The 72089-nt window shown below is 35.6% G+C and overlaps 3 protein-coding genes across 3 annotated transcripts; 2 read left to right on the forward strand and 1 right to left on the reverse strand.

The window, feature by feature from the left end:
• The first annotated feature begins 23398 nt into the window (after positions 1 to 23398).
• LOC127074123 (ATP-dependent Clp protease proteolytic subunit-related protein 2, chloroplastic) lies at positions 23399 to 26329 on the forward strand. The gene is made up of 9 exons (XM_051015417.1): positions 23399 to 23532; positions 23622 to 23665; positions 23743 to 23821; positions 23954 to 24074; positions 24369 to 24506; positions 24619 to 24735; positions 25406 to 25474; positions 25582 to 25677; positions 26002 to 26329. The coding sequence occupies exons 1-9, from the start codon at positions 23477 to 23479 to the stop codon at positions 26137 to 26139; spliced, it is 858 nt and encodes a 285-aa protein (XP_050871374.1). The 5' UTR covers positions 23399 to 23476; the 3' UTR covers positions 26140 to 26329.
• An 820-nt stretch (positions 26330 to 27149) lies between these two features.
• Positions 27150 to 29832, reverse strand: LOC127074122 (AT-hook motif nuclear-localized protein 1). Its single transcript, XM_051015416.1, has 5 exons — positions 29097 to 29832; positions 28396 to 28463; positions 28131 to 28262; positions 27700 to 27861; positions 27150 to 27615 (listed from the first exon to the last, which is right to left on the reverse strand). The coding sequence occupies exons 1-5, from the start codon at positions 29491 to 29493 to the stop codon at positions 27379 to 27381; spliced, it is 996 nt and encodes a 331-aa protein (XP_050871373.1). The 5' UTR covers positions 29494 to 29832; the 3' UTR covers positions 27150 to 27378.
• A 3701-nt stretch (positions 29833 to 33533) lies between these two features.
• Positions 33534 to 34193, forward strand: LOC127136419 (uncharacterized). The gene has a single exon (XM_051062975.1). The coding sequence runs from the start codon at positions 33534 to 33536 to the stop codon at positions 34191 to 34193; it is 660 nt and encodes a 219-aa protein (XP_050918932.1).
• Positions 34194 to 72089: the final 37896 nt, after the last annotated feature.

A 72089-nucleotide genomic window follows, 5' to 3' on the forward strand; every position in this document is an offset into this window, starting at 1 on the left:
ATTTCGCCACAGTTGTGCCACCCCTTTTTATTAATTTCACAAGAATATCGTACTTTGCAATATCATTTATTTTTCTTTTCAAGAACGGATAATGCCTTGTAACAATAATACTTTTGGTGCTTTCTCTATTTACAAAGTCTGCATCTTGCATATACAATTGCATTTTCTCACAGAAGGATTGTAATAGGTGTAGCAGTTTTCATTTACGGCACTTGTAGCACTGCTTTGAATTCCGTCATGAAAATAAAGAACTTTGTTTATGCTTGCAAACTCAATACGACCTCTAAAACGTGGCTGCTGCGAAATCTTTGACTGTCATTTTTATCACATTAGAATCTGGTGTTAATTGTGAAGCATGTTGATATTCTACAAGAAATCCTTTCATGAGAAATTTCTCAAGTACATGGCATGACAGGAAATAAATATTTGTGCTATCACGTGCAATGTAAAACCTTTCTCCAATTCCCTCCTTATCAACTAATGTAAAGGAACTACTTGCGAGTGGCAATAACGGCAAGCCAAAGAGTGTATCAAGCTGCATGGACTCTTGCAAGTCACGTAACAATACTCGGGAGTCAAAATCAATGCATCCCTGTCCATAAATTCACGCTTCCTTCTAATTAACAAAGTCTTTAATAGCTTAGGTTTTAGAAAATGCAACGATGGCATATTTCCATAAACTTTTCTAAAAGTGACTCCTTTGGCTCTTCAAGGAAAATGACCATAGACGGTAGTAACGACGTTTTCAGGGAGGTACAAGTTCTAGTCTGACCGCTTTCTTCCATCCCCTTCAAAATCTTCGAGTGGATGTGGAGGTAAAAAAGCAATTTGACAAATGCTGAAGGAGAAACTACACCATCACCCTCCATCTCTTGAATATTTAGTAGGTGGATAGATTTATGACCAGATGAAATGGTCATGAGGAGGAAAGAAAATGCATGATCGATGGAGAAATTTCAGGATCAAAATCGGGGTATAACAATATGTTTATATTTTTTTCAAATATTTCCCATTTACCTTAAGATTCTTCGATCAATACCCAACTCCTGAATTTCGTAGGCATTGTTAGTAAACATTTGGATTATTTGAAATGGTCCTTTCCACTTTGGTGGCCATTTTCCTAAATTTCGATCTCTTTGATCCATTGGTAAAATTACCTTCCAAACGTAATCATTTATTGCAAAGGTTTTCATTTTAATCCTTTTATTGTATACTTTGGCCACACGCGCCTTTTATCGTATCAACACGTCTATTGCAGCCAACCTTTCTTCGTCTAAATCAGTTAGTTCGTCGAACATCAATCTCCAATACTGTTCCGACGGGATGTCGTTTTACCGTTGCACCCTAACTGATTGTAAACAAATCTCTCCTAGAAACATAATATCGTGCCCAAATGTCAAACGGAAAGGCGTTGAATTTGTTGCCTCTTTTAAGGATGTTCAACAATCCCATACAATCTGGTCTAATGTTTTGTGTCAATTATTAGGTTTCTTGGCGACATGTTTTTTTATTAAACCAATTATCACTTTGTTGGCTGCCTCGACTTGGCCATTTGCTTGGGCGTAGTAAGGTGTGTAAGTAACCAACTTGAACCCTATTTCAGCGGAGAATTCTTGCATCTTTTGTCCCACAAAAACTGAGCCTTAATCTGTAGTAATGAATTCAATCACAACCTCTTTATCCACTTTTACCAAAGGGATAACTTCTATCCATTTTGTAAAGTAGTCTATTTCGACTAGGATAACTTTTGTTGTTTCGACGAGGCTGGTCGAATCTCACCGATGACATCTAATGTCCAACCTCAAAAGGGCCAAGGCTTGATAATTGCATCCAACTCGCTTGCTGGTACATGTTGGATGTTTGCGTGCATTTAACATTCTTGGTGCCCTTTGGCGAAATTAATACAATCTTTTAACATACTTGGCCAATAAACACATTGTCGAAATGATAGCCATTTCATTTTATGGTCCGCTTGGTGTGCTCCATAGTTTCCATTGTGTACCTCAGATATTTCCAAGTAAGCCTTTGTATCTCCAAGGAACATGAGCAATACTCCTTCTAGAGTTTTCTTCAACAACTTATTTCTCAGGCGTACATAACTTAAAGCTCTATACTTGATTTTCCTGTCAGTGTTTTCGACTGGATTTTCCAAGTACTCTATGATTAGTTTTCTCCAATCTGATGGCAACAAATTGTCAATGGCAAAAACTCTGTGCTTTGCAAAAATTTCGAAATTTTCTAAAGATTGAAGTTTATTGCTAAAGACCTTTGCCCCCTCAGTTTTTGGGATTGACATATTAGGTAATGACGAGACGTTTAACACCATCTTTTCTTTTACCTTAATAAAATCCTTAAGCTTTTCTTTCGATACCTTGTACCCAGAGGCAATTTGTGTTAATTCGTTAGCCTCTTGATTCTCCATTTTGGGCACATGCGTGACGCTAACCACCTCGAAGCACTCTAATAGTTGCCTCGCCATTGCAAAATACATCAGTAGATTATCTTTAATGCACTTGTATTATCGTGTGATTTGTCTGATTACTAGCTCCGAATATCCTTTTATTTCGACCTTCTTGGCCCCTAAGTCCTTTAAGATTTTGAGACCAGTTATTAGGGCTTCGTACTCTGCTTCGTTATTGGAACACTTTCCGTCGACTTTACATTTGAACTTCTTTGGAATGTCTTTTGGGATAATATTAAGATCCCAACTCCTGTTCCATTTTTGTGACTTGACCCGTCGAAGTATAACCTCCAAGGGTTCGTGTCAACCATGTTTAGTGAAGGTTCAATTATGGTGTGATCTATAATAAAATCTGCCACTATCTGTCCTTTCATAGCCCTCAAAGGCCTATATGTAAAAGAAAATTTTATTAATGCTAGTGCCCGTTTCCTAATTCGACTATGTAGAATGGGTTTAGACAACATATGTTTAATAACATCACAATGAGACAAAACATAAACATCAACCAGTTTTATATATTGCTTTAATTTTATACATGAGAAGTACAAGCATAAGCACAATTTTTCAATCACACTGTACCTAGTTTCAGCATCTATCAAAATTCGACTGAGGTAATAGATGGGTCTTTCGACACCACTGTCATCCTCTTGAGCTAAAATACTTCCTATGGTCGTATCCGACACAATAATATACAAACTCATATTCTTATTCCTACTAGTCGGTAACAAAATGGGAGGCTTTATGAGGTACTCCTTGATGGCGTCGAAAGCCTCCTACTGCTCTTGCCTCTGGTGAAAATCACTTTCCTTCTTGATCTTGAGTAGTGGCAAAAGAACCTTCATCTTGCCACTTAGATTTGATATAAATCTTCTCAAGAAGTTTATCTTCCCCAACAAATACTGGAGTTGTTTCTTTGTCGACGAAGGCTTGAGATCCAAAATTTCTTTTGTTTTGTTTTGGTTTATCTCGATGCCTTTCTTGTGTACCACGAAACCTAAAAAATCTCCTGCATGTACACCCAACGCACATTTTAATGGATTTATTTTCAACCCATATTTTCTCATCCTCTCAAATGAGCGTCGAAGATGATCTAGATGATCATTTTAAGATCACGATTTTATCACAATATCATTAATGTATACCTGCATAAATTTTTCAATAAAATCACGAAAGATGGCATTCATGGCTCTTTGATAGGTTGCTTTAACGTTTTTTAAACCAAATGGCATCACAACCCATTTGTATGTTCCCAAAGCTCCAGGACATCGAAATACCATCTCGGGAATATCATCTACCGCTATGAGAATTTGATTATAGCTAGAATAACCATCAAGCATACTCAAATATTCGAAGCTTGCGGCTGAATCGACTAACATTTCTGCCACAAGCATCAAATACTCATCTTTAGAGTAGCATTGTTTAAATCTCTAAAATCTATACAAACTCGGAGAGTTCCATTTTTCTTAATAACAAGTACTATATTAGCTAACCATTCGACATACCTTGCAGTTCTGATGAACCGACTTTTGAGGAGTCTTTCGATCTCCTACTTAATCTTTATTGTGACTTCTGGAGCAAACCGTCGAGGATGTTGCTTTACTGTCCATTTTCCTGGTTGAATAGGCAATCGGTGCTCCACCATACTTCGATCCAGACCAGGCATTTCGCCATAGTTCCAGGCAAAACAGTCTCTGTATTCTTTCAATACTTCGATCAACTTAACCTTCACCTTTAATCCAACTTTAGTGCTTATATATGTTGGTCTTTTTGTGACTCCATCTCCTAGATCAATCTCTTCGAGTGGGTCTTATGCTTGCATTTCTTGCAACTCATTCAATGGGTTTTTCTCAAACCCCAAAGGCTCATTGTCATAGATGCAATCAAGCCTTCGGCTTTCTTAAGCTGTTTTTTGGCCTAGTCGGCCATATTCACATTCTTTAGCTTCGATAGCCAAATTCTCTAGTCTCTCAGCTTTTAGAGCCGACTTTATTTTGTTCTCATGCAAATAGGCCAAAATTCGAGCCAAACGTTCTGACTCAGTAGTCATCTACATCGACTGCAAGCCACCCCGTATGTAGAACTACCATTTCTGGCTCCATTTCTTCTTCAGCATCCCAGATGAATTCATAGTCGGGATCGAGGTTCAAGACACGGCCTGTGTTGAGTAAAGTGTAGGACCCCGATTTGTCATCACAAGGTGCAATGTTTTCTAGATGCTAGTTGAAATATTTCTTCGATCCCTTGGCCTCATCAATCCTGTAATAACTCAGGTCAGCTTCGGTGTTCTCCACGATATCGTCCTTTCTCTAGATTATGAGTCTTTGATGTACAAATGATGGTACTGCTCCTATTCCATGGATCCATTCCTCCATAGGAGTAGGTTAAAATTTGCTCTATATTTTATTACCATAAAGGGCGTCGATCGCGTGGTCGTACCAACGGCTAGATAGACTTGGATAACCTCAAGTATATTAATGGTTTTTCCCCCGTAGTTAGATAAAACCATATTGTGTTGTTGGAGGTCATCATCGTATTTCCCCATCTTCTTGAACAAAGTTTAAGGCATCAAGTTGACAGTTTCACCTCCATCTACAAACACTTTTTTCACTGTTATCTTGTCGATCTTTGCCCTTATGAACAAAGGTTTCGGATGGTACATCATCCATGGTCTAGGTCTTTCATACATGGCTTTCTGCTCCTCGACCATGCCACTATTCATAACATAATAACACAATGGTTTACCTCCAACATTTTTGTCTAGCATGAAGTCCTCCTCTGCTTCGGAGACCTCTGACACCATATCATATTCTGCAGGTAACACTGATAAGATGTCGCAGTTAACGACGAAATCTTCACCATAAGTGTCGTTATTAGTATCATCATACATATCCTCGTTGAACTCTTTATCGAACTGAGGATAATACTCAGGTTCCTCCTCATCTGACTGAGGAGAGTATTCAGGCTCCTCCTCATTCGACTGGAACGTGTTCTCAGGTTCTTTCTCATTCTCGACCTAAGATGAACATTTCATACTTTTAGATGATACTATCCCTTTTCTTCCTGGTGGGTCAACAATTATGGCTATTGTCTGACCATTTACAATCTTCCCTTTCTCTGTCCACACTCCTTTTGGGAATTGCCTCTTTTGTCCAGAGGTTTCGACAGGCTTCAACTGCAAAGTCGGAGCCTATTTCCCAACTTTCTTGTTTAGTTAGAAACGCCTTCATTGAGTTTTGGTGTCATGGGGTTTTTCCCTTGTAGTTAGGAGAAACTACATAAACTCTTGTTTCAACCTTCTTCTCTAGCATCTCTGTTTCCTTTTCCAAATTTAGCACTCTCCACTTTGGCCTTTTGCCCCCTTCTGGTTCACCGATTCCACCAACTTTTCCTGTGGGATATATGACAGCGGAATGAAAGTCTTTGGTCGAGGCTGCTGGAATTTCCTCCTGTATTCTTCGTTTCTCCGTGGTGCTCCACATTTGTCGAACATAAATCGGGGGATGCTAGACTTCTCTTCTTTCCGTGCCTTCTTTTTGTCAGCTTCAAATCTTTCAGCGATTTTCTCGTCGAACACATCGTTACACCTTGGGCATAATACCACTTTTAACCCGCTCACTTTTCATTTCTCTTGGAAATCTGTTAGGTCTTCACCCTCTTTAGGATAAACCACTTCCAGTTCATTTTCAGTTCTCTTGTTGAAACCATCGACAGTTTCAACCATCAATACCTCAAAGGACTCAGCTAAAGACTCGGAATCCAGAGACTCCATGAGACCATCAATAGACTCCACCATCATGCATTTAAAGGATTCAGAGTACAAGGATTCTTCAACCTTTAGAGGATCAGAGTCCACTTGCATCTTTGGCCTTTCGCCAAATTGAAGTCTGCCTTCTTTGAAAGCCTTTTTCACCAAATTCTTGAAAAGAACACATTTATAAGTTTTATGACCAAGAAAGTTATGAAACTTACAAAATCCCTTTTTCTTTTTTTGTTCTAAAGAGGGATCCTTTAAACCCCGAGGAATAATAATTTGACCATCTTTAACTAACAAATCAAAGATCTCGTCACACTTAGACACATCAAACGTGTACATTTTAGTAACGTATTTATCCGTTTTTCTGCTTCGATGGGATTTTTCCCGTTTGATGGTTTTAATACTTTGCACGTGTAAGGAGGTCCAGGCTTGAGTTTAGCCACGTTGACCTCGCTTTCATCGATAAACTCTTCATTGTTAGAAGAGTATTCATCAACTACTATATAAGATACTTTCTCTTTCTTATGGTATCGACCAATTTTGGTCTTTTCGGCTTTCAAGCGTTCGATGTGTCGAACTCTATAAGCTAATTGTGCCATATCCCTCAGATATTGTGTATCTAACTTCTTTATGATAGGATAGTCTAAACCACCTATGGCTATTTTGATTAATTTGTGCTTAAGGACTTTAGTAAAGTATCTAGACTTCAAAAGTCTAAACCTGTTGAGGTACTGATCGACTGACTCAACAGTCTTTCGTTTGACGCCAACTAGTTCTTTCAGACTTATTTTTTACCGTCCCATGTAAAACTGTTCATGGAACAACCTCTCTAACTGCGCCCATGTTTGGACGGATTGTGGAGGTAGCATTGTAAACCACGTGAATGCATTTTTTGTAAGAGAACTTAGAAAGTATTTCAACTTCAAATCCTCATTATTTTCTATGTCACCAGCTTCGATTTGATATCTGGCAACATGTTCGACGGTAGATTCTTCGGCGTCTCCGGGGAACTTGGTGAATTTTGGAACCTTCCACCCCCTAGGTAATTCTGTTTGTAAAACAAAATCTAGTAAGGAAAAAGAATATGTCGACATCTGTAGGCATGGGTTTATCCCGTTTCGAACTATGGTCCGTTCGATAATAGCTTCTGAGTTTTGCTCCCCAGCCATTGCCTCTTGTTGAACCTGTCTGACCACATGGTCGAGATCCTGGTTCCTATTAACTAATACAACGGGAGGCCTTCGGACCACCCTAGGTATTGTTTCAACTTGCTGGTATTCTTGTTCGATCGTTTCCTCTTCCATCTCCTCATGTCGGACGGGGGTTTCCGGTGGAGGTGGAGGTGGGGGAGTCTGACGAACTTACGCTCAAAGAGCCCTTAGGAAATCCCTTATTCGGGTCATCTGAGTTTCCAGTTATTGGTAACTCTGAGTCGAATCCTGAATTAAAGGTCTCAGTATGATACCCATTTGTTGAGTCAGCATGTGAACCATTTCGTAATTGCTTTCATCCATTTGTTGTCTCATGACTGCGACAGAATTTGATGTGAAAGTTGGGATTGACTGAGATGACAATCCTAGACCTGGGGGTCGACCAAATTGGTTTGCCAAAGGTCCTACACCCTGGTAGCATGGGAATGGCGACGATGGTGTTTCGCCAAATGTCGAACTGGTACTATGCATGCTTGCCATAAAATCAGTTGGCATTCCCAACGTTCTATACATGGGGACTGTAAAACTGGGCATGTATTGCCCTGAAGTTCCTGTCGTCGTCGGCCTTGGAGTTTCAGGCTGACGTGGTGTTAAAATTGGTCCATTATATATAGTCGAAATCGCAGGTATAATGCCTGAACCAACATCGGTCGCTTGCGACACAATTGTGTCTCCTCGCGAAGACGTTTCTTCATTTGGACGTGGTGACACCATTTTGCCACTACGTAGTTGCATATACTTAACACAACATGTCCCACTAGGTGTGCCAATTTGTTAACGCAACAATCTATAACCTTCATATTGAGGTTTACTTGCAGGACCGGCTACAAAGTCCTAGACTAATATGTGTTAAGTATATGGCGTGTTTGTTGATAAAATGTTTAGAACAATAGAACAATAAGTAAAATGTTTGCAATAAAAAATGCAATAAAAGTAGAAAGGTAAAAGCAAGATAAAGATGTAAATGAACAAAACAAGTGAAATAACTTGATAAGTTAAATGGTTTAAAAATAAATGTGGAAGCAGATGTACATTTTGCAGGAAGTTAACTCTTTTCTCTTAGACGCTTGATACTTCAAGTGTTTTCCTATTGCAATTTTCCAAATGCCCCATATATATATATATATATATATATATATATATATATAATTGACGATTACACAACTTATCCATTGAGAGTTGTGAACGTGTTAGCTGACAAATTTCAACCACGACGAAAGGAGAAATCAGGACAACAGAGATGCGATTGAAAGCTAAGTCGACAGAGGGAGAAATCAGGAAAGCGAAGTCGACGGAAAGGGTGATCCTGTCAAAGTCGAAGTGAAACATGTCATGATGGACACCGATTGTTGGAAGTAGAACGTGGGAAGTTACTAGAGACGTGGGTTGACAGGGCCCGACACGTGGCACATCATGAACGGGTCACAATCTCCTAGCAGTTATTTTTTATTACTATTTAAGTAGATGTGATTTTCATTTCTAAAGGGGGCATTTGGAACATTGCAATAGGAAAACACTTGAAGTATCAAGCGTCTAAGAGAAAAGAGTTATCCTTTTACACTGACAGTGTAAAAGGATTTTATACCGTCAGTTAATCCTATCCGTTGGATATTGAAATAAGTTTGACTTTTATTTTAAAAACCTATAAAGTAATGAAAACGGGTGATGGTGATGAATCGGCAGTATAAATATTTTTACACTAATAGTTATATATATATATATATATATATATATATATATATATATATATATATATATATATATATTATCCATTATGGATTAAGGGTTAAAACCCACACTTTTGCCCACATCAATCATATTTCAGATACTCAATATATAATTAAAAAAAATCACTTAACAAATAAAAGAATTTATTTATACACCTCCATCAGACTCATGATTAAATCATTTTTAACAAACTAAATAATAATCGATTCTAGCCCACAAAATATTAGATAAATCTAAGTTATCATTCATAGAGATACCTTCCCCCAACCGAAACAAAAACTATTGGACTAGGGACATAAATAATTCTCTTACTTTCTTAATCATGCATCTCACCACACACTATGTTTCTCCCATCCATTAGTTAGCGTGTAAGTTTTTCTCACCACTATATGTGAAATATGAATCCTAGGCCAAATAAAACTTGGGTTAGTATAATTTAAATTGACCCAAAAAAACGCTGTTAAATACATCTAATCTTAAAAATGGAAATTTTTACAAAAATAACCCATTTTTTCAAGGAAATTCCCAAAATACCCATGGTTTTAAAAAAAATCCAAACTACCCCACTTTTAGGAGGAGTCGCCAATTGAATTGAAGACTCCTCTTAAAAATTGAATGGAGGCGCCAATTGGATTAGCTAGGGCAGGTGCCCTAGCCAATCCAATTGGCGCCCCTGTGTAGGACTTAAGAGGAGGCGCCAATTCAATTGAAGCCTTAGTGTAAAATGATTTTTTTTTGGTAAATGGTATACATGATAGATAAATTTGATATAGGACCAATTGATATTAATAAAATTTGTCATTTACACAAAGAAACCTAATGGTGATGACCGGGATCACCTAACCGACCTCCGGTCCCACATTCTCTAGCTACCCTAACCCGTGGCCCTAACCCGCGTTGATGATTCTGTACCGGTGTTTGAGCATATGAGGGCCCAGGAGCGTCACTACCAACTACAGGAGAAGGTCTGTTGAGGTAGTCAGACAAGTCGGCATAATCTTCAGTATGCATCGATGGTGTACCGCCGTAGCTGAGCTCATGACCCATGCCAGAGAAACTAGGAAGTGGTTGACTCATTGATGGGCGACCGGGACAGTTGAAGGGAGACATGGGTGTGAACGATGCGTCGAGGAAAGGTTGGAAAGGTTGTTGGGGTGTTTGGTAGAGATAGAGTTGTTGGATGTTTTGGTTTTGTGAGGTTTGGGCTTCTTGGATACGGTAGGAGGATGGGCGATTGGTGTTGAATGATAGTTGGGTGTTCTAGCTTAGGCGACTTTGGTAGGGTGATGGGGTGGGTGCGAAGCGATGTTGAGTCTCAGGTTAATGGTAAATTTGTTGGTGGTGCTATGGGGTATGCTCTTGGTATTGGGGTTGGATGTATGAAATGTTTTGGTTGTATGTTTGTGTGTTGGTTGAACGGAACGTTTGACGGACATGGGGGTGTGTGTATCCGGTCTGACACTGTTGTTGGGGGTTTGATGTTGAGGTGTCAGGTGTGTAAGTCATCTGGCGTGGGTCGTACAAGTACATATCCTCGGCGATGAAATGAAAACCAACCGATCTGTACCAAGCCATATAAGTACGACTTGGTTTTTCTTCAGTTGGCATGACTGCGTCAGTTAAGACATGGTCATGACGGTGCTTCCATTTGCGACACTCCGATCTTACAAAGATTTTCCATGGATTGAAGTTCCATTGGTCGTTAACTTTGCGCAAATGCCATTCTCCTAGGCTAGCTGGAGGATCTGGGATATTTTGGGGCATACCGAACTGCAGCTTCACACGATCACTGTTGTGCATCTCCACAGTTGTGAACCATATTATCGGTGTGCATGAAGTTCATACGGCCGCGTCTTCAACGTTGGCTTGATGGTCATGATCCAAATTAAGGTATGGACGCCAAATGAACTGAAATGTAAAAGAAGATTGGATTATAGTCAAGGTAGAAGAAGTTAACAAAATATAACGAAATAATTAAGTTATTTTCCTTACGTCTGTCGATCGAAGGTGATCAAACAGGTTGTGATACTGAGTAATACAGTGTCTTGGACATCTGTTGTAACTCATACCACGTGCAAACCATCTACTCCAAAAACTCAAAAAATATTAGTTAGAGATAATAATCTTTAAAGAAGTAAGTGAAGATATAGCAATTTAAACAACTTACTTTTGTGCATACGAAAATGTGAAAGGGCTGTTGTTGACGGGTGGTAGGGACGGTAGTCTTGACCAACCCCATGCTTGTAGCAAAACAGCACATCCAGAAAATGTAGATGTGTCTTTGTGTGAGTTTTTGCACAAGGAGCTATAGAGATAGGCTAGACAAGCAGATCCCCAACTGTAACTTCCTATTCTATCTACATGTCTAAGTAAAGGTAAATACATGATATGCATGCTAGAACCACTACCTTCGAGAAATAAAAACGAGCCAATTAACAGCATAATGTAACACCTAGTTTTTATTATTCGAGCATCTTCAGTAGAATGCTCATCTAAGTATAAACTATTATAGTACGACTTAAGGCGTGAAAGTAGTATACCTTGACCTCTTGCGTTATCATCTAATAAATCAGTCTCCAATAGATCCACGTAAATTGAAATCGCATAGTTAGTTTTACCATTAACAACCTTACCTTCAATGGGCAGTCCCAAAAGCATGTAGATGTCTTCTAACATCACGGTACACTCACCGGTTGGGAACCAAAATGTGTGTGTCTTTGGTCTCCATCTTTCACATAAAGCTAGAATGAATTTGTTATCTACGGACCAAGACAAAATCTTGCTTATATGACCAAAACCGGCGAGTTCAACATAAGGTTGAATCATCGGGTCCATATGGACATATTCGTGGACCCGAGTTCGAAACCTTGATACATCCTATAAAAGAAAGAACAAAAAACTTGACTAAGTTGGTATGTTAAAATAAAAGGGGGTTGGTGAAGATGAAAGATAAAAAGTTAACAAAAGAAAAAACTTACATATGTTGCGATGTTTGCAACCGTTCCTCTATGTGATTCGCCCATTGTGAGGATAAACATTTTGTAGGGGGGTTGGTGTAGATGAAACTACAAGAAGTTGTTGCAGATGAAATTGTAGAAGAAGTATTGTAGAAGAAGTAGTGAGAGTGATGGTGTGGAAGAAATGTTGATGGAATGGATGTATTTATAGGAAAATGGATGGGAGCATGAAAAGTTGTGCTTGCATGGTGTCTCCACTTGAATTGGCGACCATGTACAACCTTTAAGAGGGGACGCCATTCAAATTGGCGCCTCCATAGGGACATGCATGCAAGACCTAGGTCTGATTGCTTGGTTTCGAGGTCGGAATGCATGCTTTGACAAGGTGTCTCCACTTGAATTGGCGCCCATGTGCAAGGAATGAGTGGGGCGCCAATTCATTTGGAGTGTGCGTCTACATGTCTGACACGTGGCTGTCCTCTCTCTTGCATACTGAGCATGTCACTTCTTAGTAGCTTGCATGGTTGACACATCATTTCGGAGTAGCTTGCATGTGCGACACGTCACTTCGGAGTAGCTTGCATGTGCGACACGTCACTTCGAACTAGCTAGCATGTGAGACACTTCACTCCTCTATTTAAGTGTCTTACTATCAACATCCAAGACACTTCACTCACATTCATCTGCAGTAAGAAAATAGTTTTCATCTGCACAATGTCATCTTCATTATTATATAGTGTCAACGTTCACTGCAACGGTGAAACATACAAGTCTGAGCTATATGGTTTTTGTTTTTGAAACACCGATACCATTAGACTCACGATCAAGAGAAATGCAACCTTCTTGCATTTGAAAAAAAGAATACAATCCTATATAGGATCGGGTATTGTGTCAAAGATCACATATCAAAATCCAATATTTTTTTAGAATAGTCAATGCAAGTATTTCCCCCTTAAGGTACGAGACGATGAAGATGTTGAATACATGTTTGTTAGTCATGAACATTCAGGCTGTAACTATATTGAGTTATACATTACTCTTCAATCATGTATACCATCTCAACAGTCTCAACTAACCAGTCAGGATGAATCCGGTGAATTTGATCCACAATGGTCAGATGACGTCAACCCAGAAGCAGAAGCAGAAGTGGACGTCGTTGATGAAGAAGAAGAGGAGACTGGGATACAGGTTGATCACATGCTGAACAACGACGATGAAGATGATGATCAACCACCACCAATACCTCCTAGTCATGTCTACAACCCGCCTCAACATATGACAAATATGGATCTGCACGACGATGAAACATCCAACAATGTTTTCTATAATTCGTATCCGAGATTAGAAGGCGAATTAAAGGTGGGAGACATGTTTCGTACCAAAGAAGAATGTGTTCTGGCTATCAAAAAATTCCACATGAACAACTCTACTGATTTTACAGTGAAACGCACTGATTCTAGAAGGTATGTTATCGAATGTCGTAACATGCTTTATAAGTTTCATTTGGCTGCGTCTTACAAGAAGAAAAACGACTCTTGGGAGATCGCTTCAACAAACCCACCTCACAGTTGCATTGCAACTAACGTTGAACAAGATCACCGTAAACTAAGCGCATCGTTGATATGTCAAGACATTCTGCCGTTGGTTAATAAAGACCCATCAATGAAGGTGAGTATTGTAACACCCCGATAAAATAAGATAATTATTTAAATTGAGTTAATAACATATTTATTAATTTAATTAAATAATTGGAATTATTATTATTATTGGAATTACTATTATTGGGCTATTATTTTATTGGAATAAAAGTTGGAATTTAGAAAAGGTCCCATTTAGTAAAAAGGTTCATTTTCACGTGAAAAGGAAAAAGAGACAGAAAAGTGGAAAAGGGCAAAGAGAACCAGAGAACAAGGGTTGAAGAGAGGAAAAGCTTGAAGCTTAAAGATTCGCCGGATTAACTCAGGTAAGGGGGGTTTATCATCGTTTAATGGGTATTATGGGATAATATGTACTGGGTAGTGATAAACCATTGATTTACTTCTGAATTGGATGATTATGATGAAATTGTGAACTCTTTGGATGAACGAAATTGGGTTACAATTGAGAGGAAATTCGTAGGAATTAGATGCAATAGTGTTAGGAGTTGTGAGATCGAATAGGTTATAATTCGTGTTAGATGATATGAACGATTATTGTGTAAAATTGGACTGTAGAAGGTTGAATTGGATAGATCTTGCAGCAGAGAAAGCCATAGCAGATCTGGAAATCTGGTTTCTGGTCATACGCGTATGGCACTAGGCAATACGCGTATGAGATGGTCTGGTACGCGTATGGCACTAGGCAATACGCGTATGGATGAGGAAGATGATGTTTTGAACGTAGATTGGTCTCTGTTGGTACGCGTATGGGGAAGTGGTACGCGTAGCATACGCGTATGAGATGGTGTTACGCGTATGGGATTTTGTCAGGAGATGGGCCATACGCGTATGGGGTTAGGCAATACGCGTATGGGCAGGATTGTGATTTCCTGAGCTGTTGTTGTGCAGTTTTCAACTGTTCAGCTGAGTAACGTAATGCAGATGATGTATGATATATTAGGGATCATTTCCCGTTGTTTTGAGTAGTATAGGTATTAGTAGAGTGTGCTAATACTGTGGTTGTTATTTGGCATGATATGATATGCTTATGTGATAAAATACTGCTGATGTGTGATAGTATGCGTGATGCTGTGAATGTATCAGTTATGTGTGCATTGGTGAATAGACTGTTTTATGGCTTAGAGTGTGAGCATATATCTATTCTTGAATTGTTGTTGATGATGTAACATTGCTAGGTGATTAGCATGCATGTTGTGGCCTTTATGGTGGTAGCTAATTCCCATGGTGAGGAATTAGTGATGAGTTATTGTGGATTGTTGTTGATGTTTGCATGCTAGGTGATTTAGCGTGCATAGCATAGCCCTTGGGGTGGTAGCTAATTCCCATGGTGAGGAATTAGTGATGTGAGTCACTAGGTCTCAAATGAAAGGGACTAGTGAGCTTGGTAGCCGTACCTGGATTTGGTCGGTGAGGTTGAACTATATGTTCACGAATAGTCGGTACCGCATGCATGGAGTCTCATTGCATAACGTATGTATGTATGGCGTAATATGAATGGATGTATTCCAATATTATACGTGTGTTTTATGGTTGTTTTGAGTTTGAGTATGATGATGGTGATGATTATGAGTTGATATTGCCGTTGCTGAATATGTGTAATCTGATTAGGGTAATGATATGTGTTATATTACTTAGCATTACATGATATTTTATAATGCTTATTATATCGATTGAAGGACTCACCCTTACAACTATGTTTTCAGGTAACGAGCAGTGATTGAATAGAAGCTAGTCCTGGGAGTCTAGTGTAGTCCTTAGTGGGTCATGCTCTGGTAGATGTAACATCGGGATGGGATGTTTTACTATGTTTTCTTTTGGTTGTTGAACAACTTTACATGTAATGTAGTACATGATTTGAATGTTGTTATTTCGTATCCGCTGTGAATTATGCAAAAGTGTCTTATTTTAATTAAATAAATGAGCATGACAGGATATTTTGATGATTGGTGTGAAATGATTGTGTGACACCCTTCAGGGCATAATTACTCTGATTGATATTTTATTATTTTAATTAAACATTTTGGGTATTTTAGAAGGGTGTTACATTAGTGGTATCAGAGCATAGTCGGTCGAGTCGAGTCGTAATTATTCTGTTTCCCCTGTACGGGATAGGTGTTGTGTAACCCTATCAGTACTTATTGTTTTAGCTTGTTGGGTTTTCAGAATAGAGATGGCTGGAAGAGGTAGAGATGATGCTGCAATTGCTGAGGCTCTGGGTATGCTAGCTGGAGTACTTGGAGGAAATCCGAATGTTGTGGGAATGGGAGCTGCTCGTCAACTGAGTGAGTTCCAGAAGAACAATCCTCCAATGTTCAAGGGAGCATACGATCCAGATGGTGCTCAGAAGTGGTTGAAGGAGATCGAGAGGATCTTCCGAGTGACTGAGTGTGCCGATAACCAGAAGGTCAGGTTCGGTACGTATATGCTGTCAGAAGAAGCAGATGACTGGTGGGTTGCTACCCGTACTGAGTTGGAATCTGCTGGGAATGCTGAGATCACTTGGGCTGTATTCAGAGAGAGATTCCTGAGGAAGTACTTTCCAGAGGATGTCAGAGGAAAGAAAGAGATAGAATTCTTGGAATTGAAACAGGGTAACAGGTCTGTTACTGAGTATGCTGCTAAGTTCACAGAGCTGTCAAAGTATTATACTCCCTATAACGAGGCTACTGGGGAATTTTCAAAATGTGTGAAGTTTGAGAACGGGTTGCGTCCCGAGATTAAGCAGGCTATTGGGTATCAGCGGATTAGAGTGTTTTCTGATTTGGTTGACTGTTGTAGGATTTTTGAACAAGATTCCAAGGCTAGAGCAGAGAGCTATCAGCAAAGGGTTGATAGGAAAGGCAAGAATCAGAATGATCGTGGGAAACCGTATGCAGCTGGCAAAGGTTTCCAGAGACAGAGTGGGATGAAGAGGCCTAGTGGGGGAGACTCCAGTGCCCCTGCTAAGTGTTACAGATGTGGTCAGGCTGGACATCGTTTCCATGAGTGTACCAGTGCTGAGAAGAAGTGTTTCAAGTGTGGCAAAGGTGGTCACTTGGCTGTAGAGTGCCGGTTGAAGACTATGACTTGTTTCAACTGTGGAGAGGTGGGTCATATTAGCCCACAGTGTCCTAAGCCGAAGAAAGAGAACCAGTCGGGAGGCAAGGTCTTTGCTTTATCGGGTTCCGAGACTTTTGCAGACGATCGTTTGATCCGAGGTACGTGTTATATTAATGGCTTTCCTCTTGTAGCTATTATTGACACAGGTGCGACTCATTGCTTTATATCTTTGGATTGTGCTGTGAAACTTAAGTTAGAAATATCTGAGATGCTTGGAAGTATGGTGATTGATACTCCTGCGAAGGGTTCAGTGACTACTACTTCAGTTTGTTTAAATTGTCCTTTGAGTATTTTTGGTAGAGACTTTGGGATGGACCTAGTGTGTCTTCCACTAGTGCAGATCGATGTTATCTTGGGTATGAACTGGTTGGTGTTTAACCGAGTTTCTATCAACTGTTTTGATAAGACTGTGATCTTTTCTGAGAGTGAGGAAGGAAAGAGTTTGTTTCTATCAGCGAGGCAGGTGAATGAGGCAGTAGCAGATGGGTCAGAGTTGTTTATGCTGTTAGCGACTTTGGAGGCTAAAGATAAACTGGTGATTTGCGATCTAGTTGTGGTGTGTGATTTTCCTGATGTGTTTCCTGAAGAAGTGAATGAATTACCGCCAGAGCGTGAAGTTGAGTTCTCGATTGATTTGGTACCTGGTACTAGGCCGATATCGATGGCTCCGTACCGTATGTCTACTATTGAGTTAACTGAATTGAAGAGTCAGTTGGAAGATCTGTTGGATAAGAAATTTATTCGTCCGAGTGTGTCACCGTGGGGTGCACCAGTGTTATTGGTTAAGAAGAAAGAAGGTACTATGAGGTTGTGTGTGGACTACAGGCAACTGAATAAAGTAACGATCAAGAATCGGTATCCTTTGCCGAGGATTGATGATTTGATGGATCAGTTGGTTGGTGCGAGTGTGTTCAGCAAAATAGATTTGAGATCGGGTTATCATCAGATACGTGTGAAAACTGAGGATATTCAGAAGACTGCTTTCAGAACAAGGTATGGACATTATGAGTATTCTGTAATGCCTTTTGGTGTGACTAATGCGCCTGGAGTATTTATGGAGTATATGAATAGGATTTTCCATCCGTACCTAGACAAGTTTGTTGTGGTGTTTATTGATGACATTTTGGTGTATTCGAAATCTGAAGAAGAGCATGCTGAGCATTTGAGAGTGGTGTTAGGAGTTCTACGAGAAAAGAAGTTATTTGCTAAACTATCCAAGTGTGAATTTTGGTTAGAAGAGGTTAGTTTTCTTGGACATGTGATTTCAAGAGGTGATGTTGCTGTTGATCCTTCTAAGATAGAAGCGGTATCTAAGTGGGAAGCTCCGAAGTCGGTTTCTGAGATAAGAAGTTTTCTTGGACTTGCAGGTTATTATAGGAAGTTCATTGAAGGATTTTCTAAGTTGGCGTTACCGTTGACGATGTTGACTAGAAAGGGGCAAGCGTTTGTTTGGGACTCGAAATGTGAAGAAGGTTTCCAAGAGTTAAAGAGAAGGTTAACTACTGCTCCTATTTTGATATTACCAAGTCCGTCAGAACTATTTGAGGTTTTCTGTGATGCTTCATTGTTGGGTTTGGGTGGTGTGTTGATGCAGAATAAGCAGGTTATAGCTTATGCTTCGAGACAACTGAGGGTTCATGAGAGGAACTATCCGACGCACGATTTAGAGTTGGCAGCCGTGGTATTTGTTCTGAAGTTATGGAGACATTACTTGTACGGGTCAAGATTTGAGGTTTTCAGCGACCATAAGAGTTTAAAGTATTTGTTTGATCAGAAAGAGCTGAATATGAGACAGAGAAGATGGTTAGAGTTTCTGAAGGATTATGACTTTGGTTTGAATTACCATCCGGGTAAAGCAAACGTAGTGGCTGATGCATTGAGTCGGAAATCATTGCATATGTCTATGTTAATGGTTAAGGAATTGGATTTAATTGAGCAGTTTAGAGACTTGAGTTTGGTGTGTGAGAGTACTCACAATAGTGTTAAATTGGGAATGTTGAAGTTAACAAGTAGTATTCTGGATGAGATTAGAGAAGGTCAGAAATCCGATGTGTTTTTGGTTGATAAGTTGACTCTAGTGAATCAAGGTCAAGGTGGTGAATTCAGAGTGGATGAGAATGGTGTTTTGAAATTTGGTAATCGGGTGTGTATTCCGGATGTTACCGAACTTAAGAAGAGTATCCTGGAGGAAGGACATCGTAGTGGCTTAAGTATTCATCCTGGAGCTACGAAGATGTATCATGATTTGAAAAAGTTATTTTGGTGGCCGGGAATGAAAAGAGAAATTGCGAGTTTTGTTTATTCTTGTTTGACTTGTCAGAAGTCGAAGATTGAGCATCAGAAGCCGTCTGGGCTAATGCAACCGTTGGTTATTCCAGAGTGGAAGTGGGATAGTATCAGTATGGATTTTGTTTCTGGGTTACCGAGGACAAATAAGAATTTTGAAGCCATTTGGGTGATTGTTGATAGATTGACGAAATCGGCTCATTTCATTCCGATCAGAATGGATTATCCGTTAGAGAGATTAGCCGAGTTGTATATTGAGAAGATTGTAAGTTTGCATGGTATTCCGTCGAGTATTGTTTCGGACAGAGATCCTAGATTTACATCGAAGTTCTGGGAAGGTTTGCAGAGGGCTTTGGGAACTAAGCTGAGATTGAGTTCTGCATATCATCCGCAGACTGATGGTCAGATTGAGAGGACGATTCAGTCACTAGAGGATCTTTTGAGAGCTTGTGTTTTGGAAAAAGGAGGTGCTTGGGATTGTTACTTACCTTTGATTGAGTTTACCTACAACAATAGTTTTCATTCGAGCATTGGTATGGCACCGTTTGAAGCTTTGTATGGTAGGAGATGTCGGACACCTTTATGTTGGTATGAATCCGGTGAGAGTGTTGTGGTTGGACCGAAGATTGTTCAACAAACTACGGAAAAGATTAAGATGATTCAGGAGAAGATGAGAATTGCTCAGAGTCGTCAGAAGAGTTATCACGACAAGAGGAGGAAGTCACTTGAGTTCCAAGAGGGAGATCATGTGTTTCTTCGTGTTACTCCGATAACTGGGGTTGGTCGAGCTTTGAAGTCGAGGAAGTTGACACCTCGATTTATTGGTCCTTACCAGATTTTGGAGAGGATAGGGGAGGTAGCTTATCGTATCGCTTTACCGCCGTCACTTGCGAATTTGCATGAGGTTTTTCATGTGTCTCAGTTGAGGAGGTACATTCCTGATCCGTCGCATGTGGTCCAAGTAGATGATGTACAGGTGAGAGATAACCTGACTGTTGAAACATCACCTATGAGGATCGCCGATCGAGAGTTGAAGCAGTTGCGGGGTAAAGAGATTGCTTTGGTAAAGGTAGCTTGGGGCGGACCAGCAGGTGGCAATGTGACTTGGGAACTTGAGAGTCAGATGAAGGAGTCTTATCCTGAGTTATTCACTTGAGGTATGTTTTCGAGGACGAAAACTCTTTTAGTGGGGGAGAGTTGTAACACCCCGATAAAATAAGATAATTATTTAAATTGAGTTAATAACATATTTATTAATTTAATTAAATAATTGGAATTATTATTATTATTGGAATTACTATTATTGGGTTATTATTTTATTGGAATAAAAGTTGGAATTTAGAAAAGGTCCCATTTAGTAAAAAGGTTCATTTTCACGTGAAAAGGAAAAAGAGACAGAAAAGTGGAAAAGGGCAAAGAGAACCAGAGAACAAGGGTTGAAGAGAGGAAAAGCTTGAAGCTTAAAGATTCGCCGGATTAACTCAGGTAAGGGGGGTTTATCATCGTTTAATGGGTATTATGGGATAATATGTACTGGGTAGTGATAAACCATTGATTTACTTCTGAATTGGATGATTATGATGAAATTGTGAACTCTTTGGATGAACAAAATTGGGTTACAATTGAGAGGAAGTTCGTAGGAATTAGATGCAATAGTGTTAGGAGTTGTGAGATCGAATAGGTTATAATTCGTGTTAGATGATATGAACGATTATTGTGTAAAATTGGACTGTAGAAGGTTGAATTGGATAGATCTCGCAGCAGAGAAAGCCATAGCAGATCTGGAAATCTGGTTTCTGGTCATACGCGTATGGCACTAGGCAATACGCGTATGAGATGGTCTGGTACGCGTATGGCACTAGGCAATACGCGTATGGATGAGGAAGATGATGTTTTGAACGTAGATTGGTCTCTGTTGGTACGCGTATGGGGAAGTGGTACGCGTAGCATACGCGTATGAGATGGTGTTACGCGTATGGGATTTTGTCAGGAGATGGGCCATACGCGTATGGGGTTAGGCAATACGCGTATGGGCAGGATTGTGATTTCCTGAGCTGTTGTTGTGCAGTTTTCAACTGTTCAGCTGAGTAACGTAATGCAGATGATGTATGATATATTAGGGATCATTTCCCGTTGTTTTGAGTAGTATAGGTATTAGTAGAGTGTGCTAATACTGTGGTTGTTATTTGGCATGATATGATATGCTTATGTGATAAAATACTGCTGATGTGTGATAGTATGTGTGATGCTGTGAATGTATCAGTTATGTGTGCATTGGTGAATAGACTGTTTTATGGCTTAGAGTGTGGGCATATATCTATTCTTGAATTGTTGTTGATGATGTAACATTGCTAGGTGATTAGCATGCATGTTGTGGCCTTTATGGTGGTAGCTAATTCCCATGGTGAGGAATTAGTGATGAGTTATTGTGGATTGTTGTTGATGTTTGCATGCTAGGTGATTTAGCGTGCATAGCATAGCCCTTGGGGTGGTAGCTAATTCCCATGGTGAGGAATTAGTGATGTGAGTCACTAGGTCTCAAATGAATGGGACTAGTGAGCTTGGTAGCCGTACCTGGATTTGGTCGGTGAGGTTGAACTATATGTTCACGAATAGTCGGTACCGCATGCATGGAGTCTCATTGCATAACGTATGTATGTATGGCGTATAATATGAATGGATGTATTCCAATATTATACGTGTGTTTTATGGTTGTTTTGAGTTTGAGTATGATGATGGTGATGATTATGAGTTGATATTGCCGTTGCTGAATATGTGTAATCTGATTAGGGTAATGATATGTGTTATATTACTTAGCATTACATGATATTTTATAATGCTTATTATATCGATTGAAGGACTCACCCTTACAACTATGTTTTCAGGTAACGAGCAGTGATTGAATAGAAGCTAGTCCTGGGAGTCTAGTGTAGTCCTTAGTGGGTCATGCTCTGGTAGATGTAACATCGGGATGGGATGTTTTACTATGTTTTCTTTTGGTTGTTGAACAACTTTACATGTAATGTAGTACATGATTTGAATGTTGTTATTTCGCATCCGCTGTGAATTATGCAAAAGTGTCTTATTTTAATTAAATAAATGAGCATGACAGGATATTTTGATGATTGGTGTGAAATGATTGTGTGACACCCTTCAGGGCATAATTACTCTGATTGATATTTTATTATTTTAATTAAACATTTGGGGTATTTTAGATGGGTGTTACAAGTATAATTATATCCCATATCAGAACAGCATATAATTATGCTCCATCTTACAAGAAAGCCTGGATTGCGAGGACAAAGGCTGTTGAACAAGTTTTCGGCAAATGGGAGGATTCATACAAGGAATTGCCACAATTTTTATGGGCACTAAAAACATATGCCCCTCTCCAGTTGATCGAACGTAGTGATGTTCTAGAACAACATCAAGATCTGAGGTTTGTCTCTCGCATAAATCACCTTTTCGTATCGACGACGAACACGAAACATGATTGCCAAATGATTATTTGAGATGTGGAACAATTACTCACACAACGCATCTATTTATAACACAAAAATTGCATTTTACGCTGAGACTCCAATTGAATTGACGCCTCCTCTTAAGTCCTACATAGGGGAGCCAATTGGATTGGCTAGGGCACCTGCCCTAGCCAATCCAATTGACGCATCCATTCAATTTTTAAGAGGAGTCTCCAATTCAATTGACGACTCCTCCTAAAAGTGGGGTAGTTTGAGAATTTTTTTGAAACCAAAGATATTTTAGAAATTTCTTTAAAAAAGTGAATTATTTTTGTATAAGTTTCTTAAAAATGCCTTCAACGATATTATCATAATTGGTAGATAATTCCGAACCTAACTTTTTTTATATGGTCCAATTAAAACCGATGTAGAAATATCATTCTACCACAATTCAAAGAGTGGATACAAAAAATTAGAGTTAACATACACCAAATCAAAATTTTCAGGATAAAAAGAATAAAATCAAGTTTTTAATCATATTCTTAATTAAATAAAATAAAATATGTACCGAAGTTTTCAATCAATCATAAAAATATATGGATTTAATGAAAATACACTGACAGGTTAAAAGAATTTTACATTGTCAATTAATCATAGCCGTTGAATATTGAAACAAATTTAACCTTTATTTTAAAAATCTATAAAATAATGCAAACAAATGATAATGTTAACTCAAATAATTAATTTTAAAATATCATTATGATATGATAAAATATTATAATTTTATTAGACGATGGTTGAAATTTTGAAACACAACACAACTTTCATTTCCCTATCCACTACCTCGTCGTTCACTTCAACATGGCGGTTTCACCTTACGCCGCCGTTTCAACCCCTCGTGTTTGTTCTCCACCTAGGTCAAAATCTCCCTCTTCTATCCCTTCCTGTAAATTATTCAATTCAGTTTCAACTAATTCTCACCGTGTTTTCGCTTTTTCCGTTGCAGTGTTTCCACTAAAATCTACTCTGGATTGAAACTCCAATCTTCACGTGCGCCCATTTCTTTCTTTTTCTTATTCAATTTTCACCCCTTTCTTTCGTTTTTCGCTCACTATTTTCAATTGCAGGTTCTTTTGGAGCGTCTTCCGTTTCATCTAGCGTAAATGCTCAGTTTTTCGGTAAAGTTAACAAAGTTCTCAATTTCCGGTAATTCTCAGATACCCTAAATCTGTAGACACTGTTTTTACGCCAAAATACACTAGAAGGGTTTTTACAAAAGTTATATTTCATTGTATAAAAAGATTGATGCAAACGGTGTCAAATTTTTCATGTTTTCAGGTATGCTAACCAGAAACCAGTTAGGGCACAATTTCTAATGATGCCCATTGGAACTCCTAGAGTACGCTATAAAACACCCGGTGAAGATTCTTGGCAATGGATTGATTTATGGAATGCCCTTGTAAGTTGTTATATCTGAATATATTTATCATTAGGCAATAGTCATAGACTATGAACCATGGACACCGAAAACACGTCACCAACACTACACTCACGTCATGTTGACACAAGTAATAATTTGAAAATTCGGTTTCTGACATGGACACTGACACAAACACATTTTTTCAAAGATAATAGACTACCTATCTAAGAGATATTGGTTTACTTTGTCACACAGTCATGGATCTCATATAAACATCGAATTCTTTTTCATTAAGTTAATTTCTAAAAAGAACTCGTGCATTATTTGATGCAGTATCGAGAACGTGTTGTCTTCATTGCACAAGAGATAAATGAAGAATTTAGTAATCAAATATTGGCAACTTTGCTGTATCTTGACAGTATAGATAACACCAGGTTTCTCTATTTGTACATTAATGGTCCTGGTGGGGAGGTAAGTAATGATTCTAGTGTTAGGAGATCAATAATTACATCCTTTTGTTTCTTTCTTCATGTTCCTTTTGACTATCAGGTATTTAACTCGCTTAAAATTTCATCATTTGCAGCTTACACCATGCTTGGCTCTCTATGATACCATGCAGAGCTTGGAGACTCCTATAGCCACTCATTGTGTGGGCCAAGCTTATAATATGGCATCATTTCTTCTTGCAGCTGGACAAAAGGTGTTGTATTATGCTACTGTCTTTTAGAAGTTTAGCTTGTCATAGTACGGTGATTTATGGTTAGAGATTTTGCGTTCTTAATATAATTAAAGATTATCTTTGTTAAGGAGTTGTATAGTTAGAGATTTACTTTCTTAATATAATTAGAGATGACATGTTGAATGGACTTGGTACTTACCTACAGAAGTAATCTTTTTGTACTATACACAAATACGATTAAGGATCATGATTGACATTTATATACATTTAAAATGAATGCATTGTATCATTATATACAACCTTAGAAGGAAGTAAGTTTTTTCACAGCTTCTGTTGCCAATGGTGAGTGCCTCACATGTATTATATGTATAGCACAACCTTAACTTCATGAATGATCATACTATCAGCAATAGCTATTGTGGATTGCATGTTAAAATGAAAAAGTTGGGAGCACAGTAATAAATTTTTTACTACTATTTCAGTCATTAATTTCAATTTCCATCACAATCTTACTGGCAATCTTCAATCTTATACTCCATTCTGCTTTGTTGTCGCATTCATGTCAAATTGGTGTTTTACTACTTGTGCCTTGTGCCTTGTGCCTGTTGTGTTGAGTCCATTGGCATCTCTAATGTTATGAAAATAGTTCTGATGATCCATTAATCTTTTGCAATGTTCTGTTGTATTGAAGGGAAAACGTACTGCAATGCCTCTTTCAAGAATTGCTCTCCAATCTCCAGCAGGATCTGCTCGTGGTCGGGTATGTCTGTCTTTTGTCTGAGATTGATGTCATCAGTAGTAATACATTGTTTATGTAAGAATGAGCTGCTTTTAATTTTGATGCCAACACCATAAAAACTCTTTCAGGCGGATGATATTCGAAATGAAGCAGATGAACTTCTTAGAATCAGAGATTACGTTTTCAAGGAGTTAGCGAGCAAAACAGGCCAGCCTTTTGAGAAGGTCAGTTCACTTTACAATGGATGGAACTCATGGAGATAAATTAGCATTTGTAACTTCTGTCATGGTTTGTATATCATGACCCTCTCTAATTGTTTGACCTTTGAACTTACTCACTGCAAGTCAAAAAAGAAGTTCTCGAAAAATCATTAGATTTTCTTTGCAGATGAAGTCAAATTCACCTGACACACTGCTTCCACAAGGATATGTTTTTTCAACCTTTTGTTATCTAAGCCTCCTTTTGTGTATCTTAGTTCATTCTTTCCTAGATGTTTATGTTAAAATTTTATTGGCTGGAAGACTAATTTTTTAAATGCACCTCTTCAGATTGCCGAAGACTTGAAAAGGATAAAACGGTTTGATGCACAAGGGGCCATTGACTATGGGCTCATTGACAAAATTGTAAGGCCACCCCGCATAAAAGCTCATGCATCTCACGAGGATGCAGGCGCAGGCATTGGTTAAGACCTCTTAGTTTACAGTCCTTTTATATTTGCAGAACCAGAGTGTTTCACATTCTATTTCCTTAGTCAACTTTGGGGATATGTATAATCTTTGGTAGTCATATTCTGTTCATATCTTGATGCTCGGTGCTTGAATTCCAACTCTTACTGAATGAACCAATCCAAGGTACCTGTATTGTGAAACTTTACTATGTCCTCTGTTTTCTCTTGCAAACTTATCACACTACATTCATTATAAACAACTATTACAGCTTTTGCCGGTTTTTTCATGCATGTCTGGATTACTTTTTTTTTTTCAATGGAAAATATGACGATTTTCTATATAGTTCAGACTTATGCAATATTGTGGTTTTATAACTGCAACTAGTTTTGTTAACGTTTGATCAATACTTTTCTATAGTAAGTTGATCTTTAAGTATCCATTCATCTACTATTCGTTGTGTACAATGAATCTGAAGTATATAAAAACTGTCACTGTAAAAAGTAAAAAGTTAAGTATTACACCATGAGTAGCTCTTGTCATGTGTACTATACGGCTCGGCTCAATATATCTTTCTTAAACAACTTAAAATTTTAGTGAGCAGCGTTACATATGATTTATACAAAAAAGAGAGGAATGAAAAATAAAATAAAATAGGCCGAAGAGGATTTATACAAGTTTTGGTTTATATTTGCAAGTGTTACATTCTGTTACTTAAGATTCTAGCATTTTCATCGTCAAACTTTTTTCTTGTAACAATAAACATTTTCCAATTTTATTACAAAGCCAGAATTTTTTTTGTTGAAATCGAAGACTTGAAATATCAGAACAAAGTTCACAACATATTGATGTGACAAGCACACAAAAAATATGGCTATTGATGTAGCTAAAACAGTCCAAAGCAAAATAAAATGTCAACCCTAGTTTCACGGTATATCCACCTATAAGAAAGAAAGAGAAGGAAGGAAATAGAATGACAAAATTAAAATGCATTATATACTGTCATGTAATAAGAAAGAAAGAGAAAAATATAACGAAAATGATATAATCTAAATTAATTTAAGTGGGACAACATCTTGATGTACCCCATTACAATGGCAGAACCCAGTATAACATATGCTGGTCCTGATACATTCAGAGTTCAATAGCCTTAAAACACAACAAACAAACAAGGTAAAGCGAGACAATAACTAGGAACCCCATTACAGTGTTGTAAGCAGCTAAATACAAATGCATATGTATAAGGGATTCCTTACGATATTAACCGCCAGGAAGTGACACGTTAATGTCAGAAACAGGCTTGTCTTTCGTTTCTGGCGCCTGCACAGCAGACCAATTATCTCCGCGGAAGGAAGTAACTGATGATAGAATAGGAATTGGATCAAGAGTAGGGATGGGAACAATAGCAGTAGTTGTCACAGTTGATATCACATCGTGTTTCTGATTTCTCGCCTTCTGCTCATGTTGGTTTCCTGCCATAAAACTACCAACCACTACCTGATCGATACATGTTTGAAATAAGAATGATCAGAAACAAATAAACTTAATGGAGTTGTCTCTTATGGATAGAAGAACACATACCTGCACTGGACTTGCAGCCACCAATAGACCAGCAACTCCTCCACCAACAACACGGCCATCAGGACTTGATAAAGAAACACTCAGACCACCTGACCTGCTTCGTGTTCCTCCGCTATCATTTGGCATGAATGAACCAGATAAAGAAAGAATTTCAAATAGTCCCTGTAGAAAAACCAGTGAGGAAGATGAGATTTCCCCGCATGACGGACATCAGAAGATTCAGAAGGCTAAGAAAGCAGTAATACTTCAATCAACAACTGAGATATGTAACTGTGTTCTGTGAAAAAATAATCTAATTCCAGGATATGCTGGAAGAGCCAGGAGAAACATCACTCTTAAAAACTATATAGATCATTAGATGCACAATAGAGCAATATGAAAGTCTCTGCTATAAGAAGAAATGATACTATAAACTTGCGCAAATGTTTCACCTCATATGTCAATGTGCCCCCAGAAGCATCGGGCTGACGAAGTGTGACACTTTTTATGACACCATTTGCTGAAAGAACACATAGAGCTCGAGGCCCTTGCTGAGAAAATGATATTACTTTCATAGTAACATCCTAAGATAACCAAAAGAAAAATTGTTGTCAATCACTAGTTAGACTATTTTCCAGTTATCACCGTAAAAAGTACAAAAGACATGCATGTAAGATAGGACTTTAGGGTTTAGGGTTTATTTCTTCAGAAACTTACCTCTCCAGTATTAACAGTGATGATGTGAGGTGTGAAATTTGAACTAGTTGAGCAAGGGACCCATTCACCTAAAAAAAAGGTAAATTTTTTCAATAATTAACAATTAAATTACATATGTTCGGATTTCAATCAAAAGGCATCTCTAATTTAGATCAAAATAAGAATTTGAATATATAGACTAAAATTACTAGTTAATAAAATGTTAAAACATCACTGTACTTTTGTCCTAGAATAGACTAATGGAACTCATAACCAGTCATAAAAGGTAAAAAAACACTACACCTATATTAATATTCTAAGATTTTGCCCATCTCAAGAATCTATGTATCAATTTAAGATAGCATAGAATGCACAGGGCATGAACCAAGCATCAAGTTGAAGTTTGAAAGCTTCTAAATAACAGACATAACCTCCGGTTAACCTAACTCAATTGATAGGTGTGCAGTTAAAGGTAAAGACGGAGTTCAGACCCACGACATTCCACTTGTTCGGGAGTCGCCCGAGATTCCACTTGTTAAGAGGATTCACCTTATTATAGATTACATACACACAAAGCTAAGTCGACTAACGTACATTATCAAAGGTCCCACATCTGAATTCACTTCCACATAAGTCAACAACCGAAACCATAGAGACCCAAACGCACACAACACAATCCAAAATAGTAACATTTCATACTCAAAATAGTTACTTATCAATACCTATATTTTCCAACTCGAATTTGCCTTTGCTCACCGAGCTAACCGGCCGCACCTTCGCACGCTTCTCCGCCGTGAAATCGATCACCGGTGGCAACGGAGCAGAGGAAGATATCGGCTTCGGAGACAGCGCTATCCTCACCGAACCGTCCGCTGCATACTTTCTCGGCCGGCCTCTCTTCTTCTTCTCAGGAACCGTCGTATCTGCCGGGACCACCGTTACCACCGCCGCATGCGGCGGATTCTGCGGCTGAGAATTTCCTTGGACCGCTGTAGTAAACTGAACTACCGATCCACCGGTCGGAGTTTGGTTCTCGGTTCTCGGTGCTACATGGAACTCTGACGGAGCATCCGATCCCACCACCGTAACGCCACCACTAACACCGCCACTAGCCTCCATGTTTTCAAACAGTTATTAACTTCAATTTCTCATTATTTTCTTCAAACTTCACTGCTATACTGGTAAATATTTTTTCCAAAAAAAAAAATAGATGAAAAACTTAAAATTAAAATTTAAACTGAAAGATTAAAAAAAAACTGAGCATAAATTTGCACCATTTGCATAAATTTCATCGTTAAAAAAATTGCAGGGGAAAAATCTAAAATTTTAAACAGAAAAAAAAATCTGGCTTTGAGAAAATAGAAGGAAAATAAGAAAGAGTGAAATTTGAAATTTTGGAGTTTCCAAAGGAAATGAAAATGCCAATTTAATAAAATGTCCTAACTTTCATTAGTGTGTCCAAATTGAGATTAAAAAATTAAAGAGGAAAAGGAGAGATATACTACTGAACAGGTTATTAAAATATCATTTATATGAATTAGTATTAAATAAATGAAAAATATTTAACATAAATAATTATTAGGATATGGTTGGAATCTGGTGGAGAAATATATTAAATAATTTTAAAGTTGTTGGGAGGGCTTTCTTTTTCTTTCCTCATTTTAAAATTATATTTTGTGGAAATGGGAAAAATAAAATAGAGAATAAAAATCACAATACATGTTACTTACCATATGGGATTATTATTATATTAGATTAATGGTAAAGTAAAATAGGTTGCCTAGAAATAAAGAAATTGTCTTTGAAAGGAAAGGAAAACTTTGGCTTTTTGTTTTTTCACGCTTAAGCAAAATAAATAATTATTTATTTATGAGTGGGATAAATTGTAAAGCAAATCATTCATAAATTGTGTCTCCATTTAATTTGAGAGGAGATATATGAATGAATCAACAAACAAGTACTAGTAGGTAGTGTAGCATACACAAAACATATAGTATTAAAGTGTTTGCTACTTCCAAGTTCCACTATTTTTCCACCACAAATGACTTATTTTTCAAAGTCCTACTCTGCCTAATTGTTGACCTCATTCAAGCACTTTAAAAAAAAAAGCATTTTTAATTTATCTATTTTGATTTATTTTTTTAACTTTTAGTCTCCAATCTGATTTTCATATTTAATTATTTTTTAAATAAATTTTTTGGTTTCCTTTCAATTTTGTGATTTTTTTTAATGTAGCGTTTGCTAAGGGCAAAAATCTCAACAAAGACAAAGCTTTAGGTACACTAATGATGTATGCATAAAGAAGAGTCCTGGGTCGACGAGATTTAGGACTTAATGTTTTTCTAGAATGTTGCGTGAGTATTTCGACCGTATAATGTTTCGATAGTAGTAAGAGTGTTGAAGAAGTGGTTCTGAAGGACACGTGGAGAGAGCATTAAAGATATGAACGTTAGGAGTAATTATTTTCGTACTAGTATATATACATGAGTTCTTTTGTAGAATTCAGGGGGTGTTCATTTTATTACAGAAATCTCATTCAAAACTTGAAGTACCAGCGTCCAGAGAAAAGAGTCATGACTGAGAAAATTTATGAACAATGAAACACCATCTTTTACATTCAATGCAAAGTTTTTAATTTTCACTTTACTTTGCCTTACCGGTTTATTTTCAATTTCGTTCAAGTACATTTCTTTTATACTTTCAAGTCTTGTCATTTTCCTTATATTTTCTACACTGTCGAAGTCTTCATCTCTTTACATTTACTAAAATCACTATTTTCACCAAGTCAAAAATAGGTTGTTTGACAAAAGAAAAGTATAAAACATACCTTTTAGCAACATGTCCTAGGATTCACTGTTCGATCTTGCAAGTAACCTTTAATTAAGAGAACATCGCTTGTTTACCAAATTTCTACGTAAACAAAGTGGCACATCCGGTGGGACATGTGCTAAATCTGCATATCTTTCACAAATATCCATAGTTTTTCTTATAAACTTGTTCTATATTCATGATTGTTTTTGGGTAGTTTGCATGCGATTAAGAAGTGGAAAATCTTTTTCTAAAAGTCGCGTCCTCCTGTAGATAATGTCAATCCCTAGAATAATCCTTAAAATGTAGTACAAAAACCAACGTGTCAATGGTTGAAGAGCCTGTCGCCTCAACGTCTGTTAGGACAACAATTCCTCTGGTGTCAGTGACGCAAACCGCTTCAATATTGTCATAAAGAGCAACTCTTCCACCGTAATCAGGGAATTTCCTTATTAACCCTAAAATTTGGAGGCCTTTGTTTGGGTTTTCAATGCCATAAAGCGGCAGAGACTACCCTTATGGGATGCCAACGTCGATGATGGCTAACCTTCAGACTAATATGTTAACCGTTAGTGACAATGCAGTGGCCCCAATGCCACTATACAATCCTGTCAGAACAAGATTTGATTCTACATCTATACCTTGATTTTTGATGATAACAATGTATTTGTGTGAGAACAATTTTTGTACCCTAATGATTTGTTATTGTGTAGCTTTAACAACCAGTTTTGATTATGAGTTTATGACATGCAACGTTATCAGTTTCTGAACATTGTGTTCAAATTCCGCTTATGCGCTAATCATGAGAACTTCTGAAATATGTTCAAGTTGTTGCTGCAATGATATTTTTGTTTCTGTGCTAATTCACTCCTGAGAAGTTTCTGAGGAGACGCTATGTTACTGCTGCAACATTCTCTCAGTTTATGCTTATGGATGAAACTCTGATCATCAAGCTTATGAAGAATGAAAAGCTTTTGAAGTTTTGTTACTTAGCTAAAGATTCTGAATATCTCAAGCCAAACGTTGAGGTTATCAAGGTTTTGACTGAAGAGTCTGAAGATTCTGAAGATCTCAAGCCAGACTACTGACGATGTCAAGGTTCTGACTTAGGACTCTGAAGTTTATAAATCCAACTATATGTTTCTTCATTTCATGCTTCATCATCTATTCATCAGAAGTCAATGAATTAGAAGATAAGATCAAAATGGATACGTGATCAAATAGTACATGGTACAAATCAAATATTCCTTCCACTACCCGATATCGTGGGAAAATAACAGTATTATACATCATACATGTCACTAATATTGTGGGTGAAGGACGGTACTATGTGTCACTCCTTTCACTAATCCAACAATGGACAACCGCTATATTGGTATCCCCATTTTACCCTCAAATGATCTCTTTTCTTATGCTATATAAGTAATACTTTGAGACTTGAAGAAAAAGCTAAGACACACTACAATATTTGACAAGTCGATTTCTTTGTTTAAAGCTATTATTTTTGCACACAGTCTATCTTTAAGTGTTTGTTTTTCATTTGTGTATAATATTCTTGTGTAGAAGCATCTTGTAAACACAAAAACTTTGATTCAAACTTGTTGTTTGTAATTCCTTAAGGAGACTAGGGTATAGTCAGATCCTTGAGAAGATAAAGAAAGTTGTTCTTTGTGATTCCTTAAGGATACTAGGGTATAGTTGGATCCTTGAGAAGACAAAGAAGGTTATTCTTTGTGATTATTGTAATCAGTTGATTATAGTGGACTAAGTCCTTGTGTATAAGGAGAAATCACCTTGGCGGGTGGACTGGAGTAACTTTGAGTTTCAAGCAAACCAGGATAAAAATACTTGTGTTATTATCTTTTTGTTATTAACATTTGTGTGGTGTTCTTGAGTTGGTAAAAAGCTTTGGTTTTAAAACCCAATTCAAACCCTTCATTTCTTGTGTTTTTCACACCTTCAATCCCTCTAATGCCTCAGCGTCGACCATCAACAATATGGCGTAACCATAAGGGATAAGTTACATGCGTCAAAGTACACCATCTTTAAATACGACATCCATGATTGCTATGAGGCAACAAATGGACCAGAGTAACTTAGAATTAGTCAATACTCTCACCCAATAAATGAGAACCATTTTCAACCTTTTGATTGCAAATACAAATCAGACTTGTGAAGTGTTGGAAAATCAAATGGGGTGAATTGCTTACTTCTTTGGCATGCCTCCAGTACACGTGCGACCTTTCCCCCAAATATCGAACATTAGGCAGGTCGAAAACCCCGAGAATGGGATAGCACAAGCCACTATAGGCCAAAACCAATGGTTTTAATTACCTGATCCTCATCTAAATATGGAAGAGGTAGAACAAATAGAACAAAATAACCCTAGGCCTTTGATGGTTCAAGGAAACCAGAATGCTGGCCAAGTGCTTAGGCATGTCCAACAAAACCATTTTGAGGGAGAAAACAACATAGCAAACATGGTCGAGGAAATTTTGTCCCAGAATGGATTTAATGTGGGACTCCATAGACCAAATTTTATATCCCTTTTTTCAGAATACGTTCGACAAACAAAATCACCTAAGGGGTGGAAAGTCCCAAAGTTTACCAAATTGGCCAAAAACACTAATGAGTCGATAGTTGAACATGTCACCCGTTGCCAAACTGAGGCTGGCGACATTGCTAACAATGAGAATTTAAAGATGAAATACTTCCCTAATTCTTTAACTAAAAATGCTTTCACTTGGTTCACAACTCTTCCTCCACACTCTGTCCAATCATGGAGTCAGTTGGAGAGATTGTTCCACGAACAAATTTATATGGGACAATCGAAAATTAGTTTGAAAGAGTTGGCTAGTGTTAGGAGAAAAGTCCATGAGTCGATAGATGACTATTTGAATAGATTTAGACTTCTCAAGGCAATGGGTTTTACGCAGGTGCCTGAACACGAGTTGGTCGACATGGTCGTTGGTGGCCTAGACTATTCAATTAGGAAGAAATTGGATACCTAATATCTTAGGGATATGACACAATTGGCGGATATGGTTCGCCAGGTCGAATGTTTCAAAGCTGAAAAAGCTAGAACAAATAAATATCATAAAAAGGAAAAAGTCGCTTATATAGAAGAAGACTATTACATCTCTGATGTAGGTGATGACTATTCTGAAGAGGGAGAGGTCAACGTGGCCGAACTTAAGCCAGGACCCCCTTATGTGTGTAAATTGCTGAAACTATCAAATGGAAAAAACTCGTTGAGACCAGCAAGAATGAGAAATTCGCCACTAGAACTTATACTTTTGATATTACTAAATGCGAGAAAATATTTGACTTCTGGTCGCCGATGGACAGATAATAGTGCCTCATGGCCTTAAAACTCCTCCTTTAGAACAAAGAAAGAAAATAGGTTTTTGTAAGTACCATAATTTTCGAGGTCATAAAACTTCTCAATGTGTGTTTTTCAGAGATTTGGTTCAAAAAGCTTGAAAGATGGAAGGTTACAATTTAGTGAAAATCCAAAGTCTTTAATGAAGGTGGATTTAGATCCCATACAAACAGAAGATGCCAACTATGCTGAGTCGATGGAGATCCTAATGGTTGAAGCTACTGAAGGCTCCAACATGGAAGTAAACAAAGCTGAATAGATCTCCGCTATCTCCAATTGTGACATATAAGCAGTCTACCCCAAGTCTGAAGAGGGGTTGATTGATTTCCTTGAGTGTTGCAAGCTCAACGATTCTAAGACAGTGCTTTATCCATGTTGTAGTGTCATGTTTGATAAATAGTCGGCAAAAAAGCTAGAGGGCACAAGAAGATTCGACCCCATAAGAGGAAGGGGTTGGAACCAAGCTACTAGGTTTGCCCCTACCAATGAGGGTAGACCTCGTAGAAATGAAGAGTATAAGAGGCAGTTTCAACAACCTTGACACAGGACTTTCTGATCACCATCAAATGCAACTAAAGAGAAATGGGTGAAGCCTGTTAATTAGAAAGGGGCAAACCACCCCAAATTAAAGGAAGTCGACCCTAAGGTCGGGATGCCAAGTCACAACGGGAAGAAGGTGTCGAAAGGGAATTCTTATATCCCTCCGTCCTACAAGGGTAACAATCCCATGACACACACCCAATGAAAGCGTCATCAAAGAAAAAAGAAGTCTGAAAGGGAAACCTTCGCAACAAAGCACGATGCCCCAACGGCAAAGCACAACACAACTGCGTCGAAGGTTCTGATGAAGCCTTACTCAAAGAGATTTAATGAGGAAGACAAGATGACTGCCACTCAAAGGCCATTTGTGAAAGAAAGCCATATGGGAAAATGGGCACTAAAGGTGAGGGAAAAGACACCCGAATACTCTCCATAGTCCGAGGATGAATCTTCTGAGTACACTCCCCATCCGAAGGAAGAGGAGCCCCATTATACTCTTCAGCCGGAGGATGAATGGCCAGAATACCCACCCCGATCAGATGTTGAAATGGTCGAAGATAACTTCGACGAAGAGTCTGAGGATGATTTATAGATTAACTATGGCATAATTTCAGTGTTGCTAGCTGAATACGATAGGGTGTCTGAAGTGCCCGAGGCTGAAAAGGATTTCGTACAGGACCAGGCTGATAACCAGAAGCCTCTCTATTACTACGTCATGAATAATGGTGTGGTTGAAGAACAACAAGCTGTGTTTGAAAGGCCTGATCCGGGTATGATGTATCACCTGAAGCCGCTCTTTATTAGGGCGAAGGTAGATGCCATGCCCGTCAACAAAGTGTTTATAGATGGAGGCGCAATAATTAAATTAATGCCACATTCTATATTAAAGAAAATAGGGAAGACTTATGAAGATCTGAGGCCGCATAATATGGTGTTGTCCAATTATGAGGATAAAACCAACAACATACTAGGTGTAATTCAGGTAGGCCTATCAGTTGGCTCAACTTCTAGGCAACCGTTATTCATGGTCATTAAGTCCAATGTTAATTATAACTTATTGCTTGGGTGCGAGTGGATACACGGAATTTGTGCGGTACCGTCGACACTGCACCAAAGAGTTGCCATCTTTTCATTCGTGTTTGTTGGTCGCAGCTGGAATAAACGCTTATACCTACTTCTCACTGCAGACTCGATTTGGGGACGAGGTTTTGGTTAGGGCCTAAGGCCCAAACGTCTGTCTCCTTAGCACATCACATGATCCACTACACCCCCTCCAATTCATAGATCCAGCTTTGGGCTTTGAACTAGGCCCAAGAGTTTTTTTAATTGATAATTGATAATATAAACTTGAAAGAATGCACAAATCATGGATAAGAGGGTGTAAACCATATAGAAAGATATTCTGTACCTACCAACAAAAAATGAGACCGGATCATTGTTTTGATGAATGATGGTTTCAAAGATTGCAAATTGATATGAAGTTCCTCTACAACCTTATATGCACCTCTTTCTTGTTCTGATGATAAGCCTAACCTTAATCTCTTCCATCGACGTGATTCTCATTTGAGATTACACTTCTGCACAAAGAAAGAGGGAAAACTAAGTCAAAACCAAAGGTTGGTTCTTTGTTATGAGTAAACAAACTTCATTTTACTTGGCAAATATTCAGTAGCCAATAAATTTCAATAGTGTCTCCAAGTAGACAACTTAAATGTGATAGCATCCAATACAATCAAGTGTAAATCAATTATACAATATGTAATTCTTCTAATAAATGTCAATAATTAATTAATACATCTATCAAACAAAAAAACTGTTTATTAGATTCAATGCAATTGATCCACTTAATCATATGGATGGATCTGATCTATCTATCTATTTTAAAAATTCAATGAATCTTTTTTTTTAGTTTCACATAAAATTATTTAAATGTTTTAATTAATTCTTTATATATTTTAAATTTCATTAATAAAAAATTGAAAAATTCTCTCTCTTAAATAATTTTAAAAAAAAAAATTACATGAAAATATTTACTTAGTTAATTAATCTTTTTTAAATTTGGGATCTATTTATAAAACTATTTGACTTATTTAGTTAATCTTTTTAAATTAATAAACTATATTTTTCTCACCACCAATTTTCGGTCCGTCAAACTAACTAATCTGATTCGGAGATCATCTCTGACAATAAGTGGTTTCAACTCCATTTTGATCGCAGTTGCGGTGGATTGAACTTTGATCCTCCCTATCAACTCCAATATCAATTACTATTTAATCAACTAAAAATAGATAAAATTTATAAATCATTCAATTGATTCATCACTATCATAATCATATATTTTAAATGAATAATATTATTTATCAACGAGTAACATTATATATATATAAAATATATACTCAAAATCGGATTGAATAAGACAATTCGATTATTAAACTCAAAATCAAATTTCAAACCTTTCTTTTGACATTGAAATTAGATTGAAGCACGATTGAGAAAATCATCCAAGAACTAGGTCAAAATCAATCATTCACCAAATTTCCTACGGGTTATAGCAATTTCTAGCTTTTTTTTTCTTCATAACTTTATAATTAAAATTTTATATTTTAAAAAATATATACTATATGTCATTTGTCACACATTTATGTGACATCACATGAAAGACTATACATATTAAAAGTGATTAATTACTATACACTCTCAGTGTAAAAAGTTTTACACCGTCGATTCATCACCATCACCCGTTTGTATTACTTTATAGATTTTTAAAATAAAAATCAAACTTTTTTTAATATCCAACGTCTATAATTAAGTGATGATTTAAAACCCTTTTACATTGACAGTGTATTTCAATTAATCTCTATTAAAAATGAAATGGTATTGTTTATATAAAATATTTTGCTTTACAACTTTCTTTTATGTGAGGTATATTTGTGTAGTTACTTTAGGCTTTAGCGATATTTTCTAAAACAATATATATATCAATTTTTTTTTATATAAGATACTCTATTTTTTATTTTTTATTATGAATACTCATCAAAATTTAACAGAAATTAAAGTCCACACCATCTTTTCGTAAATACTTTTGTGTTCGCTTTTTTAAGTTTATATATAAAATATTTCTACTTTTATATATATATATATATATATATATATATATATATATATATATATATATATATATATATATATATATATATATATATATATATATATATATATATATATATATATATATATATATATATATATATATATATATATATATATATATATAAAAGATGATGGGGAGTACATAGATAAGTAGACTCACCAAATTCTATAAAATTGATCCAAAAAATGAATTGGACCGTATTAGTGATCAATATGATTTTAAAAAATGACAAACCGTTCAAAACAATTGAGTTTCAGAATAAATTCAGCCTCAACTCATAAAATCTAACTAATTCACTCAAGCTATAAATTTTATCACTAACTAGCGTTCAGACGGGCACTCCCGTGCCCGTCTGCCCGCTTTTTTTAATGCGCACAACAGAGAAAAATAAATATTTGTTTTTCTTTTTATGAGGTTTCTACTATAGGTCGCATTAAAGCTTTATATATAGGTAAGACAATTTGTTTTTATATAACACTACGTGCCCGTTTGTCCTTTTTTTTTAGTGTGCACACGCGTCAAAATATAAATGAGTATTTTTTTATTTTAATTTACTTCATAAAATATTTTAATAAGTGTTTCATCAAAGTCTTTGTCTCATTTTCATGTTATTGTTATTTATCTTAGATGTGCTCATGATCTAATTACGTCTGCATTTTTTTAATGGACCTCGGGAAAGTGGAGTGTAATATTTCATTGATTATATGATCTAATATTTTATTTTAATACATGTTATAATATCTAGGAACATATCATCATGTAAACGTTAATTTAAATCAAAGATAAATATTTAAGAAAACAACAACAAATATAATAAATGATAAAACATTTAACACAAACTAAAACTAAATATAAGTACCATTTAAATATATACACCATTTAGATATAAACAATAATTGTCATGGTGATATGCTATTTTGTTTACAATTATGTTGTAGTGTTGTCTACGCATATCGTCGTCTTGTCGGATTACCATTCTCAATCACAAATCAATACATTGAAAAAGAAGAGATTGGAATTGTGGATTTGTGAGAAAAATTATATGGTATTAATTAGAAATTTGATTTTGTGATATATGCAGAAAGCAATTATACATTTAAATATATACACCATTTAGATATAAACAATAATTTTCATGGTGATATGCTATTTTGTTTACAATTATGCTGTAGTGTTGTCTACGCATATCGTCGTCTTGTCGGATTACCATTCTCAATCACAAATCCATACATTGAAAAAGAAGAGATTGGAATTGTGGATTTGTGAGAAAAATTATATGGTATTAATTAGAAAATTGATTTTGTGATATATGCAGAAAGCAATTATACGACATGATACTAATTGCTATTGGAGTATAAAATTCAGTAGTTATAAGCAATGCCAACTACGGTAGAAATTTGCTCATAATGGTAGTACACATGGCAATTTTTTTGCTATAAATAAGATGAAAAAAAACCACCCATAACTTGAAGCAGTTTTTTTGTGAAAAACTAAGTTCCATTATTTAAAGTATAAGAAAATTGTTACTAAATTCCATTATTGCTGTAACCGTTTCTTCTCATCCTAATTCTAGAGTGTGGGTAGTTATTGTTGTTTATATGATCTAATATTTTATTTTAATACATGTTATAATATCTAGGAACATATCATCATGTAAACGTTAATTTAAATCAAAGATAAATATTTAAGAAAACAACAACAACAAATATAATAAATGATAAAACATTTAACACAAACTAAAACTAAATATAAGTACCATTTAAATATATACACCATTTAGATATAAACAATAATTGTCATGGTGATTTTAAATATAAGAACAAAATTAATTGCCACCATTTTTGTTCATTAAAATATAAATTATCACCATCATTTCCATACAAATTTAGAAACTATCCTAAAATAGACACAAAAATATATAAATCATCATAGAATACACGTTCAAAAAATATATAAACCATCCTAAAATACAAATAAACCCGCATGATCGAAAATCACCACATGATCAAAAATCATCATCATTATCCGATCAATAATTATTAAGTATTTTTCTGCAATTCATGCACACAAAAAAGGTTTATACTATAATGGTTGTAATACTATAATGATTGTAATTACATAAAACAAATTTAATTTAATTTAATGATTGTAATTAAATTACATAAAATGATTTATATAATGATTTTTTAACATGTTGATAAATCAAACTCTAATGGTTGTAATTAAATAAAATATATGAAATTAATAAAATAAAATAAAAACTCAAACCACTTATCATTCCCTTGTTGTTTCTTCTTCTTCCGGCCACATGATTGCCACCATTGATTGCATTCTTAACCGCTACCAGGCCGATTAATTGGCGCCGTCACTACTCGTCGTACCATTGTTAGGTCGTTATCCTATTTTGTTTACAATTGTGTTTTAGTGTTGTCTACGCATATCGTCGTCTTGTCGGATTACCATTCTCAATCACAAATCAATACATTGAAAAAGAAGAGATTGGAATTGTGGATTTGTGAGAAAAATTATATGGTATTAATTAGAAATTTGATTTTGTGATATATGCAGAAAGCAATTATACGACATGATACTAATTGCTATTGGAGTATAAAATTCAGTAGTTATAAGCCATGCCAATTACTGTAGAAATTTGCCCATAATGGTAGTACACAAAAGATGCAAATTGCTATTGAAATAGAGAAAGAAATTAGAAATTGCTATGTAATTATACGAATTCATGGCAATTTTTTTGTTATAAATAAGATGAAAAAAAACCACCCATAACTTGAAGCATTTTTTTGTGAAAAACTAAATTCCATTATTTAAAGTATAAGAAAATTGTTACTAAATTTCATTATTGCTGTAACCGTTTCTTCTCATCCTAATTCTAGAGTGTGGGTAGTTATTGTGTTGTGGTTTTTTAGTAAATATAAGTTATATAAAGGACAAACTTGGAAGAAAAATAAGCCACACCAAAATCCCCTATCCCCTTTATAGATAGTATTATTATTTTTAAATAATAAACAAATATAAAAAAAGAAGTTACTTTTTAAAATAATAAACAAATATAAAAGAAGAAGTTAAATGAGGGTATTTGTGGAAGAAATAAAGGCCATACCAAAATCACTTATCCCCTTTATATATAGTTATAGATTACTAAATATTTTTATTTTCTAGGTTTCATAATAAATTAACATAAAAATTAATATTTATATTTTTATTATTAGAATTTACTTAATGATGAAGTTAAGATTTCTTCTTCAATTGTTGAGAATATTTAGACAATGTTTTAGACTCTTTCTTATAATTTAATGAGTGATGATTTTGATGTATTTATATTTGATTTCTTCAATTCTAAACTCTTAAACTTTTGTTATTTTATGAATCATGTTTTAAATTATTTAGAAGGTTGAATTTTGATTATTTTGATGCTAATGTTAATAAGTTATGGGTGATTTATCTAATTATAGGTACTATCTTAATACAAATTTGATTTTTATAAATATTTTTATTGTAAATTTTATAATTTATTTAGACATTGGATGTTATAATAATAGAGATAATAGGTTAAATTATTTTTTAAGAAAAAATAATTTGAGAAGTTTTTAAAAAAGAAAATGACAAGTCATTTATAATTATATAAGAAAAAAATTAGGAAGTTTGGATAACTCATTATCCAACCTAATATAATCCATAAATTTATAGATGGATTTTGGGTTACCCTCCTGTAATTTTTTTTTTTGTAAAACTAACTTTATCTTATGAAGATTTTGTTATTTCAGACTCTATAAATTTGTTTTATGCAAAAATAACCTTGTCATAAGAATATTTTGTTTTTTTAAATCCTGTAAAAAAATTTATTTTGTAAAATTAACCTTGTCATTTTCATATGACAAAGTTAATTTAAAAAAAAACAATTTTACAGGATTAATTTTACAAAAAACAAAATAATTTTACATGATCTTAACCGACAGAATCTTTACATGACAAAGTTAGTTTTACATAAAACAATTTCATTGGGTCTAAAATAACAGAATCTTCGTATGACAATGATAGTTTTACAAAACAAAATTTTATAAGGAGGTAAACCAGATTTCACCTATATGACAAGGATAAAATGATATTAACCATTTATTTTATTATTTTGTCAAAGTCTCTTTATCTTCATTGATTTAAGACTAGCATCAAAACTTAAAATGTTTATATTCCATAAGAAACCTCAAACATAGAACTTTTGTTCACTTTAATTTTTGTAATCACTATTCTTACTCCAAAAAGAGGTGAATAATAACAATTCATTTAGCCTCGTGGACTTGTAATTTTGTTTTTATAATCGAGAAATGGAATTAGGGTCAAAGGGACTAACAATGGATAATTTAATAAAAGAGTGACTAGAAAATGCATAGAATACGAAGAAAAACATGTATGTAAAGTATAACAATCAACTATAAAAAAATAACAAGTCCTAGAAAATAAATACATGAATACACTCATATATAATTAAAAGGTTTTAAAAAATGAAATATTTAGCTTAAAATTGTCTAGCTTATATATCTAACAGTTGATAAAATCATTATATAAAGTTCATTATTCTCTCTTATCCTTCAGTATTGTTAAATATGTAATTATTTTTGTCAAAGTCGAAATAGCATTCAAAGATGTTATATGTGTCGAACAGAGTTTGTATTTGTTGTATTTTACAAAAAGTCAAATACAACTTATCAAAGCATGTACTTGTAGAAGAAGTCAACATAACAAAAATAGACTGACTTAGCTTAGTTTAAGTTGAGTTAATATTTTTATGATTTCTTAAAGTGCAAGTAATCTCATCTCTAAATAGATAGGAGTTTTATTTCATTCGTAAGTGAAGAAGTTTTTTAGAGAGAAAGTTTGTAGTAGCATTGTGTAGTTTCAAAAATCACAGTTGTGATTAACACACATTGTAACAAACACTTAGAGTGCAGTTTGCACAAAAATATATTCTTCTTCTTTCTCTGGAATTTCTCTTTTCTCTTACTTTCAATTGTCTTATTTTCTACATTCAATTATATGTGTAATATAGAATCATCTTGCAACTAAGGAGTGGTTATTTCACCTAAGTAAAGGGTGAAGAACAAGAGTCGTGATCAATCTGAAAGATTGATTCTTGTTTATCAAGATAAATTCAGTTAACTTCAAGATTAGATTTTTCCCAACAAATATGTCTTGTTGAACTTTCATATCATTGAGCAATCACATATATGTATCTACTATCTTTCATATCTCAACTCTTTGGTTATCGTCAATAAAGAGAGAATGTTATGCCACCATTAAAACTCAAACAACAAGAAATTTCATTAAAATAAATAGGCAATACAATGAAATGGTGTTATGAGTAATAATCGATAAACTACAAACTAGCAACAAAATTAAACAAATAATCAAAAGGAAATTAATAGTGCAAATGATTTAAAAATATAAGAAAAAAATATGATAAAGTCAGGGTGAGATGCTTGAGTTACATCTAGTCACATCTAGTTTGAGTGCAGTTCAGTCACACTTTATTCTTTTGTTTTTTTATTAAAGGATCATTTGTTTATCTCTTATTCATTAACTAAAATAGCTTAAAAATTTAATTACTTGTCTCTCACTCAGCGATTGTTTGATGTCATAAGCTCCACACCTCATCACCCAAGTAAGGGGGCTTATATAAAAAAAATACACCATCATTTTTCTTCTTTATGTTTGGTAAGGAATCCATGAACTTGAGATACAGAAGATGTTGCTTCCACATTCTCTATAAGTGAATATTGGTGAAAAACGCATAAATGGAATCCAAAACTTTATTAATTTCTTGTATTTTTTATGTCTTGTTTCTAAAGAAATTTTTAGTGATGTTCTTTTATTGAGGATTTTCTTGTTGGATATCTAAATCTTGTCAAATTTGTGAATTTGGAACTTCATTCCACATTAGATCATCCCCAAGTTGCCTCCTTTTCTTATCCCTATTATTTAATTTTCAACTAAGATTCTCTATTCTTGAATCATCGTGATTTTCTAAAGACATGTATTTTTCTTCTTATTTCTTATCCTTGTCCTCAGACTCATATTCTCTTATACAAAAAAGAATCTATGAGTTCTTTATGTTATATATTTGGAGTGAAACAAGATTACTCGCAATGGTTCAGACTACTATTCTTATAAACATTGCAAAATGAGTATGGCAAACAATAATAATATTAGAAATATACATTACACCCTGAACAAATAACAAATAGTTTGCGACGACCATTTTCATTTCTCTCTCCATCATATACACGTTTAGGAGAAGTTTCTATGGTTGAAATCAATCAGGGTTCATCACAATGTACATTTAAATGATTTTCACTATAATTACGACACATACATTTCACGATGAACATTTTGTTGAACTTTAGTATAATAATCACATCTAAGAGAAATTTCTAAGAATCTACCCCCTTTCCCTCAAAATATGCATCAACAACGACAACAATCTTGTCACAAGTAACTTCTCAATTATACTTTTATAATTTAGGATTAAGAGGTGGTAATTTTTCAAGACAATACATGGCTACAAATTTCAATTAAATTTATTAGTAGCAAAAAAACAACTAGTTCTTCCTCAGCTTTGGGAAAATGTAACAACCCGTATAATATATATATCTAAAATAATATTATACAAGTGTTATTAATTGGTACTGATCCAACATAAGTGCCTAATGACATCAATATATACACATGTCCAAGCTAAAAACATCAATGGGACATGTTATACAATAGTTCCTAAACAATAAAAATCTAGGAACTATGTGCAATATCTTCATTGCACACAACTCCACATCGGAAGATCAGAATATCTGTGTCCCTTGAAACATCCATAGACAGCTTCTCTTAAATTCAACCTGCAAGGAATACCTGAAAAATAACAACAGTAATGGGATGAGATAATAATCTCAGTGAGTTCTCCTATCCTATGGGTCCACTCGACTCTACAGGATTCCTACTCGATTCTGACTCAAGTTTTCACCTTCCGTTACCTGTGCATCATTCGCACCTTGTAACTAGGACTTGAGTAACTACAGGATAATCGCAATGTATGGAAACATGTCACTTGAGTGCATCCACTCAACAAATCACTATTCTGATTCAACCAACATCGATCCCCAACCAGACCTACGTCTAGGCCAATGTTTGGTTCAAGCATGCCCGTATGATTCGACTTTCAAGGTGGATATCAGGTTCCCCTATGGGACTCGAACCCACTTTTAAGAACCATCACCCGTATGGGACTCGAACCCACTTTTAGTATCTTTCACCGTATGGGACTCTAACCTACTTAGGTGTTCACCTTTTCCCCATGTCTGCCATGGTTGGGGCTCAAACCCAATCGAGGCACGAATCACTGGTGCCACATCCCCACTTACCGCTTTACCTAAGCCCTTGAGGTGGTATGTGAACAATCATAAATAATTCTGAATACGTGATTAATTCTCAATAACCAATAGGACTTTCGGAGCAACGCTCCTCATTAAAATATGACTTTTGGAACAAAAGTTCCTCACCAAAATATCAAACAATTCTCATGATATCATATCAATTCTCATGGCATCATACATGATCCATTCTCATACATATAACACACATGTTCCATACAAAGCATATTGATTCGTTACCAAGTGAATACCGTTACATCCAAACATCATCGTATACTCATTTCCATAACCTTGATTATCTTTCTAAGTTATTTATCAAGTTATTCTCCTAGGTTTCCTCACTCATCTTTATAAGGTTTTTAATCATGTTATTTCATGTTCAACATAACAACAATATTTAACTTTCATCATAATATAATTCATAGCATTTATAAATCATATAATATATTATAACATGGAATAATAATAATAGTCCTTTACGTTATCTTTCTAACGTAACCGTCCGCGTCCAAAACGGAATTACAGTTGTCAAATAATTTAACAATCTAACTTAATCAAGAATATAGGTTAACATTTGTTCCTTGCACTAATATTTAACGACAAGAGTTTAACCTATTGGTAAGGCTTGTTCCATACCAATGAGGTCTTGGGTTCAACCCTCATTGATAACATATTTTCTTTTATCAAAGAATTAATTCATGTCAATTGATTGATCAAAGAATCGATTTGAGAATTAACTTATCATAATATTAGGTAGTAATATAAAATATCTCAATTGATATTTTATCTTTAGTACCAATTGACCAATTATTAATGTTACCAAAATGTCCTCTCTTTTATTAATAATTAATCTTTTCAGAGCTCAGTGGTTACTCTATTGGTCCAAACTGGTAACACTTAGAGCACACATGAGCTCAAATGGTTACCATTGATAATAGATAGAGTACATAGGTGAAGATCATGAGTAGAACTCACCTCTAACACATGAAGATGGTGAAGATCATGAGTAGAAAATGGTGATGATGATGATGAAGATGACATGATGATGGTGGTGGTGGCTTCCTCCTCTTTCTCTTTTCTTCTTCCTTCCTTCCTTCCTCTTCTTCTCTTCTTCTCTTCTTTCTTTCTTTACTGGTTTTTCTTTCTTTCTCTTCTTCTTATCCACTTTTCTTTCTTTCTCTTACAACCACACAAATATATAACATATAATATATATATATATATATATATATATATATATATATATATATATATATATATATATATATATATATATATATATATATATATATATATATTAATATTAGATAGTAATATAAAATATCTCAAATGATATTTTATCTTCCAATACCAATTGATCAATTATTAATGTTACCAAAATGTCCCTTCTTGTACTTATTAATATTGCTCTGTCTCTTTTATTAATAATTAATCTCTTCAGAGCTTACTGGTTACTCTATTGGTCTCAACTGATAACACTTAGAGCATATATGAGCTCAAATTATTACAATTGATAATTGATAGAGTACATAGGTGAAGATCATGAGTAGAACTCACCTCTAACACATGAAGACGGTGAAGATCATGAGTAGAAAATGGTGATGATGATGACATGATGATGACGGTGGTGGCTGCCCCCTCTTTCTCTTTTCTTCTTCCTTCCTTCCTCTTCTTCTCTTCGTCTCTTCTTTCTTTCTTTACTGGTTTTTCTTTCTTTCTCTTCTTCTTATCCATTTTTCCTTCTTTCTCTTATAACCACACAAATATATATATATATATATATATATATATATATATATATATATATATATATTATATATATATATATATATATATATATATATATATATATATATATATAAAATATTAGGTAGTAATATAAAATATCTCAATTGATATTTTATCTTCCAGTATCAATTGACCAATTATTAATGTTACCAAAATGTCCTTTCTTGTACTTATTAATATTGGTTTGTCTCTTTTATTAATAATTAATTTCTTCAGAGCTCACTGGTTACTCTATTGGTCCCAACTAGTAACACTTAGAGCACATATGAGCTCAAATTGTTACAATTGATAATAGATAGAGTACATAGGTACTCAGTTGGTCTCAACTGACAACTAATTGAGCATTTAAGGGAATATGGGATATTGCATTCTCCCCCCCCCCCCCCCCTTAAATTTAAATTCGCCCCCGAATTTCCTTCACTCAACAAACAAACAATTCTTGTATCAACGTCTTAGACCAACACCTGACTTCCCTTCCTTGCACTAAGTTACACAACACATAATTACGACATCTTATCTTGACTTGGTTAATCAACACTCATTAATCCTTCATAAGAAAACTTATTGATTCCTTAACCACATACTATATTGACTACTTTTCTCTTATTATTCCTTCAGCAAATGCGACAACTTTGTAATCCATTTATTGATAATCTCATAAACTTCACTTGATCTGATACTATATGTTGCAAGTCTCTACTCCTATTAATTCACTTCTCTCGTACTACTCCAATGAGATAGCACCATTAGCACGAGATTGTCTTACTCTCATCCTTATGTGTAACGACCTCTCTGATTCCCATAATCTCAATTGAGCCCTTTCTTCAATCACTTCCATTGTGATACTCCGATTCCAACAGTGGAACACCCGGATTCCTAAGCACCATTGGTTAGCTAACAGTCTACATAGAGGATCATGCCTATCCTCCAGAGTGCCCACCTTCTAAAACAGTACTAGGACCTCACCGGCATCCCTTAGTAGAATAAATTTCTCGTTGACACCCAAAAGTTTAGAATAGGACCAACATCTTCCATAAGATACATATACACAAATGCCACACGACTACAACCATAAAGGTGTATGACATTCAAATTAATCCTGCGCTCGGATGAACTTATCCAAATTAGCTTGACACTATCCAATTCTTGTTACTATATTTCATATCTAATCCTTTTATAGGGTTTTGATTCATTTATGATTTCTCCCGATACATGATCTCGACCAAAACGACATAACACCATCAAGGAACTTTAAATCATCAACGAGACACCACTTCTAAGGAACTTAAGCAATCTAGAACGTAACTATGAGTGTTCATACACCTCATAGAGTCACACACAACATTTCACACATATCTAGAGATAACATTTCACTTCGTATCCAAAATAATTCATCTCAAACATCCTATCCCATATTCCATAATCTTAGCTCATGCTCTTACTAATATACAGTCCGAGTTACAGGTTTAACTTCAGGAATATCTGATTCCTGTTCCTCATGGGAAGTATAACTCATGAATCCTTCCAATAGGGTAGAGTATCATTGTACACATCCATTACCACTCTCATGGAGTCTACATCTAAGGCTATGAATCCGAATGAATTAACCAATGTCATACTATGACCAACCACTTCACACCTTACCAACATATACAATATACCTAGCCAATCTCTTCCATATCACCACTTAGTAGGTCTCTTCCAGCTCTGTTTTCCTTATAGTTATTCATAATCATAATAGTGGTACTTCTAAGACTTACTTAAACTGAGCATGGTTCACCAGGTTGGTTTCTCCAAACGTCTAACTTCCATGATATCTCTACAGATGACCAACTACGCACTACACCTTTAGAAATCCCAATTTCAAAACTACCAATTTGACTTGTGGTGACTTGTAACTCCATCCTCAATTTGTACAGCCATAACGGTACACTTATGACATTTAATACACCCTTAGCTCCAACACGGTGTGAACGTTTATACTCCATGATCAACCAACCAAACACTCCTCAAGAAGATAAATAACAACCAGACTTTCAATAAGCCATTATTACTCTTGCAATTCAAATAAAATGCACTTAAGATGAACCTTATCGTTGCCACACACTTATGACTGGAATTTTTTTCTTCTAACCCAATACCTACTACACACTTCATCATACTGGGGTTACTTGTCTAGATGACCTGCCACGGACAATCCTCATTGTCTCCCCATAAGCTATTACAACATAACATATATTAAATCCTACACTTAGTCCTCATGCTCCAGCTTGGCTTGTCTTTCGTTGTCTATCATCAACTTAACTTCTCAGAATACAAGACTCACTACTCAACAAAATGTGTGTTACTTTGTATCCATCTCAAGACAAGGAATCCATTACACATACTTGTGACCGTAATGCTGCTATCACATACTTCTATTAATGCCAAGGTATAACTTCCTCCCCTCCACTACATACTCTAGAAATATTCGATTATTATCTACATGCCCATAACTTAGCCTTAATAAATCTTGATGATCCCATTGTACCTTTATCTAAAATGTACCCCATTACAACAATTGTATTGCGACATTCACACTGCTTCCACACTATGCGTTCACTTATCTTCCTATGGTATTTCCCCCAATTCCAATTACAAAACGATTCTACTAGAATTCCTTAAATCCAATTACTTATTATTTTCTTCAACAAAAATCTCCTTCAACCCATCCTACTAGAGCTTCCGTTGTTATATAATGCTTATTCTCTCTTCGACACAAACTCTTATAATTGATCCTTAGGTAACTCAATATTCCATAACAGTTTCTTACCAACACTAAACCTTTGACGAGCTATCCTGAATCTGATGTCCCTTCTAAGACTGAATATATTTGATTTATCATCTAACCTTCATTTGGTCCATACATGCTTCACTTGGAACAGGCAACCATGTCCTCGAGTCTCTCCTTAGACTTTACCATTAGCTTAGGCTCCCAACAGAACTGAACATCCTTATCTCTCAAGTTCTCAACCACTTGCAAGGTACCATTCCAAATATATATTCCATGAAGTACTCTCGTGCTTCCAAGATACTCTAGTGACCTTAGAAATTGAAACATTGATGCACTATCTCACTTCTAGGCCTTATGACCTATAAGCAACATAACCATACTTTCTCCTTCACTATATGGAAGTACTTACAGTACTTATTCCATATCAATGGGTATATCTTATTCCAATAGTAAATTTACTTATTCCTCAAAATTCTGACAAATTCATCCAATAGAATTCCTCAACTTCTCAACTCCGTTAACACTGCAGAATCGCTTGAACGATACACTACTCTTCAATTCCATAATACCCAAATCACAACTCCTCTGAAACTTCAAGTGGGCTATCCAGTTCTCCTTACTTTCTAACTCTTGGCTTGAGCCTACTCTCAAAACATAAGTTCTACCCACAGTTCGGAGTCCTTGTGGCCGCTCAACCATGATCCTACCTACCATGCACATAACATTAGGTTGATCAGGCCCAATACTACATACTGTGATATTAAGAATCATGTTGGCTAAACACACATATGAGGCAGGAATAGATTTACTCAAGACTAGGTTGAGAATCGACCTGCTCTGATACCAACTGTAACAACCCGTAATATATATATATATATATATATATATATATATATATATATATATATATATATATATATATATATATATATATATATATATATATATATATATATATATATATATATATATAGAGAGAGAGAGAGAGAGAGAGAGAGAGAGAGAGAGAGAGAGAGAGGAGAGAGAGAGAGAGAGAGAGAGAGAGAGAGAGAGAGAGAGAGAGAGAGAGAGAGAGAATAATATCATACAAGTGTTATTAATTGGTATTGATCCAACATAAGTGCCTAATGACATCAATATATACACATGTCCAAACTAAGAACATCAATGGAATATGTTATACAATAGTGCCTAAACAATAAAAATCTAAGAACTATGTGCAATATCTTCATTGCACACAACTCCACAGCGGAAGATCAGAATAACTGCGTACCTTGAAACATCCATAGACAACTTCTCTTAGATTCAACCTGCAAGGAATACCTGAAAAATAACAACAATAATGGGATGAGATAATAATCTCAGTGAGTTCTCCTATCCTATGGGTCCACTCATCTCTATAGGGTTCCTACTCGATTCTAACTCAAGTTTTCACCTTCCTTTACCTGTGTATCATTCGCACCTTGTAACTAGGACTTGAGTAACTATGGGATAATCACAATTTTTGGAAACATGTCACTTGAGTGCATCCACTCAACAAATCACTATTCGGATTCACGCAACATTGATCCCCAAATAATTCCGAATACGTGATTAATTCTCAATAACCAATAGGACTTTTGGAGCAACGCTCCTCATCAAAATATGACATTTGGAACAAAAGTTCCTCACCAAAATATCAAACAATTCTCATGATATCATATCAATTCTCATGGCATCGTAACACGATCCATTCTCATACATATATCACACATGTTCCATACAAAGCATATTGATTCGTTACCAAGTGAATACTTGTCCACGATACACACCTAGGTACCGTTACGTCCAAACATCACCGTATACTCATTTCCATAACCTAGATTATCTTTCTAAGTTATTTATCAACTTATTCTCCTGGGTTTCCTCACTCATCTTTATAAGGTTTTTAATCATGTTATTTCACGTTCTTTATAACAACAATATTTAACTTCCATCATAATATAATTCATAGCATTTATAAATCACATAATATATTATAACATGGAATAATAATAATAATAATAGTCATTTACGTTATCTTTCTAACGCAACCGTTCGCGTCCAAAATGGAATTACAGTTCTCAAATAATTTAACAATCTAACTTAATCAAGAATATAGGTTAACATTTGTTCCTTGCACCAATATTCAAAAACATACAACAAATACATCATGGATTCACACAAATCCTATTGGTTCCAACTAACCTCTTCCACGGGTCGAGGCTTTGGCTTGTCATAAAATTTTATCCATTCGTCTTTCAATGTGTTTTGAACCGGGTCCCTGAAAATCACATTTTAAGAAGTTTTATGACCTAAGAATTTTTGAAACTTACAAAAACATTTCTTTCTCTGCTCCAATGACAGAGTCTTAAGTCCTTTAGGGATTACAATTTGACGATCAGAGACTAAATTTTTTTTTGCCACACTTAGCTACATCGAATGTATAAGTTTTCTTGACGTTTTTCATTTTTTGGTTCAACATGATTGTTTCCATTTGAAGGTTTTAGTAATTTACTTATATAAGGAGGCCCTGACTTTAATTATGCCATATTAACCTTGCTTTCCTCGACATATTGACAATCTATGTCGGGCAAATTTTCTATTTCGTCTACTTCGACATATGCCACTTTCTCTTTTTTATGATACTTACTTGACTTGGCTTTTCTAGCCTTCAGACTTTTGACCTGTTAAACTTTGTCAGCAAGTTGGGCCATATCTCTTAAGGTGTCTAGCTTTTTCCTTATGGAATAATCGAGACCCTTTGCAGTCAATTATACTAATTCATGCTCAAGCACCTGAGTAAAGAACCTTGATTTCATTATCCTAAACCTATTTAGGTAATCAAATATGGTTTCAGCCCCTTTCCACCTCACACCGGCCAATAATTTTAGACTAAACTTAGATTGGCCCATATAAAATTGTTCATGGAATGCCCTTTCCAGTTATTTCCAATTAAATATGGAATGTGGAGGCAATGTGGTGAATCACATAAAAGCGTTCTTTATCAAATAATTTGGAAAATATTTCATTTTTAAATTTCTCTGATTGGCTATATCACTAGTTTCAGTCTGATACCTAGCAACGTGTTTGACTATGGACTTATTCGAGACACTAGAAAATTTGGTGAATTTGGGTACTTTCCATCTCCTAGGAAGTTATGTCTACCATACGTATTCCGACAGAGGAGATATATAATTGGGCCTATGAAGGACAACTATCGCATCTCGAAAACATATGACCTATAAGTGTCGCAAGATCGCGGAATGGTTGAACATAGTCTCCACCGAACTTTATTTATTCCAAAGAAGGAAAGATAAAATATCAATAAAACCCTTCATCTGCTTCTAAGGGAATGATTGACAACTAATTGAGCATTTAAGGGAATCTGGGATATTACAGAAAAACTACCTTCATCTGCTTCTCATAACTAGCTCCGACTTCCTTTGTGTCATCGGTGATATCAACCACCAACACACCAACAAGCTCAACAATAAAAGCCTAGTCGACTTTAGGATCAACCTCTTCCACGGGTTGAGGCTTTGGCTTCGACTTTAGGATCAACCTCTTCAAACGTTCGACTTGTCAAACTTTGTTAGCAAGTTGGGCCATATCTCTTAAGGTGTCTAGATTTTTCCTTATGGAATAATCGAGACCCCTTGCAGTCAATTATACTAATTCATGCTCAAGCACCTGAGTATAGAACTTTGATTTCATTATCCTAAACCTATTTAGGTAATCAGATATGGTTTCAGCCCCTTTCCACCTCACACCGGCCAATTATTTTAGACTAAACTTAGATTGGCCCATATAAAATTGTTCATGGAATGCCCTTTCCAGTTATTTCCAATTAAATATGGAATGTGGAGGCAATGTGGTGAATCACGTAAAAGCGTTCTTTATCAAATAATTTGGAAAATATTTCATTTTAAATTTCTTTTATTGGCTATATCACTAGTTTTAGTCTGATACCTAGAAACATGTTTGACTATGGACTCATTGGAGACACAAGAAAATTTGGTGAGTTTGGGTACTCCTCATCTATTAGGAAGTTTGGTCTACCAGACGTATTCCGACAGAGGAGATATATAAATGGTCCTATGAAGGACAACTATCGCATCTCGAAAACATATGACCTATGAGTGTCGCGCGACCGCGGAATGATTGAACATAGTCGCCACCAAAATTTATTTATTCCAAAGAAGGAAAGATAAAATATCAATAAAACCCTTAAAAGAAAAAGAAAATGGTCGTCATATCCAAATTCGGGTTTGGGAGTCAATTATGCGAGGGAAATGATTTAGTTAGATTTGAGAATTGAATGTTATTGTATGTTACTTGTGTTCTTCAAGTGATTAAAAATGTAAAGGAAAACAAAATTGGTCGCAAAAAGGTTTTTATTAGTGTGCTTGACAAGATTGTGGGTCTTGCTCCTACGTATCCTCGGGTACAATGAGGAATTCAAAGCGACATAGTTCTGGGTAAGACAACAAATATTTTTGGTTTTTATTATAGTGCTTGAAGAGATGATAAATCTCTCTTCTACATATCCCCAAGTGCGATGGGGAACTCAAAGCTATGTATTTCTTGGCAACAAATGAGTGTTGGTTTATTGATTTTAGTGAACAAATGTTTAGATCGCATTCTAGTGGTTAACTGTTGCTTGTATGCTCACGCATGTGAGGCTAAGCGATTATTTTTATCGTGGTAGAAAGGATCCTGCTTGATCGTGTTCTAGAGGTTAAACATTGCATGTATGCTCATGCATTGGAGTCTTAAGCGTTTGTTTGTATCGCGGTAGAATGCATTAAACATTGTTCGTTTGCGAAAAACATTTTGATCTCACGGTGGCGAGAAAAAGATAAGTTTGATATATTGATTTTTTTTGGTGGATGACAATTGCTCGAATGGTCAAGTTAGGCAACTCATATGCAAACAATAGAGGAAAATAATAGTAGGCATTATACCATTTCCTTTTTCATCCTTTTTATTGCAAAAGGATTAAATATCGTTATGGTGTTTTGGATAGATGACAAATACTCAAATGGTCGAGTTAGGCAACTCGTATTCAAGTACTCAGGGAAAAGAATAATAGGTTAACTCCCCAGATTGCTTTCAGGATTACCAATTGACCCCACAAACTAACACAAGTCTTTTTAGCATATTTTATTCTCACTTACACGCTTTCTAAGAAACTTACCAGAAGGTCACCCATCCAAATACTAGTCCAAGTCAAACACGTTTAACTATGGGGTTCTTATTTTTTCGGCTACATAAAAGAAGATGCATCTTATTAGTATAGGAGTACCAATCAATCCTCATAAGCTTTCCTTCAACCATGCAGTCTCATCCATGTACAACCTCGGGATCCCTCTCATTATGATATGAATTTGGTGATCAGTATCCACCCTTTTCTGCCTTGAGTGTTACATCCACTCTCTGCCCTCTTTGGCCTCGGGTGCTACATGCCCACCATCTTCTTCTTGGTTCACCCCCGAACCACATCATACTGGGAGAGGTCTGGATCTGATACCATTTATAACGCCTCAGACTTCTTTCAAGATTATTGATTGACCCCACAAACCAAAACGTGTCTTTTCAGTATGCTTTGTCCTCACTCACACGCTTTCCCAGAAACTTCCTAGAAGGTCACTCATCCAAATACTACTCCAAGTCAAGCATGCTTAACTATGAAGTTATTATTTGTTAGGATATCTAAAAGAAGATGCATCTTGTTGGTATAGGTAGTACGAATCGATTCTTATAAGCCTTCCTTCAACCATGCAGTCTCATCCCTGCACAACCTCAGGACCCCTCTCATTTTGATGTGAATTCGACGACCACTCTCCACCCTCTTCGACCTTGAGTGTTACATCCACCCTCTTCCCTATTCGGCCTCGAGTGTTAGAGTAGGCACTAAACCACTTACTTTTTCGTCCAAGTTATTGTGAAAATAAGATCACTTAAGATGTGAGTACGAAAGTCGTTTAAGGTTAATCAGATTGATAGTTTTAAATTGATGACAATTGCTCGAATGATCGAGTTAGGCAACTCGTATCCAAACAATCATGGAAAAGAATGGTATACACTAGACCATTTCCTTTTTCATCCTTTGTGAAAATATTTAAACGGATGACGATTGTTCGGATGGTCGAGTTAGGCAACTCATATCCAAACAATCGGGAAAAAGAATACTAGTCACTGGATCATTTCCTTTTTCATCATTTTAATTGCAAAAGGATTAGATATTATTAAGGTATTTTGAATAGACGACAAACACTCGAATAATCGAATTAAGCAACTCGTATTCAAGTACTCGGGGGAAAATAAAATAGGCATTAAATCATACCCTTTTTAACCGATTTATTGTGAAAATAAGATCGCTTAAGATATTATTACGAAAATGGTTTAAGATGAATTAGGTTGATGGTTTGTAACTGATGACGATTGTAAAATGGTCGAATTAGGCAACTCGTATCCAAACAATCGAGGAAAAGAATAGTAGGCACTATACCATTTTATTTTTAATCCTTTGTGAAAGATATTTTAAAAATGATTAGGTATTTTGAATAGACGATAAATACTCGAATGGTCTAATTAGGAAACTCGTATTCAAGTATTCAAGGAAATGAATAGTAGGCACTATACCATTTCCTTTTCTGTTCGATTTATTGTAAAAAGATTTAATTAAGTTGGTTTGGAGCTAGATCGTTAATCGTCACAACTTAAATGTCATGAACCAGGATAGATAAAATCTATTGATTAGCCTTAATTTTTTTATTTTTTTTTAATATTAAGAGTTTTATTTTAGAATTACGCATAAATATGGATTAGCATAAAAAGTAAAGGAGTGCAAATATTAATTGGGTTTAAAGACAATGTAACAAGTTGGACCACTAAATTTACTAACCTAGTTAATTAACAATAATAAATAGTAAATTATAAAAAGTAATAAGAAATAAATAAATTGTAAAATGAAGTAAGTAAGGAAAGGTTGACCTTAAAAAAACCATTCAAAGCTTACTTTAAAACTTATCAGTGTGAAGAACTTCTCTCTCTCATTTTTGAAAAAAAATCAAGTGTTTTGCTCATTCCTTTCCTTCATTTTCATAACAACCATATCTTAAAAAAATTAAAAAATTTGACACAATATTGAAAGGCAATTTCATCTTGCGAAATATAAAAAGAGGGGAATACCCATAGGAAAAGGAAACAACGGTAGTGTCGACACTAAGGTGGAGCGACCAGATTTGCGACGATTGCGGCTAGATTCAACGTTGGCGAGTGAAATAGCAGGAGACGAGTTTGTTTGTGTGATGTGTTTGCTGTGATAATGATGAATCGGAAATTTGTTTGGGGGTTGTCGGAGTTGGTCTTGATGGACCACGACGAAGTTGAACCATGTTCGTGGTGTTTATGAATCAGCACACGGTTAACGTGATGGTGGATTTTCGGTTGTCGCGTGAGGTGCATTTTCACTGCGTTTGGTTGGTGTTTCTGTGTTTTTTCAGAGATGCCGTGGTGAAGCAAGGAAGGAGATGAGTGTTTGTGTTGAGTGGTGTAGTGAAGGGTGATGATGTGTGAACTTTGTGTGGTGTAACAATAATAAAATAGAGGCTTGTTAAAACTTATAGGTGCGTTATGGAGTTGCAAGTGGTTGAAGAAGCAGTATGGTTCACGAGGAAGAAGGTTATGCGTATTGTAGACTGAGGTGTTGGGTTGTTGAAAGGTGGAAAGTTGTGATGGTAGAGTGGAGAAGAAATGAGGAGAATCAAGATGTATTTTCTGAAGGTATGAATGGAAGAGATCAAAAAGTGATTTCAATGAATGTCATTATGAGAGAGTTTTTTATTCCCTTTCTCTTATTTTTAATTTCCATGAGGGAGAGTCATCATAAAGCATGTGCCCTTAGTTGTGGAAAACGAGAGTCCCTCAACATGTAACGTGAATTATGAAGTTCAAATAGTGAGGGATTGGTCATCCAGTTACATGTTACCATGTTTTTTTTGTTTTTTTTATACTTTTTATTATTTTACTTTGATTGGTGGAGAGTGAAATGAAAGGATATTGATCCAAGTGAATTGATTGGAACAATTGTGAGTTGTTGATAATTTTAATCCAATGTCCAAGAGCTAAGCTTCTACAGAAAACAAATTAGAGTTTCATTTATTAAATGCATTGCCAAAAAAGCCCGTAGATATTTCCGAAGATAAAAAATGAGTTTCAAATGATTAAATGAAATAAAATTCAAATATATATTAATAAAGCAAATAAAAATCAAATGATTATTTATTTGTCTCTATTTATTTTTTCTTGACATTTTGATGAAAAACAAAAATAAAAACAATTAAATTGAATAAAAATTGGGCGCAAAAAGTCATTTTTCATCTGATTTATTTGCGAATTTTTTTTGAAACAATTTCTAATTAGACGGAAAAGAAAATTGATGTTGATCAAGTGTTTGATTAGTTTTAGGTTTTAAAATATTTTGATTTGGTGAAAAGGTGAAAAACAATTGAAAGGCATTAAATGTAGCGCGGGGGCACGAGTTCTAGAGTGGGGGCGCGAACTCTAACGGGAAGGCGTAACTTAACGCCACAAATCATACGAAATAAAATGTGATACACAAGCACGCAACAGAATGACAAGAGAATTAAAGCATATATAATAATCATAACCAACACACATACATCACAATCGAATCGAAAAGTACGTAACGTGCACGTGTTAAACTAACGTAACGCGAGGATGTAAGTTGAGTTCACGTAACACGAGAACATGCAATGCAAAGCTACCAAAAGAGAGTTTAAATCAGATACAAATGCAATGAAATCAAAATGTTACATGTCAACACAAGTTAAATCACAAGTTGCTAGTGCAAAATGCGATCATCGCAATCAAATCAAACAAAATGAGTTGTATCATAATCAAAGTAACGTCACGTGGCGAAACACAAAGTAGTGAAATCAAACGTGAATTAACACTATGCCAAACTACCAATAGTGCATACAAATTTGAGTTAAACGTGACAATAATGAGATCAAAATGTCGCACGTAAACAAAAGAAATAACAACAAATTGCTAATGCAAAATGTGCTCATCACAATCGAAATCAAAGCATAATAAAGTGTGACACGCTTACTCGACACAACCAAAACAGAATGCTTACATGTTAACACATACAATGACAATGAAATTATAATTTCGTACGCAACCATATAACAAATAATGTTAATGCAAAATATGCATATCAATGAATGAATCGAAACACAACCAACATAACATACGAGTTTGTAATGAATGCAACAAATACATAAAAAAAATGAAAGTAATTTGTACTTTGGAGAGAAAACACTACAATCACTATTGAAACATTATTTACATAAACACAAAAATGAAGGTAACGAAACATAACAAAACAAACGCATTGAGACAACAACTCAAATTTGAATTCGAAAGCTACAACAACATTTTCAACCAAACATGATTCACATTCAAATGTATAGAAAACTTTGAGTATTCACCATATACCTTCAAACAGAATCACCACAACAAAGAAATAAAAATCTGCAACATCGAATCTTCCTTGAGTTGAACTTGGAGTTGTCTTGAGCTACTTGCATAATCGATAAACAGAGCCACACATAGACAATCATTCAAGTTCACTTGCCATTCACAGTGTCTCCGGATCCAAGTAGAAGATCAAGAGAACTTGTTTTCTTTTTTTTCTTTGCATGTGAGTGAGGGAGAAAGGTGATGTAGTAGCGATAAGGGTAACTGGAGGTTGTCGAAGAAAGCTGCTCGATGGTGATGAAGTAATTTTCCAGAATTGAAGTGAATGAGAAGTGGACATAAGTTTAGTGTTGAACGACGAGCTTGAACGAGTTATTATATGGTGGTAGAATGAGAGATGAAGGTTGAGAAGAAGGGGCAGTGGTCTGGTTTTGTTGTGTGGTGGAAAGTTTGGTCGGAAGTTGCGTGAGGGAAATGAATAAGGGAGGTTGGTGTTGCGTGGTGGTTGTTGTGTTTGGATGAAGAAGAAGGTGGTGGTTTGGAGGCGTCGTCGGCGAAAAAATAAAGTGAGAATAAAGGGTAAAGAAAATAGTTGTGTTGAGTTGAAGAAGGATGTTGATGATGGTGAGTTGAGGGGTGCGAGGAAGGAGATGCAACTTTTGTTTTTTTCTTTCGTTTTTGATTTATTTTTTAGGAAATAAGAGTGTGAGGAGGCAGTGGTGTTTAGCATGGTGAGCTTGAAAAAGGGAAAGCACATTCAAGGAATATAGTCTTCTTTAGTTTTTTTGTTTTTATTTTTTTCTTTTCTCTGATATTTTATTTTTATTTTGTGAGATAAGAAACATGGGAGGGAAATAACTTCTCCTTTCCTCCAATTCAAATTGTCACTTAAATACCCCCTTTTAGGGTTTTACAAATTTACTTTAATCCCCATTTTGTTCTTGGGCCCTATTAAGTGATCAATTGAGTCCAATTGAATCATCTAATTTCTTTAACAATAACTAATAAAATCAACCTAATTATTTTACTTTTGTCTTATTTTTTCAATTATTTATGATTAAAACACGAATAAAAATGGATTAAAATGGATAAAAAAAATTGAACGTGCAAATATCAAAAAAATACAAATAAATGCACTAAAATAATCTACGCACAATATAGTTTAATAAAACAGGAAGGCACGGATCAAGTCTTGCATTTAAAAATACCCGGATGAAAAGACTCAAACTGGTCAAAATGCAAATGCGTGTGGATGCGAAAATATAAAATGAGCACGCCAAACTAAACTATGCGTGATGGAGTTCAGTAAAACAGACAGTTGAAGACCCAAACCTGAAAACACTATTTTTTAATTTTACGTGTTGTTAAGAAATCGATTCAACCGATTTGTTTGTAAAACCGAAATTTTATTTTGGTTGACTTTTTGGAATTATGCCTCAAGAAATACATGTTGTGACATGCAGATGATGCAAATACCGTGTGAATGAATGAAATGGAAAATGGGGGAAACTTTAGGGTAAGACAAAAAGCATGATGTAATCATAAGCCACTTTAATTATAGAGATATTACACGTAGAAATCACAATATAATCATATTACCTAACAATCCAATGGTTTGTTTTTTGTGACTCATTTGTCATCCTCTTTTTAATATTTTATAGAATTGAACCTTTATATTTGGAAATCTTCTTCTTATTTGACTCCCATCTTTGCATAAGATACACTCTTATTTCTTCAAGCATAATGACAATTGGCTCGGCTCTGGCAGTTATAAATTTAGAGTTGAATGGCTCTGACATATTATTCAGCAAAGTGTCAGATATTGTACTAGTACTTAACCTTGATTTGGTCCAGTAACTTAGTGTAATTTTGATAAGGTGCTTGAATGCCTCCTCATTAACACCCTTAAATTCAAGCATGATTTTCTCCCAAGCATTGACATGACTAGCAGTCGCAACCTTCCACATCAGCTTCTTTAGTTTAAGACCTAGGAACTTCTTCCTAAAGTTACTGTATAAATGTCAGCAAACACATTGGAAGGACTAAATTGAAACCTTTGTCACAATAAGGGGACTATAATGTAAACACATTATGATAGTGATACATATTAAAGGGACTAAACTAAAACCTTTGTCCCAATAATGGGACTACATTGAAGGGACTACACTACAACTTATTAAAAAATAAGGGGACTATAATGTAAACAAATTATGATAGTGATACCTAGCACAAAGCCTTTGGTCAACAACTCCTCCATTGTTGGCAACAAACCCTACAATACATTAAAAACAGTTAAATATAGAAACAATTATGAAATCGTTAAAACTAATTTTAAATGAAATTACTAAAACAAATTAAGATATCAACCTTTTGCTAATCACTTATGAAAGTGTAAATTTTGCACAATCTGACTTCTCCCAAATAAGTTGTCAATAATTTCAGAAACCAACTCCATGAATCTTTAGTTTCATCCTCAATAACAAAAAATGAAATTGAAAGCATTTGATCATTTGGGTCCCTTCCAATGGCAACTAGTATTTGTCCATCATAGTATCCCTTTAAGAAAAACCCATCCAACCCAATAATAGGTTTGCACTTAGAAAAAAATCTTTGCAAGCTTTAAAGCATATGTACATCCTCTAGAAGTGAGGATTCATTGGCCTCTCAGGATGTTCATTATTTTCCCTTTCACCTTGAAATTGTTTACTTATAATTTTAACAGTTGATTCAGGGTTTGCCCTTAACAACTCATGGCCATAATCATGAACTCTTATATATTGCTATATAAATGAACCATACACAATATTAACAACAAATGTCTTTGTTCTATATGCAAGTGTCTTGTGGCTCCATACATTCCACTTTCCATGTGTATTCTCCATAATATAACTCAATTTCAAATTTGGATTCTCTCTAACATTGCTTTGAATCTTTTTGCCTAACCATTTGGAAATAAGGAACCTAACCTTGCAATACCTACTACATGCATGATTGTCCACTATTATCCTCAATTTCGAAATCTCTTAACCTTATATTTTTGCATAATGTGTCTCCCATAGACAACCTGACTGACATATCACTTTCATCCTCTTTTTATCATTTTTCTTAAATTTCAGGTTCCTTCCAGAATGTATAGCATAGTTTCTTATCCCCTTTCTAAAGTCATCCTTTGTAGAAAAATAATTACCTAATTCCCACTTGTAATTTTCCATTCTTTTTGGAAGCTTGAAGGTTACAAATCATCCTTTAAAATCTTATCATCTTCACTATCATACTCATGAGGTAACTCATCCCTATCATTACTCCTCAATGTCACTTAATCCTCCTAAATTTTCCTTTAAGGCCTCACCTTCATCCACATCATCATCTAAACTACTTCCTTAACCCTGCTTTGATTTTTTTGATGGTCTTCCAACTTTCAATACCACCATCTAGTCCTTCATCTTCCTCATTATTACAATTTAGTTCCCCATCTACATTTTGTTGTCCAGACTCAATACAATTATCCACCAGAGTGGTTCCCACTTCCAAATTGTCTTCCAACAAAGTGGTCCCCTCTTCCAACACAATAGTCCACTCATCCACCATAGTTGTCCCATCTTCTACCATAGTTGTCCCCTTACTCAAATTGTATGTTTCATCCCTAACATCATCAAACACAATGAGAAGCTCATTTAAGTTGTTCCTTCATCCACAAGATTTTCAAACATAGTTGGGACCTCATTCAAGTTTACTCCTTCATCCATAACATCTTCAAACACAGTGGTCGACTATACATTATTCTTGCCTAACTCAATGTTATCGTATTCTATTGAAAGTATAGGTTCCTCAATAACGCCAGGTTATAGAAGAGGATGAATATCATATAAATGTCATGTCCCAATCATATATGAAATTGTTTTCATCCTCCTAGTTCCCTTGTCATTTTCCAATAGAACAATGTCATTAACATTCATGTCATTGTAATACCATTTTAGTATATGGTATTGTATTTCACAAAAGAATGGTTCTGCCATATTATGTTACAATAGTGTAAAGAATTTCAATACTAGTAAATAAATGATAGAACATGGTATACAACTAATATATTTATTAGTCTAATACAAACGCGTATATAATGCATACAAATTTCTAAATTATGTGAATATAAATTAAAGATAATGTAAAGAAAGCTCACATGTATAATATTATAAATATATAATACAGTAACATATGGGTAAACGAAAATGACAGAAATGTATATAAACCTCACATATATAATGTAGTAGATATATAATGCAATAGAGTTACTAATATGATGTAAAACTAACATATTTATGTAAATAAGAGAAAGAGATATATGTTAGATGTATCTAACTTTTTATGGGCTACAATCAATTGTTGTTTACTTTGTGAAAAACAGGTTAATAGTGATTCTGATGGGGTGCATAAGTAAGCCCTTTTATTGGTTAAGTGATCTTTTTAATTAAAGGCTGAGTATTTAAAACCTGATTGGTGTGAGGAAAAGTGTAGGTTTTAACCCTAAGCCCATAATGGGCAGGGACTAGGGTTATATATATTACATGGCTAGGTTTCCTCTGTAATCACAGGAATCAAAAACATAATTGACGGCTCCACAACTTGTCCAATTGAGAGTTGTGAACGGGAGTGTGAGGTATAGAGGAATAATCGGTCACTCATATTTTCAGGATTCTAAATCAAGGTGACAAGAACGAAAACCCTTATTCGCAAATCATGTCTACAACAAGTAAGTATTGATGTTCTAATTTCATATAATTGATTAATGAATTTTCCGCTTACATTTATATGTACTACAATAATAAAAATATCTCATATGCCAATATATTATATGTATTGTAATAATCAAAATAACTATTGCATAACAATACATATAATATATTGATATCTACCCATAACATCATGCTACACCATTTTCAATTTCTCCTTAATGTGATGCTATATTATTTTGATTGTTGCAATACAATACACATAATTTTGTGATATAAGTATTTGATTTTTCAGATATTTGAAATACTGTGTAATATCCCCTATAATATTGAGATTGCCACTGTTGAGGAAAAATATTCATTGGAAATGTTGTATTGTTTAATTTTGGGCTAGGGAAATTTGATTCAAATGCAAGAATTTCTATAAATAATTGTGTGTGATTACTGTAGCACCTCAAATTTGCACCTACCATCTTGTATATACATTTTCATGTTTAGGTCATTGTCTATTGCATAGTTCATCAGTCATCAGGCAAGATTGGTCAGAAGATGGTCAGGAGATCCAATTGTGCAAGCAGGCAAGAGCATTCCCCATGGAATCAAAGCCCTAGGGTTGGTTCAATGATTTCATGTGACCTAGGGATCATTTTGAAGTGGTTTGGTCAAGCATTGAAGGTTCAAAGCTCATCAGTCAATGATCAATTCATCTGAAACCCTAGAAAGTCAACCAAGGTCAACTGTCAATTCAATCATGGATTTGAAGGTGGGAGATGGTTAGAGAGGCCTCATTCATGTTCATACAAGTCTCATTTGACATTTCAAACATCAACATTGAAGGATTTGAGGTCAGATGAGAACTTTCCAAAAATAGTAAGTGACCTGTAATTTGGAATTGCCAAAAATGGAAAGGTTTTCTCCTCAAGATTACATCATCAAGAAAGCTTCAAATGAAATTTTGTCCAACATGAAAGTTGAAGATCTTGCTCTCCCATTTCCAAAAAGTCCAAGATCATGAATTTCTCATGTATGGTTGAGGAGATATGGATCAATCATGGCCAAGTGAACATGGAACTTCAAACATGCATAACTTTCACACCAAATGTCCAAATGAGATGGTTCTTTTTGCAACATTCATGTCTTGACATACACTATCCAAATCATGCATCACATGCCATGCATTTCCATCACATATTTTTTTGGTTTTTCATTTGAATTTTGGAGGGAAAATTCAAATTTAAAAATAATGCATTGTTTTCACATTCCAACATTTACATTGGCTCTAAAATGAACTTTTGAGTGAATTTGATCAAGAATTCGTGTACTGTTCCATTCATTTCATGCATAAAAGGTGAAATTGCAAATTTGCCAAAACACTCCATTCTCACTAATCCAATTACAAATGGCTTAAACATGATTAAGGATTGGATTAACAGGACCTATATAAACCTAATCATAACAGATTTCTGCATGAACACATCACTTTTTCAGATCTAGATCCATTTTCACAAATTCTTCTCTCAAACTTTTCATCAATTTTCTTCAAATACATTGCATATTCCTTGATTGATTCTTCACCTGGAAGCTTTGTGGAGCATTATTGAAGCAAGATCCAAGGGATTTCGTGCAGATTTGAAGCAGCTCGAAGCTTGCATTCATCAATGGCAGTTTCATATTTTTGTGGAATCAAGCACAATTAACCTTCAAACCTTCCTCCATTCAATCATACAAGAGCTTTGGAAGAACTGTTTGAGCTGTTCAAGGCCTGAAATCACCAATTCCACTTCTGCATCTTCATCAAGGTCAGAAATCGATTTCCATAATTCATGAAATTGTTAGGTGATAGTTGTAGATCTTTCAATGCTGAGTAAAATGAGCTTTGTTCCATGAAATTCCATGTAGAAATGAATTAGTTATGAGGATTTAAAGATTGACATGTGAAACTTGTTTGCCTCGATTTGGTCATGTTAATGAGAATTAGCTTAAATCATGTAGGGATTAGTGATGAGTGATGAGAGATGAACGCATTGATGTGATTATTTTGTGTTTCTGTGAAAAATGTTCTTGAGGCCTGATGAACACGATGAAGATGCTAGGGTTACGTTTCCAGAATCTCATTTGATCTTTCCCAGTGTGTTTCTGTTGCTATGCATGTGTTTTTGGATACCTGAACATGTATTGGACCACGTAGCGCTTACAGGGCAAATTGATTGGTCATGGTTGATGCGCCTTGCCACGTCCTTTTAGTGAAACGGCGCGTTTCACTCTAGGCGCTTCATTTCAAATTCAGCATCAATTCGATTCCTGGCTCATGACAAGTTCAAATATGCCATTCACATTTTATTCACATGTTATTCCATTACATTCATACTATGCTTTTCATGTTTTTTTATTTTTTTCTTTCACTTCATAAATTCATAAATAAATAAATAATCATCCAAATAATATGGGAATTTTTGTATTGTTCTCCTATTTGTTTCTAGTTTTTTATGAGCATTTTCCCCAATTTGTGCATGGCTGGAAAATATTTTGCCATAGGGTTTGTGTGCATATGTTCATTTTATGCTATACCTTGCCATATCTCTTGTGAAATGATGAGTTTTAATCCAATGCTTTTGGAATTTTACATGCTTAAACTAGACATCATGATGGACATTTTGGTGTTGAGTTTGCATTTTTATCATTTGTGGTTGCTGAGATATGCTCATGTTAATGTAGGTGTGACAATTTGTGTCACACCTTTGCTTGTCCAACTTGATTAATTGATTTGCCATGCCAAATAAATTCCAAATGATGTGATTTTTTGTATGATGACTCTTAGGGATGTTGTGAATGCTCATGAATTTTCTTGGAAGTTTTGGATTCATTTATGATTTGTTTGAGATTTTTCATTCTGGATGGTCATTTGTGCACTTTTGGATTGTCTTGAACTTCATTGATTTGTGAAATGCTTATGCTTTATCCTATGAATGTGAAATTTTGCACATTGTTTCTAGACATGTTAAAGTTTGTGTTGGCTTTGGTTTGGGGTCTTTATCATGTTTCATTTCTGTTTTAGGCTTGTGCTAAGTTGTATAACATTTGGTGTCCCATTTGAGCTTGTTTTGATTGCCTTGCCTTATACAATTTGATTACTATTCTTAATCTTGTCCAAATGCCCTAATTTTTGGTGTGATGATCATGTTTTGTGTTCTGTTTAGCCATTAATTTTGTTGAGATTTATTGAATCATTTTTTAATTAATGTGCATTTGTTCATTCTGTTGCCTCAATGTGCTTTCAACTTGCATACCTTGCCATGATTGGTTTGTGAAATGAATTTGGTAAATGATATTGACATGAGACCTTGTGGATTATGTTCTTAATTGATTGAGGTTGATACATGTCAATTTTCATGTTCTGTTTTGGATTTTTTCTCCATCCTTGACCCTAGGCCTTGTCCTAGTGGTTTGCCTCTCATGTTTGAGCTTTGTTTTCAGGTTAAGAAGCACATGGCCATGATTGGATTGATTCACTTGCTTGAGTTGAATAATTGGTTAATGTTGACTAATCTTGAGTTGTTTTGTAGATGGATTTTAGCTCATTTCTATTTGAGCTTGTGCCTTGCACATTGTGGCATTGCTTGCTTGCTTGACTGTTGACTATTGGTTGTCTGTTTGATTGATTGACTGGTATACTGATTGAGTTAGATTTTTTTTCAGGTACATTAGTTGCTTAAGTTCATCTTGAACTTGCTTTTGCTTTGCTTGGTTGCTTAACCATTTGAGGTATAACTTCTCTGACTTCATGTAGTCTAGAAGACCTGTCCTGTTACTTGGGCAGGTGTAACACCCCGATTAAAATAAGAGAATTATTTAAATTGAATTAATATTATTTTATTAATTTAATTAAATAAAGTTGAATTATTGGATTATTATTATTATTATTTGGAATAATAATTATTATGGGAAAATATATAAGTTGGAATTAAGAGAAGAGTCTCATTTTGGAACAGAAGAGTTTTCACGTGAAAAGTTGAGAAGCTGCAGAGAAGAGGAAAAGGGCAAGAGAAAAACTGAAGAGCACGGTTGAAGAACGGAAAAGCTAAAGCTTCGAGAATTGCCGGATTATCTCAGGTAAGGGGGGTTTATCGTCGTTTAATGGGTATTATCGATTAACATGTAATGGGTAGTGATAAGCCGTCGATTGACCCTAATTGGGATTTAGAATGCTGAGAAATTAGGTTGGCTAAGTGTGTTAAAGCTGTAATTGAATTTGTATTCGAGTGTGTTGTGATTTTCTGAACGTAGAGCTTTTTACGGAAGTTGAATCGGAGGTCCGGAAGTCCTCCAACGGCGGAAAATGCGAAAACTCTGCATTCTGCCTTGTGTTAGCGCAGGAACTGCTGTTTCGCCTGCGTTAACCGGTTAACCCAGGGTGTTAACCGGTTAACACTGTTTTAAATTGAGAAAATGTTGAGTTTTGCCTGCGTTAACCGGTTAACCTATAGCGTTAACCGGTTAACACTGTTGCGTTTTGCCTGGAAGTGTAATTTTCCTGCGTTAACCGGTTAACCTATAGCGTTAACCGATTAACACTGTTGCAGTATGTAAAAATGGTTGATTTTTATGATGTAAGTGTAATTGGTGATTGGCCTATTGTATCCAATTGTGATAAATAAATTCGTGGAGTCTATGTTGCGAAATGTTGATGCAAATATGTTGATAAATTGTTTTTGTGGAAAATATTAAGTTGTAGGCTGATGAGCCAAAGTTGAATATAAGTTGTTTTGTTGAAAATGCTGAGTTGTAGGCTGATGAGCCAAAGTTGATTTTTAAGTTGTTGTTGCTGAAAAAACTGTTATGTTGTCGTTGTTATTATGTTGTTGAACTTTCAAGTCGTACATGCCATATACATTCATATGCATTAAGTCGGGGCTTTTGCTCACACCACGTTGGCCTGGATTGGCAAAAATTATGGGGCTTTTGCTCACACCACGTTGGCCTGGATTGGCAAAAATTTTAAGTTGAAAGTTGAAGGCTTATGCCTTGATGCCCACTAAACTGGCAATGATTTTAAGTTGGGAGTTTTACTCCAAATGGTACCACATGCATGAAGAGTCGAGTCTCATTTGAGTTGCATTTACGTTGTGTTTGAATATGATGTTGAGTTGAATATGCTGCTACCGAATGCATGATATGATGTGGGTGATTAACGTGTAAAGTTACTTAACATAACATGATGATTTATAATATTTGTTATATCGATTGAGGAACTCACCCTTACAGTTATATTTTTCAGGTAACGAGCAGTGAGTTGAGTAGAAGCTAGTGCTCGAAGTCTAGAGTGGTTTTAGTGGGTCATGCTCTGATAGATGTAACATCGGGACGGGATGTTTTAATTGTGGAATAAATGTTAATTTTAAGATATTACAGATGTTGAATGTTTCTATCCGCTGCGAATTTTTAAAGAAGTGTTTATGTTGAATTAAATAATGAGCATGACTGACTTTATAGTGAATTTTGTGAAGAAGTTGTTATGTGACACCCTTGTTTGTGTAGTTACTCTGATAAATAATTGTTGTTGTTATTAAATAATTGGGGTATTTAGAAGGGTGTTACATTAGTGGTATCAGAGCAGGTCGGTCTGTCCGGCCAGTTGTCGTGTCGTTACTGTCTAACAATTGTGTAATTGTTATTAATCTAACGTTAAGTTGTGTTGTATTGATAAGTTGAAATGGCTGGAAGGAATGACGCTGCAATGGCTGCCGCAATGCAAGCAATGGCACAAGCTGTGCAGAACTTGCCAAATGCTGGTGGAGATGCTGGATCACGTAGCTTGGCGACTTTTCAGAGAGAGAATCCGCCGGTGTTTAAAGGGAAGCATGATCCAGATGCAGCTTTAGGATGGTTGAAAGAGATTGAGAGAATCTTTCGTGTTATGGATTGCACTCCAGCTCAGAAGGTTCGGTATGGTACTCACATGCTAGCAGTCGAAGCTGATGACTGGTGGCTAGAGACTCACGAGAGGTTGACTGTGGCAGGTGAAGACGTTACTTGGGATGTATTCCGTAGGGAATTCCTGAGAAAGTATTATCCGGAAGATGTCCGTGGTAAGAAGGAAATTGAATTCCTTGAGCTGAAGCAAGGAAACATGTCTGTCACTGATTATGCTGCGAAATTTGTGGAGCTGTCCAAATTTTATCCTCATTACACTGGTGCTGGTGCTGAATTTTCAAAGTGCATCAAGTTTGAAAACGGATTGCGCTCTGAAATTAAGAAGGCTGTTGGGTATCAAAAGATACGCATTTTCACTGAATTGGTTGATAGCTGCAGGATATTTGAAGAGGACAATAATGCTCATTACAAGATTGTCAGTGATCGCAGAGGCAAGCAACATCAAAACCGTGGCAAGCCGTATGATGTTCCAGCTGGAAAGGGGAAGCAAAGAGCTGCTCCGGCTCAGAGAGCTAGTGGGGGAGGTGCTCCTACTGGTATAGTTTGCTTCAAGTGTGGTCAGGCTGGTCATAAGAGTAATGTATGCACTGCTGAAGTAAAGAGGTGTTTTCGCTGTGGTAAGACTGGGCATGCAATAGCTGATTGCAAGCACAAGGAAGTGATTTGTTTTAATTGTGGCGAAGAAGGGCATATTGGAAGTCAGTGTCAGAAGCCGAAGAAAGGGAATCAGTCAGGAGGCAAGGTCTTTGCTTTATCGGGTTCTGAGACTTCTGCAGATGATCGTTTGATCCGAGGTACGTGTTATATTAATGGCTTTCCTCTTGCAGCTATTATTGACACAGGTGCAACTCATTCCTTTATATCTTTGGATTGTGCTGTGAAACTTAAGTTAGAGATATCTGAGATGTTTGGAAGTACGGTAATTGATACTCCTGCGAAGGGTTCAGTGACTACTACTTCGGTTTGTTTAAATTGTCCTTTGAGTATTTTTGGTAGAGACTTTGGGATGGACCTAGTGTGTCTTCCACTAGTGCAGATTGATGTTATTCTGGGTATGAACTGGTTGGTGTTTAACCGAGTTTCTATCAATTGTTTTGATAAGACGGTAGTCTTTCCTGAGATTGAGGAAGGAAAGGGTTCGTTTCTATCAGCAAGGCAGGTGAATGAAGAAGTAGCTGATGGGGCAGAGTTGTTTATGCTGTTAGCAACTTTAGAGGCCAAGGATAAGATGGTGATTTGTGATCTAGCCGTGGTGCGTGATTTTCCTGATGTGTTTCCTGAAGAGGTGAATGAATTACCACCAGAACGCGAAGTGGAGTTCTCGATTGATTTGGTACCTGGTACTAGACCGATATCGATGGCTCCGTACCGTATGTCTGCTGTTGAGTTAGCTGAATTGAAGAGTCAGTTGGAAGATCTGTTGGACAAGAAATTTATTCGTCCGAGTGTGTCACCGTGGGGTGCGCCAGTGCTATTGGTTAAGAAGAAAGAAGGTACTATGAGGTTGTGTGTGGACTACAGGCAACTGAATAAAGTGACGATCAAGAATCGGTATCCTTTGCCGAGGATTGATGATTTGATGGATCAGTTGGTTGGTACAAGTGTGTTCAGCAAGATAGATTTGAGATCTGGGTATCATCAGATACGTGTG

Source organism: Lathyrus oleraceus, chromosome 4 (assembly GCF_024323335.1).
Source record: "Lathyrus oleraceus cultivar Zhongwan6 chromosome 4, CAAS_Psat_ZW6_1.0, whole genome shotgun sequence".
Lineage (NCBI taxonomy): Eukaryota > Viridiplantae > Streptophyta > Magnoliopsida > Fabales > Fabaceae > Lathyrus > Lathyrus oleraceus.

What these genes read in the sequence shown, in the direction of transcription:
- LOC127074123 (XM_051015417.1), top strand. Translation starts at nt 23,477, where the DNA reads ATGGCGGTTTCACCTTACGCCGCCGTTTCAACCCCTCGTGTTTGTTCT. An exon ending in TTGATTTATGGAATGCCCTT is followed by an intron (nt 24,075 to 24,368) that starts GTAAGTTGTTAT and finishes TATTTGATGCAG; the next exon opens with TATCGAGAACGTGTTGTCTT. An exon ending in TTAATGGTCCTGGTGGGGAG is followed by an intron (nt 24,507 to 24,618) that starts GTAAGTAATGAT and finishes CATCATTTGCAG; the next exon opens with CTTACACCATGCTTGGCTCT.
- LOC127136419 (XM_051062975.1), top strand. Translation starts at nt 33,534, where the DNA reads ATGGAAGAGGTAGAACAAATAGAACAAAATAACCCTAGGCCTTTGATG.
- LOC127074122 (XM_051015416.1), bottom strand. Translation starts at nt 29,493, where the DNA reads ATGGAGGCTAGTGGCGGTGTTAGTGGTGGCGTTACGGTGGTGGGATCG. An exon ending in TCACTGTTAATACTGGAGAG is followed by an intron (nt 28,263 to 28,395) that starts GTAAGTTTCTGA and finishes TGGTTATCTTAG; the next exon opens with GATGTTACTATGAAAGTAAT. An exon ending in TGGCTGCAAGTCCAGTGCAG is followed by an intron (nt 27,616 to 27,699) that starts GTATGTGTTCTT and finishes TGTATCGATCAG; the next exon opens with GTAGTGGTTGGTAGTTTTAT.